At 35.4% G+C, this 72,089-nt stretch overlaps 3 protein-coding genes across 5 annotated transcripts in view; 1 reads left to right on the plus strand and 2 right to left on the minus strand.

Annotated features, from left to right (window-relative positions):
- The first annotated feature begins 4,678 nt into the window (after window positions 1-4,678).
- Window positions 4,679-32,300, plus strand: LOC136033135 (derlin-1-like). Its single transcript, XM_065713773.1, has 7 exons — window positions 4,679-4,763; window positions 6,476-6,628; window positions 14,523-14,634; window positions 21,854-21,945; window positions 25,896-26,044; window positions 29,108-29,218; window positions 31,915-32,300. The coding sequence occupies exons 2-7, from the start codon at window positions 6,476-6,478 to the stop codon at window positions 32,018-32,020; spliced, it is 723 nt and encodes a 240-aa protein (XP_065569845.1). The 5' UTR covers window positions 4,679-4,763; the 3' UTR covers window positions 32,021-32,300.
- A 4,221-nt stretch (window positions 32,301-36,521) lies between these two features.
- LOC136033136 (serrate RNA effector molecule homolog) lies at window positions 36,522-44,575 on the minus strand. The gene is made up of 2 exons (XM_065713774.1): window positions 44,425-44,575; window positions 36,522-37,224 (listed from the first exon to the last, which is right to left on the minus strand). Exons 1-2 carry the CDS (start codon window positions 44,469-44,471, stop codon window positions 36,564-36,566), a joined length of 708 nt encoding a protein of 235 aa, XP_065569846.1. The 5' UTR covers window positions 44,472-44,575; the 3' UTR covers window positions 36,522-36,563.
- Window positions 44,576-64,217: 19,642 nt separating this feature from the next.
- Window positions 64,218-72,089, minus strand: part of LOC136033138 (general transcriptional corepressor trfA-like) — a 194,996-nt gene continuing 187,124 nt past the window's right edge. For all 3 annotated transcript variants that reach the window (XM_065713775.1, XM_065713776.1, XM_065713777.1), the window contains one exon: window positions 64,218-67,177. In XM_065713775.1, the coding sequence (XP_065569847.1) occupies window positions 67,094-67,177 (84 nt within the window). In that variant the 3' untranslated portion in view covers window positions 64,218-67,093. The remainder of the gene's footprint in view (window positions 67,178-72,089) is intronic.

The raw sequence follows: 72,089 nt of genomic DNA on the forward strand, positions 1-72,089 counted from the left end.
AACCAGCAATTCCAGTTGAATTAGAAAATTCTGGCTTGAATTCAGTTCCTCCTCACTGTTTTTCCTTCACAAAATTGTAATTTCTATAAGATTTTATTCTCATGGCAAGCGGTCGCAGCGGAGACCGAGCTTAGCTTGGTCTATGGTACTCGGCAGACTTCTATAGTTATCATTTTCGCTGTCACTATGTTCATTTTGTGAAAAAATCCTGCCCAGCTATGGCATCATAGAAGAAATAACTAAAATTTAGGGGTATAAATCACAAGAACTATTTTTCAATATGCAATAGAATGTCATCTAACTGTTTTTTTTGTTTTTTACATATATAAAATTCAGTAAGTTTAAGATTGCTTCTGACAAATCTAATTTTTGAAAAAAGGGAACAACATCCTCGAAAAGCCAAGTGATCGGAGCAGAAATTACATTATCAGAGCTTATCAGAGAACCCTATTGTAGAGGAATCAAGCTCCTATCAACAAAAACGTAACATTTTTTGTTTTCCCTAAGAAGGATAATCACAGAAAGTCTGTTCGTTTTTCCAAAGATGATTACATCAAACCTAGAAATTCGGAAGAATGTTTCTGTTTTCTTCCCTCTTCTTACGCAGACAGTTTAAAACTAGTATTACTGAAAATTTGGTTGCGAATATCTAGTGTCTAGTATCTAAAATGATTCGTCAAGCTAAAACTAGCGGTCTTTTTTCCCTTTTAAGCGAACGTCAGCTTATGGCACCTGGAAAAATGACGCTCCGTTATACCCATGCAATATACAGCACTATGAACAACATCTCTGTGTAAACGCATGATACAATAGCTAATCAGCTCAATAGGGCTTACGAATCGCATTCTTCTGTAGGATACTACTTGTGTAGTGGTAGATTCATTAAAAAATAACACTAAAATCAGGTTTCGGAAAGAAGAGTAAAAACCCATAATAAGACCTAAAATCTGCAGGAATAAAGTCGTGCAATAATTCAAACTTGAATTGAACAGTAGTTATTATTTATCAACAAATGAAACCCAAAGCAAATACAAAGTAATATGCATAATTACATCAAACATGAAGATAACAAATACTGCTAGAGAGCAATAAATAAATCCTAAAACAAAAGAAATAAAAAAAAAGTCATGCTCAAATCCAACAGGGGTAACAATAAATGAAAGAGGAGCTAGCACCCCTTGAAACTACTAAAGTTCAGAGCGTCGTGTACACTTTACCAGGGACTCTTTGGGTTTTGAGCAGTGTGTTTTTGGGAATCGCAACATTTATAACACAAGAACAAAATCGTAGCACAAAGACAATCAGTTCTCACAAATAAAAGTGGTTTGGTCTTCTTCATTCCAAACGATCTAAACCGATGGAATTATTACTAAAAACGAGATGTACTTTGAGCAGTTCAGTCTTTATTTATCGAAGGATCCAAAAATGTGAAATAAATCGTCATAATAATCAAGTCGGAGATAGCGCTTTAGCATTGCCTATAGTAAAAAGCCGTAAGGCTTCGATGCAATATTTTTTGTTCCTTTAGAGCCACTTCAGATAGATGGACTGTTCGTATAAAGTTTGGAGGGGGCTCAATCAATTGAAAATTGAAAAATCTAGTGCCCTTTTTGAGAGTCAAAAGTGATTAAAAAGCATCTAGTCACCCTTTCATGCCCTTCTCTTCAAAGACATCGGATCAGAATTTTGAGATAGCAATTTTGTTCAAAATAATCCAAAGACCTAATGACTAAGCCTCCGGGGCTGATATAGTGCCCAAATTCTATGATGTAAGGACTATAAGTCATATAAGTTGCTCACCGTAAACTTGCAAGGTATTTATTGGGGAAAAGGGGGATGTTTGGACTTGGGTATCCAAAATGGCTTATAGCATGAAGGTGAAATGTTGAGAGGGATTTTACGTACAAAAACACATTATGTGCATGCTGATTGTCAAAAAGGGTGCAAGAATGGAATCTAAGGAACGGCTGACGGTATTAATTTGGAACTTTCAAGGGAGTGTTAAAGAGTAATCGGAGGGCAATCAACCCCTCTACCTTTCCCCATTTTAGGCTCTCCCTCACCTAAGCACTTATTAAAATTTTTGAAAAAGCCACTTTTTTCGAAATAGGTCTTATAACTATGAAAACGGGGATGCCATGTCCCAACATCCCCAGGTCAGGGATTAGCAAAAACAGCTGCCCCCCAACAAGAGCTGATCAATCCACTCCCCTACATGCCCAAAAAATTCTTATAGACACTGCTACTGTATTACGTTCAACAGAGCAAAGGTAAATCCCTCATGCAGTTTAAAATTTTTTTAAAACAATTGTTGGTTGCTTTTACATGCCATATATTACAAACCTATTTATCTTTGTAACTCAATAGATATTATGTGCCTTGAATTCGGTATGCTTTCAATAGTAAAATCAATGAGACTGTATTTCTTATTTATTGTATGTTTCTTGAAGCTCAGCACTTGACCAAATGTTTTGTAAATTTTCAACTTGTGAGTTGATCTGACAGATCTCTCAATTAGGCATTATTCTCAAATTTTTATTCTTTCCCTCATCTCATGGACCCAGAAATTCCTTTTATTTTTTTACGTCCCCTTCCCAGCCCTTTAAGACCGTCATGACTGAGTGGTTGGCGCGCTGGCGTGGAAATTCTGTGTCCAAGGGGCACGGGGTTCAATCCCGGTTGTGGCCAGTTATTTAGTTTGGGACGGGAGTCAGTGGCGTGTCTCTGTAAGCTCATCCAGAGTCGACCCAGCTCTAAATGGGTACCTGGAGAAATCCGGGGAAGGTAAGCAGGAAGGGTGTGTAAAAGCGCAGGATGGATGGCCCCCAACCGCCCATTGTACTTCCTGGCAGAAGGGCCATGAAACGGAGATCAGCACCGCAGGTTTGGACCTTAAGGGTCCAGTGCCGTCTTACTTGCTTACTTACTTCCCAGCCCATTCAGAAATGACTTGCTTTTGTTTCGCTTCAGATCGTAAAATCTGGTCTAGTCCTAATACTTTATTTAATATTGCTCTCAGGGCCAGATTTAAAGCTTTGACGCTTCTAGGCTCAAGCGTTTTCGCTGCTCTGTCTTCATACCATAAGAGGGAGGGTCCATTTTCATTTAGTAAATAATCTTTATCATGACAACTTTCAATTTATCGCAAAATAACCTCGCTTATGATAATGATTTTAGAATCAAATATTTATACGTTGGGGGTATTAAGTAAATTAAATAAACCACATACATACTTAGCAACACATAAATACATGCACACATTATACATTTTTTTTATGTAGGAGCTTTTATCTTCAAAACCAATTGATAAAGCCGTCTTCCTCGCCTTTTTCGTGCGGAGGTGTCAATAATGTAATCGTACGGCGCCTTTTGAGTCAGCTTTCTCTCAATAGTGAGCAGGGATAATGATTTCAATCTGTCATTGCTGATTGAAGATCTTAAGTAGTTATTCACCCGACGAAGGGTGGAGAAGGATGTTTCTCCTATGCAGTTTGTGGCAGATACACTAAGAACCATTCTTAAGGCAATGTTGATATTTGGATAGATGTCAACTGCATCAAAATGACATAAAACCTTGCTAACATCAGTTAAAGTCATGCTTTTTTTCTTTCATCAGTATTTTGTACCAAGAAGGGTTTCAAATGTAGGCATTCATCTACAATTGTAGGCTCAAGATCGTTGGGATAAAAATTCAATAGCGCATTTGCATGCTTCGTAATTTCTGAGTCGTGGGTTTGTGCGGCGGAGGAGTGCATCTGGGACTTTGACGATAAATCACATCAGTTTAGCATTCGTTGAGAAAAACATCGCTCGGTGATAATTTATTGTGCCCCGAGGCTTGGGCCTAGTGGGCCTATTGGTAAATTCTGGCCTTATTGCTCTTGCAAATGCGATCGAACAATATTTTCTTACAGCATATAATTTATACATTCGCTCAGTCAGACAAGCATCTTTAAATAAATTGAGATTACTTGTTTGTAAAATATCCCCATGGGATAGAAGAAGAAGAATAAGCGTACCCGAATGAAATGGAAAAAGTTAATAGTAAATGAAGTAATATGGCATCAGATTGTTACAGGCCTTACCAGCAGTGCTGATCTCCGTTTCACGGCCCTTCAGCCGGGAGGTGTAATGTGTGTGGGGGTTGGGCAGCAATCCTGTGCTTTTGTATACTCTTTCTATTTAATTTCCTCAGATTTCTCCGGGTATTCATTTATAGCTAGGTTGACTCTGGCTAAGCTTTCAGAGTCACACAAATAACACCCATTCCAAACAAAATAACTGGTGACGCCAGGAATCGAACCTCCCGCCCTTCAGATATTATAACTCATTAGTCATAACACTTTTTAGCTCTCGTATTCAGAAAGTAGTGTGCATTCCCGTTCTATCCAAATCACTAAGTTCAATGTGAAACGTTAGCAGTCAAGTTGAGGATCACTTTCCAAAGGTATTTCGGCTTATATACAACAAAGATTAGCATACCAAAATATCGAATATCTTTTCAGGTTTCTGTTTTTTTTCATCATGTATATACCAATTTGGAGGCAATAGATAAATTAGTAAAATTTGAGTTTTACAACTTTGTTTTTAAAATCTGTGCCGACATGGTTTTTCTACCATGCCCCTATGAGGGGCTCTAATGATCTTAGGCGAAAACCGTACGCTTTTTATTCGGGAACTATTCTGTCGAACCTTAACGCGGAATTTTTGAATATTAAACCTGTGACTCTGTTAATGACGTGTCATTTTGGAGCTTAATAAAGGTTTGAACTTTACTATGAAAAGCACTAGCCTACAGTCAATTTTCGACAGCTATTTAATATATGTTGAATAATTTCCTTTACATTAAAAATTTTGATAAGGTGTTAAATTCTACTTCAAATAGCCTATGAAATAGACTAGCCATAACTGCAATAGGCTAGCTTGAGAAAATTCTTCAGTTAGGCCAGTTTGAGCTTACTTCATCAAATTAAATATAGGATAGCACATATTTAATGAGTTGGGTAAGTTTACAGTTTTCTATTCCTTAACTAGGCTAGGCCTAGAAGGTAACCACATCACTAGATGCATTTTTTATGTTCTTGCCAAATTCACTGGTTACCTCCTTTTCAAATTTTATTTTTCTCCCAATTTTAAATTAGACACTCAAACTGACACCTTCTTCCTTATTACAAAATGGTTTGGCCCACCAGTCATCCTGACAACTAGCTTAGGCTAGCCTACCTTAAAGCAGTCATAGGCTGTAGCTAAGTAGTTGTAAGATTCAAGATTAGGGCCTGCTCAGATGGGATCATTATAGCAGAATAAGACTAATTATAAAATAATAAAATAAGACTATAATAGTAAAATTCTAGTTTAGAGGCTTATTAGTGGGATTTCTTGAAAAGTAGTTTAGGCTGGTTAATAAAACTTTGAGGAATGAATTCCTTTCAGGACCAACATAAACACTGGGAAGATATTCCAAGATTACACATACCCCTAGGCTAGAATTTTACTTAAGAATACTACCATTCTATTTCAGAGAAATTTAGGGCAGTTTATGTTACTAACCAACAAATAAGGCAAACTTATCACTTCTTGCCTTTTTATGTTCTTTCTAAATGGAGACCTAATAGTTTTTTTTCCAGAAATTGACTTTTAAGCCCATTAAGGACCCTCAAAGATGATGCCTTTGTCTCTTATTTTTGGCTGTATAAATGGGTTAAAAACAATGATTCTTACTCCATTACATATAAAATAATTGTAGTCAACACATCATAACTGCAACTCTACTATATGTTACCCCCATCCCCTCATGTGCAAGTAAATAGACCAAACTTAAATGTCCCACTAACTCTAATAAAACAATACTACTAATAGCATCTACCAGTGCAGATGCATTCAAGTTGTTGGTGGACATGAAGTGGCTGAACAAACCATGGCACACCTCTTGGGATGTCACATCTCACCACCATTACTAAGGTGGAGGATACAGAATGTTTCCTGCTGCTAGCAAGTGTGATTTCTATGATGAGGATCCACAACAGTTACTACCCAAGTAAGTGGATGATTGACATACATTGTATTATGAACATGTTCATCTAGAGGCTTTGAGGCTTTACCTGGCAAGACAACTTACAAAATTAGAAGCACCAAGGGCTCTCAAGGTTTTCCTATTGGTTTATCTGAAAGACAGTAACAACAAATGTTCTTAATATCTGAAATATGTAATATTTAATATCATCAATCTTGCTTTGAATAAATAAAGTTTACAATTAAATTGTAAAGCTAAAGATGTTCTGTATACAAAGGAATTTCATTTCAAAAATATATCTAGAATGGTTTGCAGTTTTACAATCACTGTCTTCTGGAAGCTCCTCATCTTTGTCAATTAGATATTAAAAGTATGTAATATATGCTTTTACAGAATATACAGTTAGCAAATGCACTAAACATTTAGTTATTGTTAGCTTAATTTAGCCATGTTTGTTTTTAGATGAGTGAAATTAGCAACTGGTTTCAGAATATACCCTTTATTACAAGACATTGGTTTGGAATTACCATTGGTGCTACCTTGCTGGGAAAGATTGGAATCATTCCTCTCAAGCATGTATACCTAGACTATGACCTTGTCTTCAGAAGTCTCCAGGTTTGTGAAAGGTTATGATTATTTGCCTAGGGTGATGATTTTATCTTAACACCTCTACAACCCAAGGCTAAATTTATGCAACAGTTTCTTTTTTTGGGTGTGTGTTTGTTTTCATAAAAAAATCTTTCTGAGTGCGAGTATATATATGTGTGTTTTTTTTTTTTAGTTACCAGTTTTCCATAGGGAAGAGGAGGCAGGAATTTTACATTTTTGCCTTTTCAACCATAGCTAGCATCCAGTTTGACAAAAAGGAACAGCTTTCTGTATGGTGTTTGAAAGCTAAAAAACTCCCAATTAGCAACACTTTCCTTCTGATTTTAAAGACAATTCCAGATATGGAGGATGTTGACCCTTGTCTGCTGTCTATTTTTCCCATGCAGGTGGGATGAAACTAGACAATCTCAGGGTGATTATGGATTCTAAATATGATATTTAAGTTTTCAGAGGAATATGCAGGAAATAAGCATCAGACACAAGACTTTTAATTAGACTCTTGTAACAATAACTTCACATACAAAACCATTTATATGAAAATGGTAAAGTTCTCAGTAGACACTTTTCTAAAGTAAACACTTTAGATTTCTTATACAATGGTTCTTTGTGTTTATGTTTTATTATTTTACTCCTCCCTCAATCTATTGGAAATTCCTTTGTACACACCTGCTTTGTTTGACAAGTAACTATTGATTCATTATATTTATATTCTTTTTTTAATTAAACTCCCAATCATTATATTTTGTGTGAGTCATCTTGCACTGGTGGGCTGTATATATGTTTGAATACATCAACAGTAACTGTTTTCAAGAATTTTAGCAACATGAGAAACTTCTTCTATGAATTTTAGCAGCATAGAGAGCAATGGAGACACTTTATTGTTACCTCCTACTAGTCCATATTCAGCATTTCTTTACATTTCATTCATTATGCATACAGTAATGCTGTTGAGAAGTAGAGGCTCAACCTTACATGCAAATCTTTGCTAAAAAAACAAATGACCATGGATTGTCAATTAAATTGATATATACTGATATTCCTTTGTTAAGGTTTTGATAATTTTTCATTTATGAAAGTATGAAAGGTGAAAACTTTTCAAATGTATTTATTTTCAGTAAAGTGCAAATTTTGTTCTGGTCTTGAGAAGGCATAGGGGTTATCAGGCCTACTCATGTTAATTTTAACTTGTTTTGAGTTTGCTATTTATTGTAATATCTGTTTGTTTTGAGTTTCATTTATTTATTGATTGCGATTTGTTGTAGTTTTACGCTTTGAAGATCATTTGACTTTATTTTTTCTCATTCTTGGCTTAATGGAGCTCTTTACTTTTCTTTGAAAAACGTGTGTTGTGAAAAAAGTTTTTAGAATTAATTTCTGTTCGTTTTTTATTGACACAGTCTTTTTCATGAAAAAAAATATTGTATATCTTTTAGTTTTCTTCTATAACAATCCATATTACATGTAGTTATTTGTATGTCAGAGAAACTTCTTCAACAATTTTTAATCCTGACACATACAGTATTTTTTATTTAATTTTATAGCATCTGAAGTTAATCTGAAAAATAAAACTTAATATCATTCCCAAACGATTCTTTCCATGCTCTTTAACAACCTACACTTACACTCTTTTTATTTATTTAAATTGTAAGAACAGAAGTAGTAATAGTAGTATCCCCAAAAGTTTCAACTTAATACCCCCAGTCATTCTTGATATATTACTGAGATGTTTTATTGGCAACCATTTAACACAATGCCTTTTGATTTATTTTAAAGCAACATTTAGTTTTAAAGCATAGTGGGTGAATTGCATAATTATGGGGGGTTGACATGCCTAATACCGCTAAAGATATAGCTGCTGGACTGTTCTACAATGCTGAATAAAATGCCTGTCTCAAGATTTGGACTGGGTGCGTTTGGAAAAAGAATGGGCTTGAGAGAAGGACAGCTTGCCCTCCAATTTTTTGTTAATCTATAAAAGGGTACCAGACACTCGCACTGTAATTAGAATACAAGGGGAGGACTTCCCCGTTCAAATATCTAGTAAAAACAAAGTGAAAAACTTTTAAATTTATTTTGTTTTCAATAAAGGGCAAATTATGTTCTGGTCTTGAGAAGATATGGGGGTTGTTAAAAATACAATTTGCAGACCTTTAAACTACACTGAACAAAATGGCTATCTCAAAATTTTGATTAGATGTGTTTTTGGAATTTATGGCCATGGGAGGGGGGGGCTTGTTTCCCTCCAATCACTTTCAACTAATAAACAGGGCATTAGCCCTTTCAATTTCCAATCGAACGAGCATTTTTCGAAGTTTCTATGACAATTATTGGCCATCTCAAAATTTCTATCAGATGCATTATTCATATTCACATTCGTTTAATGAAATAGCTGTCATAGCACTCACAAATGAACGCTAAATTACGCTTCCCTTACAATCAGATAATGGTCACTAATTAGATACACTTACGGAATATGATGCAACTTTCAATTCACTTATAGAATAGAATAGGTTTTATTTGCACAATCTCTTGTAGTCATAAAACTAAATGGCGCTTGTGCTTACAAAAAAAAAGGATTAAATCAAACGATAAAAGAAAATCTGAAGACAAATGGATAAAATCAACAATTGTTATACTTTGATACAAAGAAAGGGATGAATGAGTTGGAAAAATGATTTGTGCGTGAAGGAGGTGCTGCTAATCTGTCAATTTTCTTTGACCTAGTACTTCGATGTTTCACTAAAACTGGTGGCAGTATCGACCTGTATTTATCACTTCTGAGAAGATATTGGCCAAATTCAAGGATCAAACTGAGACGACACTCTTGAAGAGAGGGAATTTGTAAAGTGGATAATGCTAACTTATATTCGGTAAAAGCATCACACAATATTACTTTGACTGCTCTTTTTTGTATTGACTTGTGGGCCCCATACAGGACATGCATACTCTAAAATTGGTCGAATGTAAGTGAGATAGGCTATCCTTAGTTGTGTCACTGAGAAACCAAATCGACGCATTAATATAAGTGTCCGCATCGCACTATTTGCCTTTTTGATAATTGAATCGGCATGAAGGCTGAAAGAACAGTCGATGCTAAACTTGGACACCAAGCACTACTGCCGAAGATTCAATTGGATAAGGAGGAGGAGGACACATAAAGTCTCTCTTCCGGGGATTAAAGCGAAGGATTTTAGTCTTTCCTTTGTTGATTTGGAGGTTGTTCGCAGTACATTCATCTTTAAAGTTGTTGATTATTTCGTTACAGAATTGGGGGACAGCCATAGACTTCTCAACAATTTATTTCAGTAGGACTGACAAGTCGTCTACATACTTAAATCTTTCTTCGGAGCCGGAAAGGATGAAATTTATCACTGCCAAAAACAGTGTACCTTGTACCTTGTGGGGCTCCGCATGTAAGCTCGACCCATTCGGAGTCGGTATCTCCTGGGAAAAGACTGTAAACCCAGTGATAGCGGGCTTGTAAAAAGTTGATCACTAAAAGGAGAGTATGTTTTTGTGCACCCATGGTGCGTAGATTTGTGATAGCAACGGAATGGCGAATAAGATCAAAAGCTTTTCGGTAGTCTACGAGGAGAAGGTCGACTATAGCACTTCCTCGGTCGAGCCACTCGACAACGAGATGGTACATCTGTACTAAATAAACAGTTGTGCTGCTGCCTCTTAAGCATCCATACTGATACGGGTCTAGATGTGCAGAGACCTGTGACATAAGTTTGCGGTAAATAAACGTTTCTGCAACTTTAGAAAGGTTCGGAGTTATTGAATATAGGCTGGAGTTGATCACAAGATTTTAGACACTTTACTTTTGGAATAACGCGGACATATGCTCTTTTCCAAGCACTAGGGAATACTTGCTGACGGAGACATTGGTTGATTATAGAAGAGAGTGGCTTAGCAAGAAAAATGGCGAATTCGCGTAACAGCTTTACTGGAAGCTCACCTGGGTAGGACGCACAGTTCGCTTTCAGTCTTAGGAGTTCCTTATAAACAGTGAATTCAGAGACTTCACATACGTCCTCAATCTGTGCACCAGCAATGATAGTATCAATTTTTGATTTGGTGATTGATGGAAATGTGGTACAAATGTCAACAAAAAAAGAATTGACTTCATTAGCTGAGGTTAAGGTACCGTCCTCTTTGAGCAGCCTTAGATCTCTGAGTGTTGTCTTACCGGTAAGTCTTTTTACTGAGGAATGCCATTTGTGGGGGTCTATTGTGAGTAAGGGAGTAATTTTATCCCGCACATACTGCCTCTTGGCGCGCTTGTTCAGTTTAAAAATATGATTACGCAACTTGGCTGAAGCTACGGTATCACCAGCGATATGAAGGTGACAACGGGTTTTTATTAAATTCTTTAGATCATTGGTTATCCACGGTTTATCAGTTTCACTCACAGTAATGAGTTTTACGGGGAAACAAGTCTGAAATTGCTCCTAAAGCAGAGTATTCAGCTTATTGACTTTGATATTAATATCCTGTTCAGAGCAAATGTCCTCAAACTGATAATTACCGATCCAGCGAACAAATGTAGATATCGAGTCTTCAGTAAGTGGTCGCACTGTATATTTGACTCGTTTTGGCTTCGGAATTGCCGAACTGGCTTCCCAGAAGATGATAAAGTGATCAGAATTCAGAATGGGTCCTAGGGATCTCGGTGCGTTATAAAAGTTTGTCAAGTTTGTAAAAATCAAGTCAAGTGTGCTGCCACTTTGATGGGTAGGTATTGTAACGGCTTGTCGTAAATCTAAAATATTTGAAACCCATAGCCTATTAGTTTGATTGAAGTCTCTGGCAATAACAAAGCCAGGAGAGACATGCTTGCAGCGCATTTTGTCTACGAAAAACTGAATGTGTTCAATCAAATCTTTCCTGTTTTTAGCGCTTTCAGGATAATAAACAGAAGCAACTGAAAATCTTTTTGATAAACATGCAGGTTTGCATTCGGTCCATAATATTTCGTGGTCGGAGTCAATAGGTTCACTTAACAGCCTTGAGGGTAGGTCATTACGAACATAAAGTCCAACGCCTCCTCCTCGACGATTCAAGCCACGATCATAACGCGTATTAAAGTAGCTTGCGTAACCTTTGATGCGCGCCGATTCGTCAGAAGTGTCCCAACATTCGCTTATTATTATTATTGAGGCGTTGTTCTGCCTGGCAATAACTTCAAGTGCATCAGTTTTGTTGTTCAAAGATCTAGCGTTACACACATGTATATTTGGCAACTTACGTTTTGCTAAAGGACGTTCGGGCTTAAGAACGGGCGGGCTATCCTGGATGGGGCACACGGGTTCTCGTCAAATCTCTTCAGACTCGGTATTTTAGGTGTTCTGGATATCTTGATTTTCACCAGGTATCCCTCAAACACTTGTTTTGGCGAAGAACAATAGTCACGGCTTGTCACTAGTACCGAAATAGCACACCCCGTACGCCTTCTTCTTTCATTTTTCCCTGCCTGGCATCCACGTTTCTTTCCTGTCGGATTGTTTCCATTGGTGGACGATGCGCCACCTGTGACTTCTCGCAGTAAGTGCAATGCAGTTAGTGTAGTCAAGATAGATGGCGCCAAAAAGGTAGAATGGAAACGCAACTTTATTAAGTCAGTTTTTGGCACAGCAATGGCTTCAACAGGAGTGATTCTGGTACTCGAAAATAGAGCGAAAAAAACTGCATAAGTCAATATCATTCTCACCATGAAGAACCAACTTTCGCGGACAAATATAAAGCTAAACTATAGTAAGATGTTTTGCTAGCCGGACGGCGCAAGTGACATCTTACTTGACCTTATTAAATGCACTTGTGAAATGTGGTACAAAGGAGTTTGCGAATCTGTTCCTACGGCACTTGACTGTAATGCCTAGTATGTCTGCTGATTGATGTGGATGGTGGAAGTATGGATCGGTGCTTCTCGTTTGTTAATAGTGATCTCCTAAATTTCATTATTAGCACATGTCTTCAATCGAACAAGGTGGGCAAATTCAAGAGCTCAAGGGCACTTTCGTAGTTGCTGGAACTGGGTGTGAGTAGTGCATTTTTGGACATGTTCTAGTTCATTTGCCATGTAAGCTGTGTTCTGAGTTTGAGTACCCCAAACGGGACAGCAATACTGATGTAGGTTGTATACGCCAGCAGGAGCTGACGATCAGAGAAGCCTAACCTGCGCATACTTGTTAAACTCTGGATTGAGTAGTTACCTTTGTATATAATATTGTCTACATGCAGCTTAAACGAGCAGTCACTTGCAAATGTTACGCCTAGGATTGTTCCAGAGTAAACAATTGGAAAGAGAGCATCTGGGATAGTGATAACTTGGTTAAGTGGATTGAATCGTAAAACTTTTGATTTCTGTTCATTCACTTGTAGACTATTCGACTTAACACTGTTTGATGAAGTCTGTGAAGAAAGTCGGGTCATACTGCTGCTTTGCTGCTGCATTTTCGACTATATATTTGAGAAGTTCAGACAAGTCATCAACAAACTTGAAAAGCTCTTCCTGTTCTGTGAGGATGAGATTGATGACGGCAAGAAATAAAAGAGCAGTTAATTTCGTTCCTTGGGGCATCCGCAGGTTAGTTCTGACCACTCAGAGCAGGTATCTTTTGCAAACAAAGGGTAAACTGATTGCCGTCTCCCCTGTAAAAAATCTCTCACTAATAGTAGTATTTGTTTTTAGCTCCCAGTTCTTTCAGGTTCGTTAATGCGGTCATGTGTTTAATAAGGTCAAATGCTTTTCGGTAGTCCACCAAAAATAAGTCGACAGTACAATTAGAAGTGTCAAACCACTGAACGATGGAAAAATATCGAGGTTTGAGAAGGGGGTGGGGGTCATCCACCCTCCGATCACTCTGAATCTTAAAAAGGACACTAGCACTTCTGATTACCAATCCAACGAGCCCCCTGCAAAGTTTACACGATCCCCCTTTCTATATATATATATATATATATATATATATATATATATATATATATATATATATATATATATATATATATATATATATATATATATATATATATTATATGCCCCTACGACATAACTTATAATCCTTGCCCTGAGGGCAGTGGGGGGGGGGGGAGTTGTCATCCTCAAAGACATAATATTCGGACCTTTCAATTACGCTGAACAAAGTGGCTATCTTAAAACTTTGACTGGATGTATTTGGGGAAATGGTGGGAGGGGGGTTACTTGCCCACCAGACACTTTTGACTTTTAAAAAGGGCGCTTGGCCTGTGTGTGAGGTGTATATGGAGGAATTATCTACCCTCCGATCACTCGGGATTTAAAAGGGACACTAAAACTTTCAATTAGCAATCCAATGAGCCCCCTCCGAAGTATATACGATCACCCTTTCTATATGAACCTTAAATGCCCCCAGGGCATAACTTACAACCCTTGACCTAAGGGCTATGAAGGGGGGGGGGGTCATCTTCAAATACAAAATTTTTGGACCTTTCAAATACGTAGAACATAATGGCTTTGATTCCCTGGCCTAAGACTGAAAAAAAGTAAATAATACATTTTGCACACATCACTGTTTACTTAGGCAGCACTATTTTGCTGCCTATGATCTAAAGTCTTCGTTTGAATGAGTTGATTCATCTAATACCCCATTCATTTATATGCAGCGTTCATATTTCAACACCAACTTTCAAGGGGATAGTAAATTATTCTTTTAGTCTGTCTGGACAATTTAACATTAGAGAGACGAAAGTAAATAAATAATGGAAATGATTCAGGAAACAAATGATGTAGTACAAAGTATATTAGTAACTTTCTTTCTCATGGAAGGATATGATAGTAGCCCCCTGTCCTCCTGATTAAAGGATAAATATTTGAAACGACTCAATTTGGATAATAAATTTATTGTTTGTTTTCTAGATATGGCGACCAGCTACCTCACTTTTTGCCTATCCTTTATCTCCAAATACTGGATTCCATTTTTTGATGAATCTGTTCTTCTTATACACTTATTCAATGAAGTTAGAAACAGGTTAGCGCTTTCTTTAACTCATTTATTTGCGCGTGGAAAGTGTAGGTATTTACTCAGCGTCAATCCTTTAGATATTTCTTTGTAAAGACTTCAGTGTTGTATTATGTTTGTTAAGAGACATGCTGGGATGCTATTCTCTTTTCTTGTTTTTTTTTTTTTTTTTTTTTTTTTTTGGTTACAAGGGTTTTTGTTAAATTTTTGCCCAGAAATAAAATACATGTTTACTTAGATTTTGGTCTTCCCACGCCTAGAAGCGCATAAGGCAGCAACGGTAGACTTCCAAATCAGCCAATCTTGTGCCAGGGACCAGAGCTTGTTCAGTGTAGTTTGAAAACTTGTTGCCTCCTTCTCATGGAATCGATCTAGTGTCTTTTGCTGTCTTCCCCTCCTTCGAAGACTGGAGGAGGGTCCAACACCATACATTGCGTCTGGGGTGCCTTCATTTGTACGGATTATGCGTGCCTAGTAATGTAACCGGTTTAAGCTGAGTTTGGAGATTTAACTAGTGTAGCGTACAGGCGTCAAAGTCTACTGGCTAATGGCAAATAAAAAATAAACAGAAGTAGCACTAGAAATAAACTATACCCGGGACAGAGTACTTGAACAGAGCTTGTAGATTTAATTAGTGCAGCGTACAGGCGTCAAAGCCTACCGGCTAATGGAAATTAAAAAATAAATAAAAGTAGCACTAAAAATAAACTATACCCGAGACAGAGTACTTGAATGTAGCTTGGAGATTTAACTAGTCCAGCGTACAGGCATCAAAGTCTACGGGCTAAAGAAAATTAAAAAATAAATAAAAGTATGAGTAGAAATAAACTATACCCGATACAGAATAATTGAACAGAGATTGGAGATTTAACTAGGGCAGGGTACAGGCATCAAAGTCTACCGGCTAATGAAAATAAAGAAATAAATTAAAGTAATAGTAGAAATGAACTGTACCTGAGACAGAGTACTTGAACAGAGTTTGGAGATTTAACTAGTGTAGCGTATAAGCGTCAAAGTCCACCGGCTATTGAAAATTAAAAAATAAGTAAAAGTAGCACTAGAAATAAACTATACCCGAGACATAGTACTTGAACAGAGCTTAGAGATTTAACTAGTGCAGCGTACAGGCATCAAAGTCTACCGGCTAATGAAAATTAAAAATGAATCAAAGTAGCACTAGAAATAAACTGTACCCGAGACATAGTACTTGAACAGAGTTCGGAGATTTAAGTAATGCAGCGTACAGGCGTCAAAGTCTACCAGCTAATGAAAATTAAAAATAAATAAAAGTACCACTAGAAATAAACTGTACCCGAGACAAAGTACTTGAACAGAGTTTGGAGATTTAAGTAATGCAGCGTACAGGCGTCAAAGTCTACCAGCTAATGAAAATTAAAAATTAAATAAAAGTAGCACTACAAATAAACTGTACCTGAGACTAAAGATAAAATGAATACAACGCAAAGGTTTGAAAAGATTTTTTTTTCTTTTGAAAACAAAGAATTATGAGTTTAGTCTTTTTATTTTTAATGGGAATTTGAAAGAGATTTTAAAATTGTAACATAAGTACAGTATTTGATACTGAAATAAGAATTTACAGATATTAAGAACAAACTAATAACTAAGTGAGTAAAATATAGTAACTAATCGAGTAAAGTAAAGTGTTCCCAGAGTATTTAATTCACAATACAGGGACTCAATGTCTCGTTGTATAAGCTTAAGAATTTTTATTTAAACTCCATTTCAACCTGAAGTCCTCGATTCAATATACTTCCATTTAGTTTCACTTATTTTACTTCATTTCATTTCTTTTCAGCCTAAAAAGTAACAATTTAGTTGTACTCACATCTAAGCCAAGTTATAATGTCAACGAAATACCAATACCAACTGCCATTTCTAAAACCCTTTTCGTTTCTGGTTTATATCGTTGTATGTTAGACATTCGTTTTGACACAAATCAACTCAGCCAAATATTATAAAAAAATTCAATGAAAGATTAAAAACCCGTAAATAAGTCATACATCCAATAAGAGTAAACTCTTACACATCTCCTCATTCTGATCTCGTTGGTGAACGGTTGTTGCTTTTCCCCCATCAGGGCTATTTTCATCAAGCTTGTGTAAAGTGGACACATATTTACACAGGTGACTAAAATTCATTAAAAACGGTGGATAAAATTCTAGTTGAGTGACTTCTTGCTATCTCAGAAAGTTAGGCTAGGAAAATACAACTTTCAGGGATAGGTCTACAGGCTAAAGTATATCCCGGGAAGGTATTTAAAGTACCCAGCTCCACTCCTCCCTCTAGAGAGCCCTGCAATTCCCCTACATGACAAGTCTATACCTATTGGAATTTTGACAAAACAACATTTTACCTTAATTTTCAGTTACCAGTTGCCTTTTCTCTGCCTTTAGTTCTGAAAATGCAATTCCTGTTATTTGAGTAAAATTCTGAGCCTTATTAATGTTTTTTTTTTTTTTTTTTCAAACTAGGAAATGTATTTGCATATCTTTAAAAGCTTATAAATTGGGATTGAGCAAAGTTGTGAAGCTGAAAACAATTTTGTTGTACTTCAATTAAGCAGAAGATCTATTTTGCAAGGTTTCACTTTTATAACACACATATTTTTGAAGGTCATCAAAGGTCAGGGGCCTCTAGAGGGAGAAGGAGTGGAGGTAGGTACTTCAAAATACCTTCCCCTGACATACTTTAGCCTCTAGAACCATCCCTGAAAGTTTCATTTTCCTAACCTAACCCCTTACTGAGATAGCAAGAAGTCAATCAACTAGAATTTTACCAAAACGGTGAATAAAACTCATTAGAATGAAACTCGTTAGAAACTCATTAGGAACATTTTTTTGTTTTCTTGGTTCGCTTCCAAAATAATGTCATTGGGTTTCTTTTTATGTGTGACGACAATATGTTTAATTGGGGTGGTGTAGTTGTGTTGTATTATGTTCTTGAATAGTAGTTGTTGTAATATAGTTCGTGTTGTTTATTTTCTTAATTCCTTTTATACTGGGAGATGTAAATATGACTAGTGGATACAAACTCTGTAGAGCCATCTTTCTTGTTGATCAAATATTTTTTAAGAATGTGTCAACATGTCTTGTAATTTTGGCTATGATGATACTTTCTTTAATTGGATAATTTGAGTGTTTGGTTTTCCTAATTCCTTCTAAGTTGATAGAAAGAAGTAAATGTGACTAGTAGGTGAAGGATAATAGTACCCGAGGTTTTTTGCTTTTTATCATTTATTTATTGTTCTTAAACCGGGGGAAGTGAATAAGACCATTGGAAAAAGACCGTTTGCCTACGGTGACCCACTATGGCAAAGTAAGGGCACAAGAATAGGCAAATTGTGGAATGAACACAGATAGTTTTTATAGTAGAAAAATAGTCCGGTATAATTTTCCTGACTGTCCGATCGGCTGGCAACTTTCAATGATCGTTCCCTGAGTCAATGAGAGCTCCAACTTTTGTAACAAGAGGGGAGAGGTCGCCACCCATGGTGGACATCACTCCGTTTTCATGCAAAAAGGCTATTTTTGGGTGATCCGTCAAGCTTCATCCGTCACATGACAACCTCTCGCTCAGTATGACAGGTTGCTGAAAAAAGGAAAATTTCAACTTTTCTATTGAAACGCGTTTCGCAAAAAAGATAGGTTAAAATTTTGAAAGATAGGTTCTAATCAGAAATAAATTTCAGCTGCACGATGTAAGCCTATCTGATATGATAAAAAGATATCCTGATCACTGTACATACCATTTGGTTGTAAAAGTGGCAAAGAAATATCTCAGTATGCAACTGATTTTGTTCATATTTTATTTTATATGGAATCAATTTGATTTAAGGGGCCCGAGAAGGGCAAGTAATTATTTTGTTATACCTTTAAAAAATTAAACAAAATATTTGTTTGTGGAAAAAGAGCCAACGTTTTTTTCTTTTTCTTTTTTAAGGTTGACGTTCCCGGGTTATGGGATCTTAATTTACAATAAAGCTTAAGTTTCAGTATACGGAATCCCCAAACACGGGAATTTTTCTTTCGATTGGCTTCAAGCCCATATTCAGAGTCATTAGGGGACGGGAAGGGACAGCAATGTACAAAATGAAAATTGAAAAAGATGTCGATTCATGGGAAAACGGGGCCTGAGAGAGCGGGTTGGTGGATTTTTTTCAAATCAGCTCTAAAGCCATATCATTCTTGGGCTAAGGTAGTTCTAGGGCAAACCAGAAAAAAACTGTATAGAAATTTCCCATATAAAACTTAAAAACAATCGAAAATAAATTATCTTGTACAAGGAGGAATCTGCCACCTCCCTTAAATCCTTTTCCATCCTAAGCTGTCTATGTGCTAAAGTTTTCACTTATTATTATTATATTCTTCCAAAAAAAGTTATCTTTTCGATTTTGTTTTCAGCAATTGTCGTTTTAACCGTTTAATTAGTTATTCCATTGACTCTAAAATTTTCACATTGCACTGGCTTATTTTCAAAATTGAAATATACATTTAGTGTAATGCAGATTCTTACGTGTTTTGTTGGAACTTTTTTTTCTTTTTTTAAGGATTGGAATTATGAACTTTGTCAATTCAGTATTACTTTTTTGTGTTTAAGAGCACAAGAGTTTCAATAATTGAACAATATTACTTTGCTTCAACAAAGAATCTGTCTACATCCAATATGAGATTAAACTAGACCTACGTTGCCTGAGCAACGTGAAGTGTTGCGGCAATCTTTGTCCGGCTTCGCCGAATAAAGTGTTGGTTTTGTTTCTTTGCTATCGGTTAAACGCTGAAGTTGTCAGCCTATCGAAGCTTTTAAAACGTTATGTTCAGAGAAGAACGCGATCAGTAATCACATGATCAAAGGCTATTCCTCAGCGTTGAAAAAATAACAATAACAAAAGAATATCGAAAGAAGGGACTAAATTGACTTTGCAGCCAGTTGAGATCAAGGCTTGGAACAATATCTTATATAATCTTGTTGGTATTATAAAGCTATCCGTAACTTTTCAGGATCAAAATACCATAGATGACACTATTGATTATTACGAAACTGCCTCGTTATTTTACGTTATCGTTTGTACCCGTTGCGTAAACACTTAATTCTAGGTTATAGTGAGTATGGGTAGGCTACACCAACTAGCAAAAGTTACAAACCCTTCTTCACTAAAGATGATTGTAGCCTAACAGACGATTATTACTTACAAGTCCCCTACATGTCTTACCACTGGAACCAACTCGGTTTTACCATCAAATACACTGGAAACAAATGATAGGTACACCAAATAGTCAAATTTGCAAACCCCTCACTGCCGAAGATGATTATGAGCTAACAGCCAACCTTCCCTTACAAGTCCCCTATATGTCTCACAATTGGTATCGGCTTATTTTTGGTTTCAGTGTGTACCCTGCTACTGAAGTTACCAACCCCTTGAAACTTTCAAACTAGTATATTTCATGAAAGAATTTTTGTACCAAAAAATGGATGACATATACTTTGATCAGCCTATCAAGAGCTATCGATTGCCGTCGAAAAAAATTTATATCTGTCTTAGTTCAAAAGTTGATTTTTTTTTTTGCCGTAGGCCAACTTTCTAACGTCACCACTTAGAAGGGAGCAAAGGATAAGCTCCAATTCCTTTAGCAATGACAAAACTTTTTAAATTTAAGAGGTACATCTGATAACATTTCTCCACCTTAATCCCAAGTCCGAAAAAACAAATGATAAACCCAGCGAAAATCACGGCAGTACTTTCGGACCCGTGGGGAAATGCCGTTTTTTTGCTTCTTCAAATTTTCCTATTTATCACTCACAGAAGATATATTGGCTGTGGGGCCGGGTAACTGCCGCATATATTTAACCTTATAGATTTTAGCCCATCTTCAGTTTGAAAGTGGTGCCTGCCCGCTTGCCTGCTAGAACGGAGCTTTCCACTCGAAAGCAGAAACATGTTTTGATGAAACGAAAGCTTGGCTGCACAACTTCAGATACTCCTCTCTGACATAGGCTACATAACTCCACTTCACTTCGCACTCCATAGGCTCTGGCTCGTGGACAAGCAAAAACCATCCTTTTTGGCCCCAGGCAAGAGTTTTGCGGAGCTTTCTAAAATGTAATGTCATATTCATCAATCCGACCTGAGGTCCACACTTTCCGTAAAAACCGCACAGGTTAGACCCTTACCAGTTTCCATGAATAAGCCGACATCGGCGCCATAGGAAAAAAAAAAAAAAAAAAAAACGGGACAAAATCGAAGTGTTGCTCTCGCAACACAATAAGAAAAACAAGTTTTTTCAACTGAAAGTAAGGCGTAACATTAAAAATTAAAACGAAAAGAAATTATTACGTATATGAAGGGGGCTGCCCCCTCCTCAAGACCTCGCTCTTTACGCTAAAATTTGAAAGACCCTTCTGTTTCAGGAATTGTTCTTTAAGAATTGAAAAAACTCCAACTCTAGCGTAAAGAGCGAGGTGTTGAGGAGGGGGCAATCCTCTTCATATGCATAATAATTCCTGTTTGTTTTAAATTTTAATGTTGCTCCTTACTTGTTTTTTATTTAATTTCTGATCGTTCTTTGAATAATGCCAGGAAATCTTGCCCCATCTTCAAGGAGAAATCCGTCTCCCCACGGAGATATCCTCCAGGTAATTCAATCCCGGTGAAAATTTACCCTGGATAATTACCCTTAACAACTCCACGCGTAAAATTCCCCTGACAATTTCACCCTCTAGAAACTACCCATGGAATTCCCTCCATGGAAAAACCTCCAGTTGACAATCCCCCCCCCCCACACCCGAAAATGTATACATACTTCCCAATAACAGATACCATGCGTAATCAATGGGCAAATTTTATAATTTAAAGACCTTTCCCTGGGGCTCCGGGGGGGAGTGGGGTTGGGGGTTATGTTAGATCCAAAATATAGTTATTTGGCCTTTTAACCATGATGAACAAAATGGCTATCTCAAAATTTTAATCGGACGATTTTGGGAAGAAAAAGAGGCGGGGGAGTTGCCCTCCAATCTTTTTGGTCACTTGGAAAGAGTACTAGAACTTTTATTTTCCGTTTGAATTAGCCCTCTCACGACATTATAGGACCACTTGTTTGATACGATCACCCCTGAAAAAAATACGCGATCGTTATCTTTCTTCTGAAAAAAAAGCGAAATTCAATGACCCTTTAGTTCTACACGATACTTAGAATTTCTTTTCTATTTCTAGGCATTTTTAGCACTCGCCCAGCTGACTATATATTCATGTTGACATTTAATTGGCTTGCCTGTGTTCTCTTTGGTTTGTTCATGTCGATGCCAGTGAGTTTTTTTTCTTTGCTTTTTTACTCTTTTTCTCCTGTGTATTAAAAATATTAAAAAAGTCAACTTAATCTGACCGCTTAGTTTCTAATTTATTTAGTACTCTGGAGGAGGATATTTCAGCCGTAGTAGTTGAAAAGGGGGCGCATTACAGTTGCACCCCATGAACTGACCTTGGCACCCCATTCCTTGAAACTAAACAAGTTTTATCGGGTTGACTTTGCTTTTTCTTATTCGGTGCTTTTCCAAAATTCATTTGTTTCTCTTTCCTCATTAAAAAAAAATGTTTGGAAAACTTGCCTTTGAAAAAAAAAATTGTCGTATCTTCGATGCCTAAAACAATACTTTCTGTCAGAAAGTATATATATATATATATATATATATATATATATATATATATATATATATATATATATATATATATATATATATATATATATATATATATATATATCTAGTCGCTTAAGGCCAAAAGGGGTTGAGGCCTCCTCCCATCTAGTTTCAACTTCCTTAATACCTTTCTTGGGACCTTTTAACATCATCTGAGCATGACCTGCTTTTTTGCCCCTAAATGGATGACCAAAAGCATAATCTTTGGCAGTTGGTCATCCTGTCATTGTATGATATGTATATATGATTCATATATGTGTATATATTACATTATTAAACAAGCAATAATTTTCTTGTGTGTATATATGTAGTTTTGTTTTTCTCGAGAACGGCACTATATTTTTCCCTGAACATTGGTATACTATCCGATGTGAAAAACGATCTAGATAGGTCAAGACTTTAGGAAAGTTTGTTTCCCCCTTCCAAGGCCCTTAATTTATTTTTCATACATCGTTGACTGAAAACTTGTTTCCTGCTCGCAGCCTCCTTAATATATTTTTTAATAATTCGTCTGCTGGGTGAGGTGGATTATATCTACTACCTCTACTAACAACTCACCGCAGCACCAAGCCACATGAGGCCAGCACAGCTACAAACGCTCCTCCTCTTTTCCAATCTATTCAAAGCCTTCCTCTTTACACCCTCCCAGAAAGTTCCTATTTCCCTTAAAGCTTTTTTGATGACTTCCTCACACCCACCCGAACCGCATTCAACCTGCTTTCTGTTTAGCCCTAGACGGTTGGTCAAAAACGACAATCTTCTGCAATCTGTCCTTTCATCCGCAGAATGTGACCTAGCCATCTCAACCTTTTTCTCATTATAGCCCTAGATAGAGGGATTGAATCATAATTTTCGTACAGCCTACTGTTTGAAATACTGTTAGTCAGCCTGGTACCCAGCCAGAACAATCTGTTGACAATTTCTCTTGAAAACATCTAGCAAATCTTAATCGGCTTTTCAGAGCGCCCATGCTTCAGAACCATATTTGACCACTGTCATCACTGTAGCTTCCAATATTCTAATCTTGGTTTGCAGACTTATCTTCCTACTCTTCCAAACTTTTGTCGACTGTGAGAAAACACCATGAGCCTTGGCTATTCTACTTTAAGTATCTTCACTGCTCCCACCGTCTTTACTAATAATACTACCAAGGTAAGTGAAGCTGTCCTTCTGATTTGTTACACACCGTCACCTTTTCATCTCTGCCTATTCTTAGCCTTAGCTACTGTTAATTGTCAAACCTATTCTAGCACCCTGAACTTGCAAAAGCCCTAAAAGTTCGATTATTTTGCTGACACTTTCATCTCGGATGCTTTAATCATCAAAATAATCTAAGTCTAGGAAAGTTTTTCCTCCCCATTTGATTTCGTGCTCTCCCATTCTGCTCCTTAAGGCAAAGTGAACCAAAAGAATCCATTTTTGGGGACGTTATATTGATACGTGTTTATTATCATTCTGTTTCCTTTATTAGTGTTTAGAAGCCTGCTTAAGGAATTTGTTGTGTAGAAGTAGAAATCAGACAATCTTAACCCATTTTTCTAGATGGCGATAAAACCTGTGGTTTTTACTAAGTCTTGTCGTTTAATTGGTTTGGTATCAAATAGAAGTTGGCGCCATCCGATCAAAATTAGCGTGTATTCTATTGGTTAACTACTTTATTGGTTACTCTATTGGTTAAATACTGGATTGGTTGAAAAATTGACCCATGATTATTGCCTGATTTCGACATATCTGTTTTTTCCTTTTTTTTTTCTCTTGTCTCGTGTTCAGTAACACAGGCGTGATAATTTTTCGAAATGTTGCTTAAAAAAGAAAGAAATAGGGCCAATGCCGTGTCTAGGGGGCTAGGGGTTTGAGCACCCTCCCTGAAATTATTATTTTTAAAATTATTATTTTTTTTGTACGACACCCCACCCGAACAAAATTGAGTACGGCCTTGAATGAGGCATTAAAAGTTTCTGGTGCTTGGCAAAAAAAAGTGATTGGAGATCTTAAATGTGTCAACAGTTCGTAAACAGGGACGCAATTTTCTATGGGGCTTGGGGTTAATTCCCCCTACGGACCCCAGTTTGCTCCCCCAGACCCCAATTTGCCCCCACCCCCTAGCTGAAATTTAGTTTTTTCAAAAATATTGTCAAAACTATGATAAGCCGATATAATTCGAGCATCCAGTCTAGCGGGCTAGTTTTCTTAGTATTTTTGCCTTTGTGGTACTATATTGCTCATTTTTCATTTTGAACTGTTATTTTCTCTTGATTTGGGAAAATTGGCTCCGACTTTGCCACTCCCCCCGGTATTTTGACGAAAATAAGAAAACTTATAATCTCTTACTAATTGTTAAGCAAAGTTCTGTCTATTGAATGTAGATAAAGCATAAATAATATGCATCTTATGTCGGCGAAGTTTTCTATCAAGATCCTTAGCAAAACTGGGAACTGTTAAAGCTGTCAAATTATTCAAATGATATTTCTTTTAAGCTGATTTCTAATGTTTTCTAAGTAGGTATGATAGAATATTTTTAGGGACTTCCCTTCCCTGGACTTAAAAAAAAATTCTGCTTCGTTCAACCAAGAAAACTAAATTCGCGCTTTCAAATGTATGTCATTAAACATGAATATCTCTATCTCCAGCACGAAACGGGAGAAGTTAAACCATTTTTATAAGATTTTCAGGAAATTATGAGTCGGCTTTTAGTTTCACGTCACATAATGCCTACGATATGTTTCCTATGTATTCCATCTTAGAAACAACTTCATTATATATCTCTCTCCAAGTATTTGCCGCATAAACGCCACTCTTAGGCAACATTTTTATCTTCCCAGGGAGATTTTTTCTTCCAGATAATCTTGTAAGTAATAGAACCGGATTCCCAATATTGACTTTTGTTGATTCGATTTTTTTTTTTTTTTTTGGTAGATGGTCTGTAATTATCTTGTAAAATTGAAATTCCAATATCGTGATTTAAAACAACATTATCAACGGCCTAATTTTCAAAATTTCAAATTTGAGGCATTTTTTTTTCGGGATTTGCGACAAATTCTTTAGTTAATTTAGTTACAACCCTCCCTTGGGGTGCTTGGTGTTCTGAATTATATTATGAAGAAAGTAACGCTGGTTGAAATCAGGGATTTGCTGTGTAAAAGTTCGTTTGCTATACATCGGCGTAATTTGCTATGAGGCAGGGGGAGCAACTGCCCCTCAGAGCTTGGTTCCCCCTTCCCCTAGACCCAAGTTTATGCCCTCCATCCGCTGATATTTAGTTTCTCAAAAATCTTGTCAAAACTAAGATAAGCCTGCATAGTTCAAGCATCCACGGAAACGGGTCGGTTTTTTTAGTATGTTCTTGCCTTTATGGTACTATATGGCTAATTTTTCAATTCTCTCTGTCATTTTCACTTGATTTGGGAAAAGTTGCTCTAATTTCGCCCCCCCCCCCCCCAGGATATTGACAAAATTTCGTCATTGTTGCTGGACATCTTTTGTGTATTTTTTATTTCTATTATATTTCTTCCATACAATCCTATTATATTTTTACTTAACAGCATATTTTTTATTTCTAGTTTTTAATGGATCCAATGATTTTGAGTGTTCTTTATGTTTGGTGCATGCTCAATCAAGATCAGATTGTCAGTTTTTGGTTTGGAACGCAGTTTAGAGCCATGTATTTACCATGGGTTCTTTTGGCTTTTCGTATGATTCTTTCGGGAGGGTAAGTTTTGATTTCGTTTCTATGAAATATATTTATCATTTACTTAGAGCCATCTACTTACCATCGGTTCCACTGGGTTTCCGTATTATTTTTTCAGGAGGGAAAGTTATGATTTAATTTCCATGAAATGTACTTACCATGCACTTAGAGCCATGTATTAACCATGGTTTCTACTGATTTTCCATATGATTCTTTCCGGATGGTAAGTTTTAATTTGCTTTCCATGAAATTCGTGAATATTTCAGTTTTGGTTAGTAGAATAATTACCAACAGCTTCATCAACTTTTTTGCAGGAAGTAAGCACGCTGTACTATGTTTGAACAGAGATCATGCAAGGACTTTTATTCTGTATGACTAGAGCGGGCCCATTGTCTCATTATTCTAACCTTTGTTAGTATAAAATGTAAAATTTTGTAAAAGAATTATTTTCTAACAACTGATCTTCTTTTTTCCGGGAAATTTTTCTGAACGCCTGATGACAACCGTAGATTAGAAATATGAACCTCTTCTTCCTACTTGAAATAACCCCCTCCTCGTTTTTTTTTATTTAGTCTCTGTTTTATTACTGAGTTATCTAAAATTTAGTTTCTGGGCCGATCGGCCATTTTACTCATTATAGCAACTATTTTCTTGTTAACAACCAAAGGGGGCTTTAATCATCACCATAGTTATACCTACAAAAGGGCTTGAACAAAAAGTTTAATGAGAATATTGTGTGCTATCGTAATAGCTGGCATATTTATGCTTCCGTCTCATCAAAGAAAATTTTAAATTCAAGACTTAGGCAAAGTTGGATTAAATAATACCGGATGAAATTATTATTAAATGATAATGACTTTATTTATTTAATTTTTTCACATATTGATTCTGCAGGAATTTCGTTTAACTGTTCCCGTAATTACGTTCTGAGTGACTGCATAATGTACGACAATGAAAAAAAATAAGAAGAAGACAAAACCTAACGAGGGAGATTTTAAAGCCAGTAAATGAAATGAAAAGACGAAACAGAAATTTATGTAACTACTTCCGCTAAGCCATCGTCAGTGTAGAAGAAAAAAAAATAACGTTTTGAAGTAGCCTGTATTAAAAGGGGGAAATAAAGGGGGGGGGGACTAAAGAAAAATAAACCACAAATAAGATACTATTCAAAACGGGACTGGACGTGAATTCTGCTCCGATGATCAATGCAGCCTGTCTATTGAATTGATTTGTATTAAGAGAATTCGATACCTTAAGCATCATTTTGTGAGCCTCAACATCGGCTGACTTTCTGAAAGGCAAAGGGTCCATTAGTGAATTCTCCCCTGGGAATACTTACCATTGAAACCTATTGAGAATTTGTGATTTGGTCATGAAATTCAATTAAAAAGACACTGGAAAGTTTATCTAAGATTTCGGGAAAAGTAGATGTTGGTTTTTTTTTTTGGCCGTTTATTCGGATTGCTTATCCAAGCCCTACCAGTTATGGTAAGGCCAACCAATCAGTTCTAAATAGTTTGGCCACACAAACTAAAAAAGTTTAAAATGGACGAGGTAGGCTGATTCTTTATGGTATCAAATCCTCTTAGGACATCTAATTGATGTAGTTTCAATATGAGAAGAAGCGCGGGTTGAACCTCTTTGTATTAAATTATCATAAATGAGACTCTGACTCGTGCTGAACAAAGTGGGCTAGAGATTGAAAATTATGCACCGTTGATAAAGATTGTCAGAGACAGAATTTATGAACAGTTTACCAAAGGGAGTCGGATACAGGGCTTATCGATTGTTGACCGAAAAGTGTGGGAGCGAAAGCATACACACAGTCTACCATATAGCTAGGCTCTGTCTACGACACCCCTTTGGTCAATAGTGAGTACGCTCTGTCAACAAAACTCTTCGAGAAACAGTACATGCGCTCTATCCTCAATCTGTATTGGTCATTAGTGTTTACTTGAAGGGGTTGGAGACAGAGTAAAGGTACTGTCTACCAAAAGTTGTTGGGAATGAAACGGGTACTATTGACCAAATGGGGTTAGAAGGCCGAGCTTGTGCAACGTTAGCCTAGGAGGGCTCGGAAAATGGAGTGATCGAACTGTCAACTCAGAAAGCATTTTAAACGGAACGTGTATAGTCCTTCTCAAAGAGGATCGTAGGGCATATAGTACGAATTGCGTATGCTAAGGGGTTTGGAAATCAACAAAGGCTATTCGCATAATGTTTTTATTTGTATGATAGTGTTCTTGTATTTTTTAAACAATGACTGCATTCGGAATACGTAGATAGATTATACATTTCTATTCTATCTCTTTTTTTTATTTCAAAACAAATATTTTATATTCATTTCTTATCTTATATATTTTATGTAACCTCCTCCCTTAGAGAATCCTTTCGGGTTTAGGTGTATAAATTCTGTCTCTATAACAGCCACAGGGTCAGTGGAAAAATAATTATCCTAAAACAAGATAGTATTAATCTATGTGTGAGAAAAGTGTAAGTTCCTGAAAAACAAGTAGGACAAAAATACGTGTCAAACTAGGCTATACGAGAATCGTTAAAATTAATTGTCAGAGCTGTAGATACCATATAACCCTTAGTATACCCTTGTGTGTAAATACCCTTAACGAATTAAGGAATCCTTCTGTGAAAAATCAGTTTATATGAAATGATAGGAGCTAAAGTTATGTTGTTATGAATAATTTATATTCAGTAATGAATAATTATATGTAATCAAAAATTGAATTACTTATTATGGCCTCTTGAGGTATGATTTTAACGGTGAAGTTAATTTTGTTTTGATGTAAGGTTTTCGGGGCCGATTAGGATGTGTGATTTTGCATTAATTGTTTTGTAATTTATTTAGTCATGGATTGTTTTTAGAGTATTTTTGCCACCCCCTCGGACACGTTTTTCACTTCTCGGGGTGGCTGGTAATACTGATGTTGTTGTTTTTTTTTTTTTTTTTTGGTTTAATAAATATCACTCTCTAAATGAACTAAATTTATATTGACCCTATTTTTCTTTTTTGTTGTTGAGTGCTGTACATTGAGTGATGATTTACGATATTGTTCTATTTTTTTTCAGTGGTTTGAGTGAAATCGTTGGGATTCTTGTTGGTCATCTATATTTCTTTCTTGCGTTCAAGTATCCTCAAGATTTTGGTGGAGCATCTCTTTTGCAAACTCCGCAATTCCTGTAAGTTCTCCACTTGTTAAAATTTTATTTTTTGTCATTTTTAGACCTGATTCTGTGTGCACAAAATAGACCAATCGCTTCATAGGCATATCCAGGGTTGCCACTGGTGAAAAAATCACTTTTCACTAGTGTAATTTTTTGATTCTAGCAATTTTTCGATTGATTTGGTGATTTTCTTCAATAATATAGTTATTTACGTGCTGATTTGGCGATTTTTTGTTTAGCGAACATAAAAGATCATTAAAAACAGTGGTGAATCTCTATGGGTGAAAATTCTTGAATATCCTCAAACTCTAGAACTATAGCAAACTGAATCTCAGGGTAAGGAGGGATTCCTATCCTCATGTGCAAAAGTACATATTTAAACATAGTCGGGCATATTTCTGACCTTTAGTAGGGGGGAGGCAGATAATTTTTCCTTAGGGGTATCAGGTCAGAAACGAAAATGCATGATGAAATATGGTGTCGACCAATTATAGTTTACATCAGGGTTGCAACAAAAGGTGTAACCTAGTAAAGCGCGAACCGCAGTCCCTAGTAACTGGAAATTAAAACGCCCTTTTAAATAAATTTTCAAGTGTTAAATAATCGCTATTAGACAGTGATTCAAGCACGGTAGCCATTATTCATATTAAACTTTAAAAAAAGGAACGATGAAATTAAGTTTGGTCTTGAAGAAATTTTTTGCTTTAACTGCATTCCTTTGTATTGAATAAGGAAAGACATTGTTGTTTTCTTGCACATATACTTGAAATCACTGCGGATCTCATCGATTGGAGCAAAAGCTATACTGGAGACTATACTGGAGAAACTGTACTAAAGCTGTACTGGAGAGAGGAGCAGTTTTTTTTCTTAACGTCGTGATCGGCTGTAGCAAAACCAGAGAAACTAAATAAAAAACGCTTTTTGAGTGCTGACCAATGGTCTACGTTGCGCAGGTACCGATCTCCTGACTTGCTGCCTTCCGCCAGGAGTGCAATGCGTGGTTCGGGGTGAATCATCTGACGCTTCCTGTGTGTTCCGTCAGATTTCTTCAGGGGGGTCCATTTAGAGCTGGGTTGACTTAAGCTTACAGAGTCACACCGAGCGTCCCAAACCAAATAACCAGCAACACCAGGAATCCAACCCCAGTTCTCAGGACTTCAAGTCTTGAGCGCTAACCACTTGGCTAGGACTGCTGTAGAAGAAGCAGAGGAAGGAGAATAATTTCTTTTCTAAATTTTGGAGACGAGTATACTTCTCAAATGGCGAATAGACAGATAGCAGTTTTAGACATTAGGTATAATGGAGGCTTCTCAAATGAAGCTACACACCTAAATTCAAAAAATCTAAACAGAGAAATATACTTTTAAACTTAGTATAGATGTCTACACTTAGGCATTTACATATATACTTCTATAACGCATGCAGGTCTTTCTGTTAGAAATTTAAATCAGTTTAAAACTGTATTTAAACACTTTGCCATTTAAAGTAATTCAAGTTCTCTTATTGCTGTTGTCTTGTTGACATTCATATGTAACCAAAGTGCAATTTTCTGGAGATACAAATGTCTTTTGGGTTTTTTCAATTTGTGTCCCCCTCCTTTCAAATTTTCGTATTTTTTTTACATTTTAGAAATTTTTAGAATTTGCAGACGAGTATACTTCCCAAACGACAAGTAGACACCTGATATAACTGATACATCACAAAGGCATTTACATACATAAATTCGAAAATCTGAATAGAGAAATATATCTTTAAACCTAATATAGATGTCTACATTCAGGCATTTACATACAGACGTCTACTATAAATGCAAACCTCTTTATTTAGAAATTTAGACATCTATTGTAAAAAAAGGAACTTTAACGTACGCAATAATTGTAGAAACTATCGCTGTTACCTTGTGGACACTCGTATCTAGAACAAAGTGCAATTATCCGGAGAAGAAAAATATATCGAGTATTTTCTGTATAAATGTGCTTTTGTTGCGTTTTTCCAAGTTATGTACCCCTCTTCAAATTTTCAGTTTTCTTTTTCTTCTTCTTTTTTTAAATTTTAAATGAAAATTTATGGTTTGGTTAAAAACAAAATATGATCTTAATTTAAGCAAATTAGAAAGCTCTCGCTACTGAGCATAAATGCAGACATCTATATTCAGATATTTCGACATCTGCAATATAAGTAAATTTACAATAAATACGATAATGCAATATATATATAGTATCAAGTATTAAGTTATTGACACTTTTTCTAACGAGCAGTCCGCAAAAGTATTCTAACTTTTTCATAAAGACATCGAAAACAAATGTTAGCATTACGAAAATAGTAAAGCATTTCATTGAACGTGTAATTTTTTCTTAAGATTTTAACGAAGCACAAGGTATTTCTTTTGACTTCTTTGTGATGAAGATTCTAGATATTTTCAAGTTTTATCATTCAATGTGGCTTTGAAACCTGCTTGCGAAAGACTACTTGAGGAAATGTTGCGATATGCCCATATATGAAGTGACGGATTGGGGAACTAAAAAGCTAGCAGGGTCGGGGTAGCTTTGGAACTACTGCCTGCTATCATAATCGGATCTTGCAAGGTGTCTTTGGGTTATTTTTTAACAGCTTCATATCTTCATATACTGTGCTATTGTACTGGATTATCTTTTCTATTCAGTTCGTTTGTCTTATTATTCTTTGTATGAATTTTTAATCTCCTCTTGTAGGTACAACTACTTTCCTGGCAGGGCTCCGGGCACTGGGCTGTTTAGTAGACCTCCTCAAGAAAGATCAGGAAGTTGGGGCAGAGGCAATAGACTCGGAGGAAATTGAAAATGAGTATTGTTTTAGACAATGTTACTGCGACTGAAAGCTGTCAAGAAATTTTAGGTTGTAAATAATGTTGGTGTAAATAGTTTTGGTGTTCTTTGTCAGGTGCTGGAATGCAATAAGTCTATTCCACAGTTTAAACTGAGTTTTCGTTTTTCTTCACAAACTATTTGTGTTCTTACAACTCTAATGATTATGTGTTGCAAAGAACGGTTTCGAAAACACTACATTTTTGTCAGATAAAGCCTTCTATGGGTGAAGCCAATTACAGTGTATTTCTTCAGTCTAAGGTTACTTTTTGGTATCTTTTGATAGGTACGTCATTGCAGAATTTTTAACATATCGTGCCGTTGGTATAAACCAGTGAAGCGGATAAAAATGATTGATATACTCAACTCAGGGCAACTGGAAATGTTCAGCTCACCCTGAAATAACTAGAAATTTTTCCGGTGGTAGTGGGACAAGTCATCATCAGAGTTTGACGAAGGAAAGGCTGGAGCCCAATTGAGCGCTAATTGGTGTTCTAAGCTTTGCAGAAGGATGTTAATAGGATTTGAAGATCATGTTAATTGTCGCGACAGTGGTATTTAAGAGGACAACAATGACATAGAAGACGTTAACCATGATCATAAAGGTGTGATGGCTTTGGTGATCGTCGCGGGTGAAGAAAGTGATGGCCATAATCGTGTTTGTAGTGACGAACAGGATGATGATTACGGTGTTTCTGCTTTAATGAATCTTGGGGAAATATACTTGGACGGATTTTTTCTTAGCCCCCTCTCTCTCAGTACTGAGACTTTTGCCCATAATTGTAGACACAACCGAGGGAAAAAATGGAAACTGTCGATTTTTCCCAGCTAACTCTGGGATATACCTATATTCAGAGGGACAGAGATAATCATCCCCCTAAAATTGAACGGAAGGGCCCCCATGAGTTCATTGAACCAATTCCAGCTGAAAACTCACCTTTCTTTTTTTTGATGTTACCATTATCATCCATCGTCGTCTTTGCAATGTTAACATTGTTGTTGTCATAATTCGCATTATCCATGTCCCTATGACTGCATATAAGAAGCTCTATCTGCCTACAACGTCCTTCCAGCCATCACTACCTGATGATGAGTTGTCTCATGGCGTGCTTTCAAAGGAAACTATTTGGATTAATAAAAAAAATAGAACATTTGTCCTCACCCTCCCCCTTATGACTAGATATGGATACAATTATGTCTCAAACCAAAATGTTGCTGAAGGAACTAAAATTTCTGTGAATTTGTCCTTTTGACAACAAACGACTAGCATATCGCCAAGTAAAGGTAAAGGTAAAGGATACGGCATTAGACTTTACAGTCCTTACCAGCGGTGCTGATCTCCGTTTCTCGGTCCTTCAGCCAGGAAGTGCAATGGGGGGTTGGGGGCTAGCCATCCTGTGCTTTCGCACACCCTTCCTGTTTACCTTCTCCAGATTTCTCCAGGTACCCATTTAGAGCTGGGTCAACTCTGGCTAAGCTTACAGAGTCTCGCCACTGACCCCCGTCCCAAACTGAAGAATTGGATACACCGGGATTCGAACCCGCGTCCTCTCAGACAAGGGATCCCGAATCCAGCGCACCAACCGCTGGATTCGGCGCCAAGCAATACTGGATAAATTTGGGTTAGGAATGAAAAGTGAAAAAAGAAAAGAAACTACCTCCCAGAACATATTTCTTTCAAAAAATTCAAAGCATAAAAATTACCCTGTTCAAACTGCTACTATCTTAGGAAAGCTTCAAATTTGAGAAATTTGCTTAATATGTGAATCTATTAAAAATAATGTATTCTATATTAAAATAGTGAAAAAAACATGGACAGTATTTTTCTGTACATTAAATTAAAGAAAAACAACAAATAATAGGTGAAGGTAAGAGGAAATCGTAAAAACAAGAATTTCTAGTCACGTGCCTAGCAAATTTTGTTCTATTCAAATTTGTTGCTTGGCCGTAATTCAAATATAAGTAAGACATTCAATAAAGAACAACAAATACAAAAACACTAATATTAATAAACTACAATTGTCGCAACTGATCCACATTTTTCACAGAAGCTAGGATAGTTGCTCTGATGAGAACAACAAAGCAACTAGATAAAATAATAAAAAATGGAAATGAAGTTAATTATACTGTTGCGAAATAATCCTTTTGTTTGCTACTATCGACGTAATTTTCCTTGGCCTTGTATTTAATCTCATCCCCTGGTAATTTTGTAAAATCTCAATACCCCCATAAAATACAGGTTCATTCTTCAAAAGAATGTTATAAATTAGTATTTAATTTTCTGTATCTAAGGCCGCATTCAGGAGGGGAGGGGGGTTATGTTCGTCTGACTCGTAAAACTTAAAAAAAATTGATTTTAAAAAATTGAGGTTTTTTGTGAACCCCTTCTCCCCCCAAAAAAAAATCCTGGATACGGCCCTGTCTGTATTCCTACTAATTGAAATATTAGTAAGCATATGTTTTTTTTTTCAATAGCCTCCCTCGCCCACTGAGTAAAATTAAAAATCCTCTTACTCTTCTGCGCTGAAGAAGCGTCGCTTTGACACAGGCGACATCTTCGCTTCGTTTTTTGGTTTTCACCCTTACTCTTCTGCGTTGAAGACGTCTCGCTTTGATACAGGCGACATATTCGTTTCGTTTTTGGTTTTTATCTTCTCTATCTAATAGCCGTAGTCTCGTTTGTTTGTTCTTCATTGGGTTTTCTCTCTTTGTTGTTCTTTGTCATGGCTGACCAGTTCGGCTAAAGATCTTTCATCCGTTAGATTGCAGTAAGTAATATTTACCACAAAGACCATTTTTTCCTGAAATTCTAAGCACAAATTTGCTTTATGTATAGATGGTAGTATGTCCTGAATTGAAATAATAAAAATGTACAGCCAATATTTTTCTATTCAGGAAATAAAAGAAAAAATCCAGCAAAAAATAACAGATGAAGGCAAAAAACTAAGAATTCCAGGGCTCGGGCCAAACAAATTTTGTTCTAAACAAATTTCCCGCTGGAATAGAATTTGAATAAAAGTAACGAGCAGCAGTATACAATATTTACCTCCCAAAATAATTTTTCTTTTTTTCCCAAATACTTCGAAGCATAAAAATTGAACCCTTGTCAAATTTGAGGAACACACTCAATTTATGGATGGTAATATATTAAAAAATTGAAACGAAGAAAAGGTACGGCACAAGATATGAAAAAAATAAAATTAATTTCCTAAAAAAATAATAGATGAAGACAAAAGCTATATGAGAAAAATAACAAACAAATTTATAATTCTAGAAAAGGGTCTGATCTTGAAGACGCCTGTAGATTTAAGATATCATTGAGCCCTGGAAAGGTAAGAGGAGTGCCTTCTGGGGCCATTGATATGGCCAATAAGTATACCCAAAATTTTTCTATACAAGAAATTAAAAAAAATTCCTATTAAAGAAATGAAATATATAATAAATAATTGATGAAGGCAAGAGGTAACTAAAAAATTAATTGTTTTATGCTTGGGCCAAAAAGTTCTTTTATACTTCTATGCAAATTTGTTACAGATACGCAATTCAAATATGAGTAATAAGCTGCCGCATGCAATACTTACCTACCACAATATTTTTTTTTCAAAAATTCAAAGCTTAAAAAGTAACCCCTTTTCAAATTCCGACTATTCTAGGAAAAGATTCAAGTCTTAAAAAACACCTAATGTATTGATGGTAATATATTCTAAATTGAAATAAGAAAAAAAAATATGATCCATATTTTTCTATACAAGAAATTTGAAAAAACGAAAAATTTAGTGGCATGGGCCTAACTATTTTTGTATACTTCTATACAAATTTGTTGCTTAGACGAAAATCAAATATAGGTAACAAATTGCAGTATGTAATATTTACGTTCCAGAACGATGTTCATTTGAAGTATAAATATACTTTAAATTGAAACAATGAAAAATATTTAGCCATTATTTTTCTGCACAAAATATATGGATGAAGGCAAGAGGTAATTGAAAAAATAACAATAACTGGGCTTGAACCAACCAAAATTTGTATGCTTCTATACAAATTTTTTATTTTTTTTTAGCTACAGTGTGTAATATTTACCTCCGAGGATATTCTCTTCTCTTTTTTTTACAAAAATTTCAAAGGATGAAAATCGAATCCCTTTTAAATTTGAAAAACATACATAATTTACGGATGATAATATATTCAAAAATTGAAAAGAAAAAAAATTTCCATAACTGTCTACAAAATAGGGATTTAAAAGTTTTTGTTAAGTAAAATTCAACTAAGAAGCTTAAGCTTTACAACTTATAGTTTTGAACCTTATAGCTTTTAAACTCATTTCATTTGCAAAGCTGCTGTACGGAAAATAGCTTACATCTTCTAATGTTTCTTTTTACAAATAGACATAATTAAAATGTAGCAATTTTGTATTTCCTTTCATAAATCTAAGATAACTACTGTATTTACTTCAAAATTTTTGTCTAAATAAAAAGTAGATAATAAAATAGTTTTATTCAGTTATTTTAACAACAGATTCAAGCATTAGATGGCCTTGCAAACGAAGTAATCTTTCTTTTTCCACCTATTTTTTTTGCTGGTGCCTGTGGAACTAGTGATGCGGGCTCTGCTTGAGCCTCTTCGGCATTTGTTGAACTTTTTTCAATTGCATCAAGTGAAGCTGCTTGGATCGCAACACCGTTGGTAGCTGCTGCTTGACTCTCATCATTGGTTCTATGTTCTTCATTTTCCAGTTGTTTTTCGTCATGTATATGAGGTTCTTGTGGTTTTTCACCAGCCTTTTCTGTAGCTCCTGGTCTCAAAAAGCTAGTAACCTTCCGTTTTCCTCCCGGCCCTTTTGGAACAGCTGGCTGTTGTTGCAAGGATGCGGGTTCTGCTTGTGCTTCTTCAACATTGGTGGACTTTTTGTTAATCACATCACTTGAAGGTGCTTGATTGACAGCCTCACTGGAAGTAGTTGCATGATCCACATCATGGTTGTGATGCTCTTCAGTTTTCAATTGTTTTGCTTCGTGCATGTGAGGCTCTTCGGCTTTTCCAGCCGCTGTAGCTGCAGTTCCTGGTCTCAAAAAACTGGTGATTTTTCGTTTTCCTCCTGGCCCTTTTGGAACAGCTGGCTGTTGCTGCAATGATGCTGGCTCTGCTGCAGCATCTTCAGGCAGAGGGTTCGGTTTTGGTCTGAAATAAAGAGAACGTCAAAATCACTCTTTGGGTGTGCACTCTTTTATATATAACACTCACACACACACACACACACACATATATATATATATATATATATATATATATATATATATATATATATATATATATATATATATATATATATATATATATATATATATTTTTCTTATGTGTTTGTGCTGTTGCATTGGTGATTTCTCTTTTCATAATATATATATATATATATATATATATATATATATATATATATATATATATATATATATTTAAAGAAGCTGTGGTCGGTGGTCGGTACTCTTTTTTAGATCGGGACAAAATTGTTTGTCTCCCGTTCCGAACAAAAAAGTCGTCTTACCTCCTACGAACCCGAAAGAAGTATCCCTGAAAGTTCCGATTCAATCCCCAGCCAGGAGACAAAATAGAGTAGAACTAAGAAGAACTTAAATATTCGAAGTACTTGTTCATGAAAAGAAAAGATCCCCAGCTTTAGCATATTCTTCACATATCGATTTGTAAAGCACATTCTTCACATATAGATATGAAAAATATCAGATGTCGATATTTTTATCAAATGCGGCTTTTATTTTAAAAGTGACAAATTCTGTGTATTTACATTTTATTGAAGGGAAAAGGAGCTACTTGGACTAGAGCCAATGACCCTATGATTGGGAGTAGGGTACTCTATCCATCTAAGTTAGCACAGCTTTTTATAAATTGTTCACTTTTGGTGTTTTTGTATATACAATCAACCAATTTTCTCTAACGGGTGATGTTATAGACAATGACCAGTTAGTGTGATCTTAGAGTCGTCCTAGCCGAGAGGTTGGCGTGCTGGATTTGGAATTCTTTGTCCGAAGGGTGGGGGTTCGACTTCTGGTGTGACCAGTTATTCGGCTTAGGACGCGGGTCAGTTCAGTGACTGTAAGCTCAGTCAGAGTCGACCCAGCTCTAAATGGGCACCTGGAGAACACTGGGGAAGGTAAGCAAGAAGTAGGTGTGAAAGCACAGTACGGCTGGCCCCTAGCCCCGCAATTGCACTTCCTGGATGAAGGGCTTTGAAATGGATATCAGCGCCGCCGATTTCCACTTTAACGGTATAGTACCGGATCTTTCACCTTTTTTTAACCAGTAACGTAAAAATTAGATTGGATGAACTGGGTGTTTTAATGGCATTGTAAGAGCATCATTTCTTTTTATAAAAAAGGGAAGGACTACGAAAAGAAGAGCGTTTTAACATAGAAGTAACATCTTCTTGCCAGATTGGAACACTAATACTATTGTAATTAACATTTCGTCGCGTCACCAAGCCGTGTGAAGCCCTGACAACTGTGAAAATTCATACTCAACCCATATTTCTTCAAAGGTTCATTATGTGCTCCAAGTTCTTTTGGATTCGCTCTTGAGATTTCTTGTTGGCCCGTTATCGAGCTCAGAGTTCTAAAGGTAATTAAGTACCAAGGTTCTTGTGAAGTTTCCTAGCTTTGCTTCAAGTTTTCTATGTTTTTGTTTAAGAATAAGCCCCTTTCTTTGTAAAAAAAAATAATAGAAGTACTATATTAACAGAAGATTTCCAAATATAAGGGTCACTATCATGACAATTGTGACTTTCTATCTCCGTCCCTGAATAGGGCCAGATATAGCCCAAGACTAAAAAACACAATTTGGGGATACATGGGTTAAAATTGAAGAAACTCTGAAGTATGATCAAAAAACTTTTTTAGAATTACTACTACTAACAACCTTTATCATCTAGTCACCTAAGGCCAACATAGCTGCCCACGCTCCTTCACCAACCCAATCTATTAAAAGTGCCAACCTTTACCCCCTCCCTTGATGTTCCAATTTCCCTTAATCCTTCCATATAGCATCTTCCCACCCTGTTTGGAGACGACTTGCTTTTCATTTCGCTCCAGACGAATGGTTGAAAAGCACAATCTTTGGCAATCTGTGATTTATCATCCGAAAACATTTCTTAGCAACTTCAAGTAGTCTTTCATAATAGCCCTAGAAAGTGGGATCGAACCATACTTTTCGCACAGCGTTTTGTTTCACATACGATTGGTCAAACAGGTACCCAAAACTATCCCTTGACAATTCCTCTGGAAAAAGTTCAACAAATTTACCTCTGCCTTTCGAAGCGCCCGCATTTCAAACCCATATTTCACCAGTAGCACCACCTTGGCTGCCAATATTTAATGCTGGTTTACGGACTGGTCGTCCTATTTTTAAAAATTATTTTCAGCTGTGGAAAAAACAACCGTAACCCTTAATATTCCACTTTTAACATTTTTGTTGAATCTAACATCTTTACTAATAATGCTACCGAGATAAGTGAAGCTCACCGCTTGATAGATCTGCACTTATTCCTAGTCTTATTAACATTAAATTTTAAACATATGCTTGTATCCTGCACGCTCAAAATTTTCAGAAATTCTGTCATTTTGGCAACATTTCTATCTAGGACACTCAAACCTCTGCATACTCTTAAGTCTAGGGAAGTTTTCCTATTCATTTGGTTCCACGCTATTCCCTAGCTTTTGCCGTCATCTCAGTAAGATTCATATAAACAGCATTAGGACATATCGCTGCTTACTTCTTGGATCAATACCAAACCAGCTACTAACATTGATTTCTACTATTGCCACACAGCGTTGTTCTTGATCATAGCAACAATTACTTTAGTACATTTATCAAGTATGCTTACAAATATAGAAGCTTTACTGAAGTTTTCTATCGGCAGAATAAAATGTATGTTCATAATCTATATAACTGAAGACTAATACGACTAAGCAAGAACGAAAACAACTTCGATCATCAACTCTGGAGCTCTACAATGAAAAATCCTTAGATGGCTCCAAGCTACAAGAGTGAAACTTTAAGAGTGAAAATTCGGTCAACACATCCTCTCCCCTTCTTAAAACATGTTGTTATTTTCTTAAAACTGTATTTACAGCAGTAGTTCCCAACCAATTTTGGGCCGTGTCCCACCAAGACATTTGTAAACTCCTGATACCCTCATCGTGGTATTTAAATTTTGTTTTTTTCAAATTTTACGTGTTTTCACTTGGAGGAAGCTTAAATGGCCATTAGCTTGGTATCTATTTTAGGGTCGTCCTCTAGGTTTTTAATATATTAATAGAGAATATTGTCTGAACACAGCACCTTTTATAGGTTTCACTGCAACTGAACCGTCGTGTAACTAAACCCCTTGCCACTGAAGCCTCATGAATCCGAACCAGGTTCAAATGAGCCATATAAGTACTGCACTTCCGCTTAACTGAGCCCCCATGCAACTGAACCCTCGTCCAACTGAGCCATCGTGCTACTAAACCCTCGTGCTACTGAACTCTCATGCCACTGAACCGCTTTGCAGCTCAACCCTCGTAAAACTGAACCCCCGTTTAACTGAACCCCTTTAAGCTCAACACCCGTTTAGCTGAGCCTTCTTGCAAATGAACCCTCGTGCAACTTAACTTCCGTTTAATTGAGGCCTCGTGCAACTGAACCCCGTAAAACTTAATCCTCGTGTAGCTCAAACCTCACTTCACTCATTGTCCGTACAGCTCTACCTTATTCTGCTCAAATCTCATTTGAATCAACCTCCGTGTAATTCAATCTTTGTGCAACTCAACCCCCATTTGTTTCAATCCCGGTTCCACTCATCTTCTGCACAATTCAGCCCTCATTCAACTCAACCCCCGTTTAACCCAAGCCTGTCTGACTCAACCCCCATTCAAATCAACCACATTCAATTCATCCCTCTTTAAATCAACAATATAACCACAAAATGTAATTCATCCCGTTTTGTCAGAGGTGACCAAAGCTGACTCGAATAAAGTGGTCTTTATGTTTGGCTAATAAATTTGTGTCTTTCTTTTATGCCGCTTCGATGTAAAACTATTCCCGCCATCTAAAAATTAACACTTTGTTCTTCTGTCCTATATATTTTAAAATTAGTAGAGCTTTTCATGTCCAGGGCTTGAACAAACTTGAAGGCCATGGCTGCAGCAATGGCTGCAGCACATTGTGGCCAAAATCCTAAATATACATAAAAACATCTCTCATAAGAAAAACTTGCCATTGACGCTGATTTAGGAATGATAGCTTTTATTTAAATTAATGGTAAAAGTAAAAAAAAAATTCTGGGAATTTTCAAAAAGAGCCGGAAACAATGATAAGTCTCTCTTTTTCTATTTTATTTCTCTATTACTGATAGGGCACTAAACTATCACAGAGAGCTATTTAATGTTACTTGAAATTTAATATTCACATTTAAACGGCTTTTATAATTTTTTCTTGACAACACCATCATAAAATATCTTATGGCCCCAAAATCCACATTTAGTGTCTGTTCGTGAGTGTAAAGACTTGAAACCATAAACGATTTACTAGTGAAACCTCTATAATCGAAAATGCTTATACTAGGGTTCAAAATCCCCCTCTTGAATACTCCTCTACCCAGTTATCTTTTAAAGTGGAAAGTGAAAAAAGTTTTGAAAAAAAAAATACAAAGTGAAAAAAAAAAATCATCCGAATACACAGCCGATTCGTTAATGATAAAAGCTATTTATTTTCCTTTCGGCACTTAAACTAATTACGAAACATATTCTTGGAAATTACGAAAAAGGGTTTGATACCCGAAAGTGTCTTCTTTTTCTTTTTCTTCCCCATCAGTTTTATTTCAACCCCCACCCTGAAAGTTGTCTGACTCGTGAAAACCTAACAACATACATAAATTTTTTTTTGTATTTTTAAACCTATCCCCCCTCCCCGAAACGAAAAATCATGGATATGCCCTTGGCGGTTTGCACTATAGATATCCGTTCCTTCATGAGTAAGAATTACAAAAAAATATATGAAAAAATATATTCATACACATTAACTTCAAGATTATCAAGTGTATTATTGTACGAAATTCTATCAACTGTCTATTCGGATAAGACTTATTATGTCCCGCCCCTTTTTATAACAACTCTCGACTAATTATTAATAATATAACTAATTATTTTAAAAAAGCAGCACAGAAATTACTATTGGGAAGAGCCCCCTCCTCCCCCTTTTTTATTTCGATGGCATGGAATAAATTTCAGTAAAAAAAAGTCAATCATCATTAATTTTTATCGCGACGCGAAATGCGTCCAATGAAAAGGAAAATTTCAAGAATTAGCTATATGCTAAACCTAAAATTCTTTTTTCCCCGTAATTTGTTACTTATTTAATCGAATTGGAAGTTTCTTCCTGTACGTTGACTGAAACATTAGCTATATGCTAAACCTGAAATTCTTTTTTCCCAGTAATTTGTTACTTACATAATCGAATTGGAAGTTTCTTCCTCTACGTTGAATTAAAACAGAATCTGAAAAGGAAATTTCAAATATCTGATAAAACTCGGAAGTTTTTTTTTAATAATTAGTGTCACTAATGTTTTATTTTCCCCACCCCATAAAGCTCTACATTAACTAGTGACTTTACCCGAATTTTCCAAATAAAAAGACGGTTGGTTCGCTATTCAAAACTACTTACAAGTATAATAATCGTCACCGTCACAATATTCTCTTAGTTTTTTTTAGCAGAAATTTTGAGCCTGTAAAGCTTTGGTTTCTTCCCTATACCCCACAATTTTCTTCAAGCTCTTTTTTACTTTTGTGTATTCCTAGACTAATAACTACATAATATCAAAATTTCAGTCCGACCGGAGAAAAACTATTTCTAATCTTAGAGCTGAAGCCCAAATTCAATGACCCTCCTTGCTCCCCATTCACGTATTTAAAAAATCGTAATATTTGACCAAGTGCGGGGAAAGAAATCAAAATCTGGTCATTTAGATGAAAACTGGATAAAGTACTGCTTAAATGGGGTGATTATTAACTTTGTCATGCAGGAAAAGATACACGCAAGGAACATCCTGAAAGAGAAGCGTTTTCGCTGGCTGCCAGTGACAGAAATTAGTGGCAATTGCGGCTCTACTGGTTCTTTGTATTTGGTCCGAATTAGTTTAGCTTGCCTAAATGGGTAACATAAGTTAGAAACTCCTAACGAAGCAAGAAGCATATTTTGAGCTTCTAATTGGTATTAATTAAAACTTATTCTTAGGCTCTGGGGTGAGTTAAGTGAAACAAATCTCAATTTAAATATTGGTGAGTTACATAAAGGTTAAGTCAAAAGAGGGTTTATTTAAACGGGGTACAGTTTTAGTTCAATGGTGTTGACTTGCACGGAAGCTCTGTTACATGGGCTCAGTAACACATACGCCCTTTTTATACAGTGTAAATGGGGTTGAGTTGTACGGGGGCTCTGTCAAACAAGAATTCTGTTAAATGTTGTACGAGACCCAGTTAAACGGGGTTTCAGTTACACGAGGGTTTAGTGAAATGGGGCTGAGTTACACGTGGGTGGAGTTGCACAGGGGTCTAGTTGCATGAGGTTTCGATTAAATAGGATTGAGTTTAACGGGGGTTCTGTTGCACGAAGGTTCAGTTAAATGGGGTTGAGTTGCATGGAAGCTCCGTTACATGGTTTCATTTACACACACACCCCTTTTATACGGTGTATAACGCCATTGCAACGCTATTATATTTTTTATGCTCGTTAAATGCATTTAGTAATTTGCTTCCAACAGAAATAAAGCTAATGCCTCTGTAATTACCAAACTCACTCTTTTCGCCTTTCTTAAACAGAGGTTTAATTAAAGTTTACCTAAATTCACTACAAACTGTTGAACTTATCTTTATATCTAAAAAAAAGAATTATGATATTAAAATGTTTTTCTTCGAAAGTTCTGCATGTAACCCATTTGCATATCTGGCCCCACTAGGGGGGAGGGGTAATTATCAAGACCATCAAAGTTTGGAGAAGGTTCTGAGTCTTTTGCTAGTTCACTGTTTCCATCATAGAAGGAATCCACGTGCACAATTACCATTTTAGACATTTTCTCAAAATTTAGGGCTCATTATCATTTTGTATTATTTGTGCTATGGAATGTTCCAGCTTCATCTCTGAGGAGTTCACAGTAAGAATATTTTTTGTCGCGCAGGAATGGCAAAAGTCCTCTGCTTATATCAAACTAATCCTTTAAATTATAGAAAAATTTGGCCTACGATCATCCGTCTCTAGAGAAGAGTGCAATTATCCCTGCTCTGTGGAAACGAACAATTCAGCTAAAAGAAGAAAAAAAAAGAAAAACAGGTTTCTTACCGGGCACAAGCAAATCCAATGATAGCTAGCAACAGGACCAACTTCATGGTTATTCTATATAGGACTGATAAAGTTCTTTATTTTGGTGCGTAATTTTCTTCTTATACTTCAAGGCTGGAGCCTGCCGGTTACAAGTCTGATATATATTTCAGGTTTTGGATATAGGAAATTTTTTGCATGTCAATAACCTTCATTGAATATGAAATTTTTTCGTCAATATTTCATTAAAACATATGACGACAAAAGAACAAAACAAACAATACAACAATATTGTTTTTGAAAAAAAGATTATTTCCACAATAGGTCCGTGCTGCTCCACCAAGCCGGTGGAGCAGCACGGCTGTTCTAACGGAAAAATCTATTATAACACCTAAAATGTATGGTATAGTTGACTTACTCTTAATTAAAAGTAAACGTAAGGGAAACACACACATCCTTTGAATTTATCTTAGTCTTTTTGTCTGGTTTTGGTGGCTGATTTGTGGCACGAATGATGCTTCAAGTTTTGCATACTCGTTGTGTCTGTCATTCTTTGTTAGAAAATAGGACTACAATCACATCTTCTCCAGATTCTAAAGTTTTTACCAAATGACCAAGAATAAGGATAGTCTTTCAAAATTACCGAAGACAACTGTCTATGTTGATTTCTTTAGGATGATTCTTTTTTGTCATTCGGAAAGGGCACTAGGCCTTTAAGTGTCAATTAGAATGAACCCTCTATTAATAATCAAAAATTATGGTCCGTTGATGATAATATGAATAACCTACCTTCTCTGAGTAGGTAAGATGTAGGATCTTGTTAATAAATTGTTTAAGGCTCTCACACATGCTCAATTTCGTTGCATAATTTCTATCAAGACCCCCCTCCTTTTTTAGGGAGTTCAATTGCTGTTCCTAAAATTATGTAGGTTTTTACGTGATAATTGTGTTAAAATAAATGCGTTTTACATAACTAGAACCTGCAGCGTAATAGTGCTGCCTAAGTAAAAGGCCCTGTGGGCAAAATGTAATATTATTTTTTTTAGACCAGGGCACTTCGTATAGAAGGAGTTGTCGCAAAAACTTTGAAAAGGGCTCATTCGATTGGAAATGGTAGAAGGTGATTAATAGTTGAAAAGTGAATTCATTAAAGCGATTGGACGGCAACCAACCTTCCTCCCACGCTCATAATTTCCCCAAATACATCCAATCAGAATTTTGAGGAAGCCATTTTGTTTGGCGTTGTTGAAAGGTCCAGAATTTATAACTTTGAGGATGATACCCCCTCCCAAAGCCGTCAGGGCGAGGGTTGTCGGTTATACCCTGGGGGCATATAAGGTTTTTATAGATAGGGTGGTGGCATAAACTTCGGAGGGGGATCATTGGAATGGTGATCAGAAGTTCTCTGATTACCACCCAAACACGTCGTATTTTCCCGAAATACATCTGATAGTAATTTTAAGATGGCCATTTATTGTCGTAGAAACTTCGAATAAAGTTCATTCAATTGGGAATTGAAAGGGCTAGTGTCCTTTTTAATAGTCGAAACTGATTGGAACACAACAAACCCCTCTCACACACATCATTTCCCCCAAAACATCCAATAAAAATTTTGAGATAGCCATTTTATTCAGCATAGTTGAAAGGTCTGGAAATTATGGGTATGAGGATGATAACTCCCCAACAGCCTTCAGTACAAGGTTTGTAAGTTATGGCCCAAGGTTATTTAAGGTTTTTATGGAAAGAGTGGTCATATAAACTTCGGAGGGGGCTCATTATATTAGAAATCAGAAGTTCTAGTGTCCTTTTTAAGAGTCAAAGTGATGGCAGGGCATTCACCCCTTCCCCGTATTTTTCCTTACTTTTATTATAATATCGATTTTTTTCGATACAATTTTCCTAAATGCATTCAATAGATATTTTGAGATAGCCACTTTTTCAAAAATAGTCCAAAGACCATTTAACATGGCCTTTGGAGTTGACACAATTCCCCCAGAGTCTGGGAATAAGGCCTATAAGTTATGGAGTATGGGCATATTAGGTTTTTATGGAAGGAATAGTCGTGTGAACTTTAAAAGAAGTTCATTTGATTGGAAATGTGTAGTTCTACTTTTCTTTTAAGAGTTAAACGTGATGGAGAGTGACTAGCCTCCCCTTGACATCCTATTTTCTCGAAACACATTCAATTGAAATTGCGAATGACCATTTTGTTACCAATAGTCCAAAAATCATATAACAGTGTCTTTAGGGTAGACAAAACCCCCCTAGATCCCATGGGCAAGGATTGTAAAATATGCCCCGGGACATACAAGGCTTTTATGGAACGGATGATCATATAAACTTTGGATCGAATGGAGCTCATTTGATTGGAATTCGAAAGTCTTAGTGACCTCTTTAAGAGTCAAAAGTGCATGGAGGGCAATCAGCCCCCCCCCTCCGAAGCATATCATTCTCCATAACACATCCGATCGAAATTTTCAGAGGTATATTGATAAGTATTTTTGAAAGGTCCAGTAATTATGTCTTTGGGGATCAACCTGCCCACAGTCCTCAGGGCAAGGGCCGTAAGTTAGCCAATTTGTTCATTGTTTACATATAGTATATGTTATTGAGAAAAATATGCATGTTTGAACTGTAATTTCGAAGAAGAAAAAGGGCATTCAGGTGAGCCTTTCAAAGAATCTTGAGAGGAATGTTAAACTAAATCAAAACATGTTGTGTGTATATGGATTGAAAAAAAGGGTGTAACTCAGGAATAACTGAGTAGGCCTATATTAATTTCTAAAATTCAGGAAATGATACCTGTCAAATGATACACATTGTCAAAAAAGCTTATCTCAAGAATTGATTTGGATATTAAGTTGGAACTTTCAAAGAATGGCTAGAGGGGAAGATCATCTGACCAAAAGGTAATATATGCACACTACTGCTAATAATACTGTCACTGCTACATTTACTATTACTGCTACTACTATTACTTCTATTGCAACCGCTTGTAAGGCTAAGAGCATTGAGATAAAAATATAGATGAATACACATGAATATGCAGGCAGATGATGGACATACAGGTTATCAAAAGGAGATATCAGCAGTGTCATAGCGATGGGTAGTTGCATTAGATTGAAACTTCCAGGACTTGATGAGAGGGATGTTCTACTGACCAAAAGGCAATATATTAATGCTACTGCTGCTACTAGTATTAACGCTATTATTAGCAATACCAATACTACTACTGTTACTACTATTACAACTGTATCTAAGGGTATGAAGGTAAAATGTGCAAGGAATTTTGAGGGGGGAAGATGAACTGAATCAAAACACGCCGTCTATATGCAGGTTGTCAAAAGGGTGTAACAGCAACATCTTAAGAATAGTTTGGTGTGTGAAGTTGAAACTAACAGGGCTCGTTGTGAGGGATGTTGAACTAACCAAAAGAAAATTTTTGCATCCTAGTGCTACTGCTTCTCCTCACACTGCTACTACTGTTACTATTATTACTACTTCTATTACTACTACTGCCGCTGAATCTAAGGCTACTAATATTAATTCTACTGCTACTGCTACTGCTATTAAAACCAAGCGTATTAAGAAGAAAAAATTGGGATATATAGAAGCTATATAGAACTAAATCGAAACACGCTATGCCCACACAGGCTGTCAAGCCGACGTTTCAGAAGTACTTCAGGAACATTTGTTGGTATTCAGCTGAAACTTTCAGCTTGTGTTGAAGGGGATATTGAATAAACCAAAGGTGGTATGCGTATGCTGCTAATAATCCTGCTACAACTATTGCTACTACGCAAGCTAACGATATTAAGGTGAAGCTTTTAAGGAATATTTTGGCAGATGAAGAATTAAATAAATGAAAAAAATCTGAGCATATGGACTTTCAAAAGGTGACAGAGCGATATCTGAAGAACAACTTATATCATTAAGTTAAACATTTACGGGTAAGTTTTGGGAGATTGTGAACTAGCAAGAAGGTACTATGTGTATGCTTTTAACACAACTACTTCAGTTACTGTAACTAATGACGCTAAGGGTATCAAGGTGGAATTTTTAGGGAAGGTTTAGGGGGAATTTCAACTAAACGAAAAAACTGTATGCATAGAGGTTTTCAAAAGGGCATTAAAGCAATATCATAGGCAGCATCACTCTATAATAACCAGAAATATAATTGAAACTTTTAAAGGAGCCAATTCGATTCGAAATTGAAAGTTCTAGTGCTCTTTTTAAGAGTAAAAAGATATTAGAGGGCAAGCAGCCCCTCTCTCAAGCTCATTCATTTTTCCAAACAAATTCAGTCAAAATTTTGAGACAGCCATTTTGTTCAGCATAGTAGAACGGTCCAGCAACTATGTCCTTAGGGACAATGGGCGTGTTAACCCTCCACAATTATGCAATTAGCTCATTATGATCCAAAGCAAAATGTTGCCTTAAAACTAAAACAAAAGGTATTGTGTTTATAGTTGGCAATAAGACACCTCAATAATGTATTGAGAATGACTGGGGTTATTTAGTTGAAACTTTCAGGACTACTGATATTATTACTTCTGCTCTTACAATTTAAACAAATAATAAGAGTGTAAGTGTATCCAGGTTGTCAAAGAGCATTCTTGGAATAATATTATTTTTTTTTTGTTTCAGGTCAACTTCAGGAGTTATAAACTTAAATTAAAAAATACTGTTTGTTAGTCTGGATTAAAAATTGCTGAAAAAGTTTCTCCAATATACAAATAGCAAGCCAAACTAAGGATTCTTATAGAAAAAAAACAAAGATATAAAATGTTATTTGTTTGCATGAAAAAGACTGTGTCAATAAAAGCGAACAGACATTAATTTGGAAAATTTTTTCCAAAAAACCAGTTTCTAAAGAAAAGTAAAGAGCTCCATTAACCCGAAAATGAGCAGAAAGTTAAATAGGTTTCCAAGCGTAAAACAACCACAAATCACTATCAATAAATACAATAAACTCAAAACGAACAGAAATTACAATAAATAGCCGAGTCAAACTCAAAACGAGAAAAAAGTAGCACGAGTAGGGCTGACAACTCTCGTTCCTTCTCAAGCCCAGAACATAATTTGCGCTTTACTGAAAACAAAAAATGTTTTTAGATGTTTTCACTTTTTTTACTTTAATAGATAAAAAAGTATTTAAACTTTAAGGAATAAATATCAGTATATATAAATTAAACTGAGAATAAACGTTTTTTTTTTCAGTAAGTTGCAAATTATGTTCTGGTCTGGAGAAGGCATGGGGCTAATCAGCCTTACTCTTGTTAATTTTTGATCGTTTTGAGTTATACTCGATTATTTATTGTAATTTCTGTTTGTTTGGGTTTCATTTATTTATTGATAGTGATCTGTGGTAGTTTTGCGGTTAGAAGATTATTTGACTCTATTTCAGCTCATATTTGGCTTAACTGAGCTCTTTATTTTTCTTTTAAAAACTTTTTTTGTGCAAAAAGTTGTTTTAAATTAATCGGTATAAATAATAGAGTTTGTTGTTGCTTATATTTTAACCTAAAATTCGTGTTTTAAAGTTCAATATTATTTTTCAAACCACCTAGCTCTAACAACAGGAAGGTATTTGAGACTAGCCGTACTATCACAAAGTGGCGGGGGGGGGTGACAAATAAATCCACTTCCCAATTAAAATAATAAAACTGCTAGAATAATACCCCCCCCCCCCGTTTCTATTTTCCCAAATAAGGTTTAAGAATTTGGTCCTCGAAAAATGTCTTTAGGCATCATATCACCTCTTCTTGGAAATCTTTTCTAATTCTAATCCCGCTCCCTGCTTAATTTTGAGTCGTAAAAGTGCTATTTGTCTTTATAATGCAAAATGTTTGTTTTGTTAAATAATTCTATCTGAAAACCTTCTTATTGGGTTTTAATATGCTTATATAATCCTTGCCAACTTTATTTGGCAATGAAATATGAATACAAATGTCCATACCTGATAAGTTTCACTTTCAGGAAATTTTAGCCATGACAATTATAAATTTTGAAACCCAGTCTCAGGCTGTTTTTTCCTCAGTTCTTTCAGTATTCGCTGTTATTTACATGTTGCCTTGAAAAGGAAAAAAATATGGTAAAGGAAAATATACAATGGAGATTTTTCCATTCTCCTCTCCGGTAGACCAAAAATGTATAAAGTAAAAAATTTTGTGATATTCAAGAAAAACTTGACCTACCTCATTAAACCCAAACTACTCATTTGAATCTACCTCATTAAACCCAAACCTACAAACACCTATCCCATCAAATCCACATCATCTCATCCTATAAAAATTATGTAGGGTAATCGCTCTGGCAGTACCTTGGCAAATACTTCTGGTAAAAAAATTGCTAGTACTTCTGAGCTGTGTTGTCACTCTCTCTCCCGTCCCTTAATAAGGTTTTTGAGGGTAGCAACAGTTTTCAGCTGTTTTTAGAGAGCAATTGATAGATCAGAATTTTAGAGATTAGGTAACAATCTCATTGGTTTTTTCCTTTATCCTCAAACAAATTTGTAGTACCATTCACAAATCCATCAGTGTCTTGATAACCGCTGGTCTCTATATATTTTAAATTTCATGTTATATATTTTTATACAACTATATATATATTCAGATTATTTATATATTATAATTATTATTTATGTTAAGATTCATATAATATATATATATATATATATATATATATATATATATATATATATATATATATATATATATATATTTATATATATATATTTAAATATATATCTAAATTATTTTATATGTTTATAAATTAAAATTATTTTTATATAATGTATATTTTACATATTTAACTATATATTTCAGTTATTTTAAAACTCTATGTCTCATAATTGTTAATATAAATTTTCTTATTATCCTTTAAAAAAAGGGAGCTGCTTTAATTCTGCTATTTTCTTTCTTAAGCAGAATAAATATTTTGGGGGGAATTAATTTCAGGTGAGGATTACAGAAATAGTAGATACATTGGTAACCAAAATATAAAGAAAATGTCCTGAGATTCACTTCTTTGTGAGATAAGGAACACTTAATGGGCTTAAACTTATCCTTCGCAGTGTTGACCCCAACCTTGAAGGAAATATCTGCTTTGTTAGATAAGAAACAGTTAATGGGCTTAAAAATATCCTTCGCAGTATTGGCCTTAACCTTGAAGGAACTATCTGCTTTGTGAGATAAGAAACAGTTAATGGGCTTAAACTTATCCTTTGCAGTGTTGGCCCTAACCTTAAAGGAAATTTCTGCTTTGTGAGATAAGAAACAGTTAATGGGCTTAAACTTATCCTTCGCAGTGTTGGCCCTAACCTTGAAGAAAATATCTGCTTTGTGATATAAGAAACAGTTAATAGGCTTAAATTTGTCCTTCGTAGCGTTGGCCCTAACCCTGAAGGAAATATCTTATTTCTGTTATATTCTAAAAACTGGTTCAATTAAGTGTAAACCCCATTAAGCCACAAAAGAGGTTCCATACGTCTAACAAAAACTCTTCTTTGGATATTGTTTCCTTAAACCTGCCTTTTTCAAATTTATTGACCTAACCATGAATGACCATAAAGCAAATAAATGGCTCGCCGCTGCAATAACACGTTATTACGAAATATCTTCCTCGGGTCGTATTCTTAGAAAAGGTTCAATTGAATGTCAATAGTGGGACCCCAATAATTACTGAACTAACTTCAGTAGCATAAATGGTTGCTATCACTACTACAGGGCCGATGGAACCATGATTAACATACTTAGATGAACATAAAATTAGAAAGGGTTCTAAATATGAGGAACGACCGCAATCAAAGTCGAAAAACCAGTTGTTTTTTTAAATTTTTTTTTTTGTATATAAGATTCGTCTCTCATCATCAGGGTAATGGTTAGGGTTTTCAGGGTGAAATTTTCAGAGGGTTATGGAGAAGCCGGAAATAAGAGTTGGGGGATATGGGGTGTATCTAAGTAGGGCTACAAATTTTTTTGCATCAAGTTTCCGAGGCGAAATTAAAAAAAAACTTAAATTTATCTCAAGCAGCTAAGACCTTCAGTCCTACCACAGTGGCTTATTCATAATAGTTTCATATTTGCAAATACTCAAGGAAGAGATGACTGCGTTCATAGCCATGAAGGGTACTGAAATACTTGCTAATAGTCACCGAAAATTGCCCTATTCTAATTAACTCCACTGCTAAAAATTGTGTAGCTATTTGTTTTAGAAATAAAACAAACAGATAAAAGCTTTTACTGAAAATCAATAAGAGATAATTAGAGAAAATAAAAGAATTCAGAATATCTCCCCCTCGCACACACACAAAATCTTTTATCTCCCTCTAAAAAATGGCGTGCAACTATGCAAAGCTAAATTATGTGATATACGGACATATCCCCTCAAATAGACAATTCGAAATTGCTACCTGTGAAGGACTGGTCATTTTATTTGGACAACATACAGTTTTGGGACAATATAGTGCCACCGTGTGCTAATTTCTCCAAAATTGAAGATTTTATAAGATGCTTTTCAATAAAATTTGTGGGTCATTTAGGGTTTATAGGGGGAAACGTAGCAAGGTATGGATGATTTTATAAGCATAGGTCGAGTGAAATGATAGGATTATTTTTACTCGTTTTAACTAAATTTTATTTCCTCCATTCGAGGAGACCTCTGATAGAGAAACACAATCACCATCGCCAGTAAGAAAATATAAAACAAGTAGTTATAAAGAAATATCAATGTATTTAGATTATACGCCATTGAAATATGCAATCCCATTCATACCTACTTTGATAGAAATACTCACTCTCATATTTACGTTTGTAGAAGGGTATCATAGAATACATACGACGTCGCTCTCTAGGGGGTCTTAATACATATAACCGTCCAGAAAAAAAAACCTTGCATGTGTTTATTTGTTGATAATTTTTATTATAAAGGTGTTTTAAGCTATATGAAAATATAGCTCGTTAATATTCCTGTTTTTGACTTTATAAAACCGTGCCAATTTCACAAAGAAAATAAACTGTATTATTGTAGGTTAGCCTAGCTGAGTTGTCACCACCAATTCAGGGGACGTACAACCTCTTTGAGGGTATGGAGATACCTGTATTGTCACCACCATTAGAATTTCAGGATGATCACCTTATTGACTCGCCCTCCGGTAACAATGGGCTAGAATGGTCCGACAAATTATTGAAAGATTCTTTTGGTTAGGTGAGCCAAGGTAATATATTTCGTAATAATAACTTTAATGACTTACCCTCTGAAAAAAATGATGAAGACCCGTAGTGGATTGATAAATTCCTGAAAGAATGCTTTCAAGAATTTACAAATAAATTTATAATTTAAGTCAATATAAACGCAATCAAACGGTATACTTAGGTCTGCAAAGTCCTGAAAGTCAGCAATTATCTCAAGAAATTGGGCATTAATGATCTTCATTTTCGAAAACCATGTTTAGCAGGACTCCAAAGACTATTAAAATCGAAGAACTTCTGAATTCGCTCAACAATCAATTTTTCCATCACTCGACAAGAAATGGATGTGATTGAAATTGGCCGATAATTTATAAAATCTGATTTGGAACCCTTTTTGTGAAGGGGTTTTACTAAGGCATTCTTCCAGCCAGAGGGACACAACCCATGTGTAAGAGATAAATTAAATATAAAAAGAAAGTGGCTCTGCAATTTCACCAGCTATTTTTAATCATTTCATTTGCAAATTCGTCTACATCTAGTGATTTCGATGTGTTTAATTTTTCAAGAACATCAAACACCTCAATTATTGAAATATCCGAATCATTAAAGGGTGAAGTAGTTGCAGGTGGTGTTTTTCGGTATTTCAAAATGTGAGGGTATTGGTTTTGGCTTAACAAAAAACAGAAGCAAAAGTCTCATTAAAAACGTGGGCCTTTTCAAAATCATTATCAATTGGTAATTGTGTAGTTGAATGTATGAATGTTGATATAGAGGGTGCCAGATTCGGTTTATTTACCAATTAAACTAAAAAATATTTTTTTTTTTTTAACTGAAAGTAAGGAGCGACATTAAAACTTAAGACGAAAAAAATTACTCCGTATATGAAATGGGTTGTCCCATTCGCAATCCCTCGCTCTTTACGCTAAAGCTTTTAATTGTTTTAAAAAGTAGAACCGTGGCAAAGAGTCAAACTTTAGCGTAAAGAGCGAGGGATTGTGAAGGGGACAACCCATTTCATATACGGAGTAATTTCTGTTCGTTTTAAGTTTTAATGTCGCTCCCTACTTTCAGTTAAAAAAACTTGTTTTTTTTTATTTAATTTCTGAACGTTTTTGAATCAATGAATGTTAAATTTTGGCTCTCCGCAGGGGAATAATTAAAACGAAATTTGTATTTTCTTTTTTTTTTTTTGGCTAAATGGCTTTCTCATAGTTTTGATCGAATGATTTTGAGAAAAAAGAGCGGGGGAGGAAGCCTAGTTGCCCTCCGATTTTTGGTTAATTAAAAAGGCAACTAGAACTTTTAATATTTTACGAATCTTTTCATTAGTAAAAGATATACGTAACTTGTAAATTAGCTTACGTAAAGAACTTTTGTATTCTCATGTTTTTATTACATATATGAGGGGGTTCGCCCCCCTCGTCAGTACCTCGCTCGTTACACTAAAGCTTAAATTTTGTCCCAATTCATTGAGAATGACCCCTGAATCACAAAAGCCGTAGAATAAATAATTGAAATTACTAAAAATACTTTAGCGTAAAGAGTGAGGTATTAGGAGGAGGTGAGTCCCTCATATAAGTAATAATTTCTGTTTGTTTTAAGTTTTAATGCTGCTCCTTACTTCCAGCTAAAAAAAACTTTTTCATATTTATTTTTTCATTGTTTTTTTTTTTTAATAATGCCAGTAAATCCAGCGCTCCCTTCATGGAAATTTTTTCCACCAAAACAAATTCCTCCATGGAAAGTTCCCCCAGCATATCCCCCTCTTCTCAAACCCTCCCCCGACCAAAAAATCCTCCTGAAAACGCCTGTACACTTCCCAATAACCATTACTATATGTAAGTACTGGTCAAAGTTTGTAACTTGTAGCCCCTCCCACGGGGACTGTGGGGGGGGGGGGTAAGTCATCCCCAAAGAACATAGTTATAAGGTTTTTCAACTAAGCTGAATAAAATGGCTATCTCAGAATGTTAATCCATTGACTTTGGGGAAATAATTCTAGGACAACTGGGTCGATACGATCACCCCTGGGAAAAAAAACAAACAAACAAACAAATAAACACACATCCGTGGTCTGCCTTCTGGCAAAAAATACAAAATTCCACATTTTTGTAGATAGGAGCTTGAAACCTCTACAATAGGGCTCTCTGATACGCTGAATCTGATGGTGTGATTTTCGTTAAGATTCTATGACTATTAAGGGGTGTTTCCCCCTATTTTCTAAAATTACGCAAACTTTCTCAGGCGCGTAACTTTTGATGGGTAACACTAAACTTGATGAAACTTATATATTTAAAATCAGTATTAAATTGCGATTCTTTGATGTAGGTATTGGTATCAAAATTCGATTTTTTAGAGTTTTGGTTACTATTGAGCCAGGTTGCTCCTTAATACAATTCGTTACTACGAACTGTTTGATAAACAAAAATCACAGTTTGGTTTATTACCAGTTTGGTTTTTTGGTTTAATAAACCAGTTTATACTTGGTTTATTTTTATTTACTTACTTCCAAAATATTTTTGGTGATGTAGTACTAGATTTAATACTACGCGTCTCCAGCTCTTCAAGATTGGCTCTAGGAAGCTTAGTAACCATATTCCTTGCTCTTGCGTACGTGGACCGTTTATCATTATTTTGTAGTTGGCTTTGTGACTGTTGTGGCTTATTTTTGTTATTACGCGATTCAATTTCTCCCTACACCTTTTTAAAACTTCTTTCCGAAATTCAAAGGCTGAATCTATAGACAGCTGACCGGTTTTTAACTCATCCATAGTATTAAGGGACGAAATAAAATTCCTCATAGATTCATAATCTGCATTAAAGTAATCATACCTCAAAGTGTTAACTCCCTCTCTCTGAACATTAGTATCCATATAAATATCAAGAACAACATGATCATTTTTTCCTATAGGAGCTCTAAAATCTATGTTCAAAACATTATCTACAGATTTAGTAATAACAAGGTTTAAAATAGATAGAGCAGCATCTTTTCCTGCTTGAGTTGGCATATCGATATCGATATCGAGATCGATATCGCTTATCGATCTACTTTATCTAAAAACTGCTGTTCATAAGACAGACTTGGCTGACTTGTACTATGGACACACCAATCTATGCATGGCAAGTTAAAGTCACCCAAAATAAGTTATTTGGAACAACACTTTGCAAGACGAAAGAGGCACGCAAGATTAGCATTATTAATAGGGCTTGCAAGACTGGATGTTGGACTCGTATAAAAAAACCGTAATACGCATATAACTACTTTGAGAAGGTAGCTTGATATCAACCCAAACGTATTCTGACAGTGAATCTACTGATGTATTAATTACCACAGAAAACTTTATAGATCCATGAATGTATACACAGATCCCCCTTTTAGATGATTTTTTAAACACTAGACTATAATGTTGTAACTGCTGAGCAAAAATAAGAAGGGCACGCAAGAATTTTAGCATTGTTAATAGAGGTTGTAAGTATGCATCGGCACTGTTTCTGTTTTCTGTTTCTGTTTCTGTTTTTTCTTGCCTGTTTCTGCCTGTTTCTGTTTCTGTTTTTACAAAAAACAGAACAGAAAACAGAAACAGGCTACCTGTTTTTGTTTTACCTGTTTCTGTTTCTGTTCTGTTTTTTTTTCATCTATTTTTTTCCGTTTCTGTTTTTTTTTATCTGTTTTCTGTTTTTTTTTTCTGTTTTTTTTTTTCAAATGCCGCGCTATCTAGCGGGCATGATACCGAAACGCATGATACCTACCCGTACCTACCGTACCGAAACGCACATCTAGCGGGCATGATACCATGATACCGTTGATTTTTGAATTTAAACAAAAAGGGAATAGTTGTGGGAAAAGTCAAAGTCATGGCCAATTGTAGAAAAAAGCTAAGACAGATTGTCCAAATAAGTGGGCAACCCAGTCAAGGTTAATTTTACCCCTTTGATTGCCGTTGTGACTGTCTCCCATTTATGCTACACCTCTCCGTGCATGCATGTCCCTTGACAATGCCGAAATAGAGTCAACCCGTTGACTACGGGTTGACTACTTGAAAATTTTCCTCTCATGCATGTCACTCCACAATGCTCAACTAGAGTCAACCTCTCATGCTAATTCACGGCGGGGTAAATCTGAGCGAAAGAGAGAGATAGAGAAAGAGAGAGAAGCTTGAACGCTATACAGTGGACATGGGCTAGATGGGAACCCCATATGACAATGTCTCTACTGTTGGTATATGTGTAGCGGATGGCTATTACCGCTTGAGCAACGGTCTAACCATTGACGGCTTTAAGCATTCGTGCTTTAAGCGGCAAACATGGGCTCAAGAAATCCCATATAAAAGAGGAATATAGCGTTGGTCTTTACTTAGAGCAATGGGTTACCGCTAGAACAGCGGTCCAACAAGCCACGGCTTGAATGCATCCGTACTTTAAGCGGTGAACCTAGACACCTTGGTATGTGTGTAGCGGAGGGTTATTACCACTTGAGCAATGGTCTAACCATAGAGCGTTATAGAGCGTTGGTATTTGCTTAGAGCAATGGGTTACCGCTATAGCGACGGTTTAAATAGCCTCTAACTTAAGCGGTGGACATAAGCTAGATGGGATGACTCTGTGTCTGTCTGGTATATATTAGCAAGCAGCAGTCTAAGTAGCCTCGGCTTGAAAGCATCCGTGCTTTAAGCGGTGAATATAGTGTTGGTATATGCTTTGAGCAATGGTTTACCGCTAAAGCAACGGTCTAAGAGCAACTAGGGTAAATTGTCAATTATAAATGACATTTAAGCTTGAAAGGAATATAGCGTTGGTATCACCCGATTGGACACATTTTATGACAAATTTCGCCCCCCCCCCCTAAAAATACGCTAGTGTGTTGAATTACACGAAGTTGCTCATCTTTTGTATGTGACTACAAGGATTTAACAAGAAGATGTTTTCTTTCCTATTAGAAATAGAAGAAGTAAGGAAAAAACAGGAAAAACAGCTGTTAAAACAGCTGTTTTTTTTTTAACAGCTGTTTTCTGTTTTTTCGAAAAACAGAATAGATTACAGAAACAGGTCACCTGTTTTTGTTTGACCTGTTTCTGTTTCTGTTCTGTTTTTTTTCTAACTGTTTTTTTCTGTTTCTGTTTTTCTCAAAAACAGAAACAGTGCCGATGCTTAGTTGTAAGACTGGATATTGGACTCTGATAAAAAAAAAAAAAGGTAAAACGCATATAACTACTTTGAGAAAGTAGCTTGATATCAATCCAAACAAATTCTGACACTGAATCTACTAATGTATGATTTACCACAGAAAAAAAATATATAGATTCAGAATGTAAACACAGATCCCCCTTTTAGGTGATTTATTAAACACTAAGCTATAACGTTGTAACTGCCAAGCAAAAATATATGGATCACTGAAATGTTTCGGTAAAACTTCCGTCGCAGCGACTACGTGTGGCTTCTGTTCATTAACAAACTCGCTAAACTCTACCAATTTGGAGGAGAGACAATCTGCGTTAGTGTAAAGCACCAAAAGCGGATCACTTCGACATTTCAAATTCGGCTTGGGGACGAAAAGGCCGCTGTTCTAGAACTAATTCTGGCTCACTCCTGCGAGTCTTAATCCTCCAACCAACCTCACCAGCATCAATCCTTTCCTTCAGTTGTTGTTTCAAAGCATCATACTTCTTCTTCGATACCTGGAGTATTAGCATCACTCTTGTCATGCGTCTTAATTGACGCATGACTTAAATACTAATGATGTATTTAAATACATGACTTAATTGTCATGACTTAAATACTAACTTAATTGGTTTATTTCTATTAGGCTGCTTACGACCCAGCCGAACCGAAAAAGAACATTTAGCTGTACATCTCTGCATACTATCATTGTTAATGAACTGTAGATCAGCTTAATTCTGGAGTTTTCGACTTACCATTTCTTTTTCTTTTAATCCGCACATTATAAGGTTTTTCTGTTTTTGTATTATACCATAGAGCTCAAGTTGCACTGCTTGAGTAGAATATGTAGAGGCCTTTATTTCGGTGCTCAAGGGATCTTCACATAAACTTTCCTTCACTTTTGAAATTTACTGCATCACTACGACTTTTACTTCCCTTTTTGAGGATTTATCCGCAATTTCTGCTTCTAATTTCAAGATTTTTTCGTCAACTGGTTTCAGTAGAGCTTGAAATTTGGTTTCCAGCTCATTTTGCAAATCTATTCTAAATTTAGCGAGAGATTCAGTTACAATCTTCCTAATAACCTCAGGAGTGATTATTTTTGTTTGCAAACGGGGCAGTACCATGTCGACCCCAGGAGACGACTCATTTTCGTGAAAAGTTTATATTCTGATTTCGACATGTCCATGCACTCTACGTACAACCACATTTCACAGCCGTCACAGAGTAGTGCATAACTATCATCGGCTAAATTGGCATCACATGCTGCACATTTATCAACGCCTTTTTTCGATGACTGACAAGCTTGTTTAGATCCTCCGCCCATTTGGCTGCAATTGGCTTAGACGTTGCTATTTCGACAATCTCGGATGACACTGTCCTAGAACTAGCGTCGCGCATTGGCAACACTTTTTGCCACCATACTGATTTCGATCATTTATTTCAAATAATATGAGTCGGTGAGTCCAATAAAAATAGAACTATAGAGAAGGTATAATTGTCAATTTAACTCCCTGATTTACCTTTAGACGGAATGTCACTGAAATTCTCCAACTCTGTTTTTTAATCCTTATAAGGATCAGTATTTCCCAGAATCAAAAAAAAATATGTCTTAGCGCCAGCGTTGCAAGAAAAATATCCAAACAAGAAATATTTTTTTTGTGTTGACATGGGAATAAAAAATTGCCCCCTCTAGATTTCGAGAAATGGATTTTTGCTCTCCCCCTAAGCTCTTGGAATTGATGCTACTGCCAGAGAATAGTCCTTAACCAACGCTTTATTTTTCCGGAGTAACTACCTTCACCCACCCCCCTCCAAAGACCATTGAACGTTAATGACCTATGGGAAGAATTTTGTTTTCTAGTTTATATTTTATATTTTTTTTTTAATTCTATACATGTTACTTTTAACACATGCGTGCAGGTGACCATAGGGAGGGGATATAAGATGATAAATGTCAATAAAGGCATTGTCGAGAAATAGATGTGGTGTTAGAATTACAGTGCCATGCTCTGAAAAATATAATGATACATTTTTTCACGACTGTAGACGGTTAAAAATCATTCTCTGACAAAGATTTTTGGGAATATGCCTGTTCGCTACGGAGTTACAAACGGAGGGGGCTAGTTGATACATATTCAGTACATGTTGATCCAGTGTTTTTCCGTGTATATCATCTTGTTATTTTTTAGGGGGTTTTAGATGTGTCATATTTTGGACACACCATTTCTATCAGCCTATAGTTGTTCTAACATAGTGTCAATAAGATGCAACTTTCTCTTGAAAAATTATTTTGTCCCTAAACGTGAATATTTGTCATTCAATGACGAGTTAGAAACAAATTACCTAAATTGCCGTCTTTTTGTTATCCCTCGTGTTCCTATTCTCAGCTTGCTTGGAATTTTTCTATGTGTTTTAGTTTCTGTTTTATTGGTGAAAACAGGTATCTGACATTGAAGACAAATTACGAACCGGCTGTACCGAGATTGTCATAAACAGTTGCAGTTATGACAAGTGCAGTCTCCCGAAAATTCATTTGAAGTTTGTGACTATATAAGTTTTTTTTTATGAGTGTTTGTCTCGGCTTCATCGTTCGTTTCGTGGAAGTGATCTTAATCTCTATTCGTTATTTCTAGTATTGGGAGTTTATTCATTTTTACCACGTTCTTATTGGAATAGAAAAAATTGCTTGGTTCGGTTCTACTGGGATTTTGAGTATTTTGTACCATCATGAACATAAGTCTGCCTCTAATTCTTGCCTATGGCACGATTTGCATCAACAAATCACCTTGTTGTTTACAATTTCATCTCATATAATTGTCAGTTTTTTCGTCATTGTTTTCAAGCCATTACCATGTCATTGCTGTTTTGCAATGTATTTTCCTTTGTTTTCTCTTTATGTTAATCCACTTTTTATTTATTTTGAGGATTATAAACAAATATGGATATATTTGTAGATGCTTAGGGTAGACAAATCGTTTTCCGGACAAACTTTCTTTATTATTGTATTTTTTTTTGTAACTTAGCTTTTAATATCTTATTTTTTACTTTTATATTAATATCTTAAGTTTAGTTTCCTTTTGAATTTTTTTTATTTTCAAAATTTTTACAAATTTTTGTTTTTTCAAGGTTTTAAATTAATTTCTTTAAATGAAGCTTTCAAATATTTTCATGAAAAGGTTTTAGGCTAATCTTAGAAACCTTCGTCCAACAGGCTCTAGTAATTTCTTTGAAAAACAAAAAAAAAATAGTCTGGAAAACTTTCGTTTAAATAAAAAACTGACGTTGTACGTTCTGGGACCGAAATATACTTTTCCGGTCCCCGAAAAAATATATTTCGGGTTTTGTGTTTTTCAATATGTATATTTCAAAAAAAAATATTCAAAAGGAAATTCTGACAGAAGTAAATAGCAAATTTAACATACAGAAATAGTGTAAACAAATTTATCTATAACAACCACTTATCTCGAGTATTTTGAAAAACAAGCACTTTGCCTAAAATGAAGGTTACTTAAGGACTTTGTTGCTCCAATGAGAACATACTGTTCTTCTTTTGCGTCGGGTTTTGTGTGTTTTTTTTTCAGACCTAAGAACCCTTAGGTAAAGTAGCCAGTCTTAGCTAAACTTCGGTGTGGTAACGACTCAAAGCTACTTCAGTTTCGATTTTGCACTTAAAGTTTGCTTATGGACGTCTCAGACGGCGTTCGTAAAGTCGTTCCCAAAGTGTGTTTCGTAAAGTTTTCACCGCTCTGATGAGCCTTGTACTTTATGTGCGTTTTGAGCAGCAAACTATTCAAATTTCTGAAGCATTTCATATTTTGGAAAAAAAAGTCTTGAAGATATAAAGAGCTTTGGATGTGAGTATAGTTTAATGAGGCAGAAGTGCTTGTTACATATTCTGTTTTCAGGATCAAGCGTATCAAGATTCCCTTGTTTTTCCTATTTTCTTGTGAAGTTGACAGTGTTTTCAATGCAGATCCTGTCTTTGTGTTTTCCTTAAGAAGACTGGTATGTGACAGGCTTTTCTCGGACTAGAGAAATCAGTATATCTTCAGTTTCCTGATTCCGCATTTCCGAATCTGTTCAAAAGTTTTGCTCTGGAACTCTTTCCCTATTGGTCAACTTTATGAACTTTACGAACAAAGTTAACTACAGTTTAACTTTAATGCTTGCTCACGTAAAGGTTTATGGAAGGTTAACGAAGCAACTTTACGAACTTTGCAAACGACTTTACTAACGCCGTCTGAGCCGTCCTTTAGCTGTTCCGCTAATAAAGTATGTAGCTCTCATCTGACAATAACACCATCTTAATGAATTTCTTTGCTTGAAATAGATGTCATGGCAAGTCATTAACTGACACCCCCACAAACTTCTGAAAATGTTTCACTAAGGAGCACTTAAAGTTTGCACTTTTGCAAATTTGTCCCCCTAGGTTTTAAAACAATAAATCCAGTTTGCAATCGATTTTGCAAAGTTTGTTCAGTTGTTCTTATTTTTCGATAGGGACGGCTGTTGGCTATATAGCCAAAATATTCATATTAATTTACGAATAAAGAATACTTTCATTGATTTTTTTGGGGGGATGGGCGATATTTTAATTGAATAAAAATGAAAGAATGACAAATTCGTCCCCCTAGGTTGTAAAACAATAAATACAAACGTAGCAAAAATACTCATATTTGGCTGTTGAGGAAAAAATCTATATGGAACTTGATTGCTATTGAGGAATTTAGTTTGTTCCCTTATTCTTATGATTATTTTTTATTTTTCTTCTTTGTTACTGAGGACGGCTGTAGGCCATATGGCCAAAATATTTGCATTCAGGAAAAATTCTATACAGAATTTAACTGTGAATTTTACAGTAATCGTTCAGTATTTCTTCTATTTCGCCAAGGATGGCTATTTATCTTATCTTAAACCGGATCCTTATGCCGGAAGAAACAATTCATATAAATCAGAACTTTTGAAAAAGCGAAATGTGGGCATTTCGGCTATATAGCCTATAGCTGTCCTCAGCAAAAAAAAAAAGTCATAAGAATTTAGTTGCAATAAAAAAAAATCTTTCAATATGAAATGTTTATATTTTGTCTATAAAACTTGTTTGTTATTGAAGGTTTTTTTTATTGTAAATAAATTCTTATGGTTACTTTTATTTTTTGCTGAGGACAGCTATAGGCTATATAGCCGAAATGCCCATATTTCGCTTTTTCGAAAGTCCTGATTTATATGAATTGTTTGTTCCTGCATAAGGTTCTGTGTTGTGATTAGTGCAATCAATTTAAATTCGATGACACGAGCGGCACATACGTTGAGGACAATTCAACAATGTTCCATGACAATGGATATAACGCTAAAAAGTTCCAGATTTCACGGTAATTAATTGATTCCTAATATGGCAATTTCTATTAATTAACACGACTTTTCGAACTTTTTTGTACACCAACTAAACTGATGCAAAGAATACAATACAGCAACACAAGTTTATTTTTATATTTTATTATTCCCTTAAGTAAACTAATACTTCAATAATATGAAAGGAACCTGGACATAAATTGCACTAGTTTAAACGGTTAGCAAAGAAATAAAAATAAATACCTCCATTTTTCCAAAATAAACAGAACTATTTAACAAATAAACAAATAAACTATTTAACAAAGCTATCATATATGCTTCCATAATACTGTTGATTCCAGAACGTAGTTTAGAGCACAGCGTATATTGCTTTTCTTAGAGACAAATATGTATCTCAAAATTAATTTCAATCTTGGAAACATGAAATAAAATTATTTCTCAATGGAAAAGTTATATCTCAACAACAAATGATTAAAATTACCAATTGAACAAGATATATTTTTAGAGGAGAAGGCTTGAGTGAGTAGGCTTTGATAGAGTAGTAATTTCTAAGAGTTAAGGTTTCTTGACATTCACTTTTAGAGCTTTATTCACTGCAAACATAGTAATACCTCAATTAGATTAATTTAATATTTCCAGAAGAAGAAGATGTATTTTTATTTTACCACTGAAGGCATTTTAGTTCCCTACATAGAGGGAGAATATAATTAGCAAGAGTATGTTGCCGGAAAAGGGTCGAAGCTTCTTCTCAATTGCAATTTTTCTCAATTAATAGGGCTTAGAAATTCCAATCAAAATATTTTCTCTGAGACCACTCGCAGTTTTTGATGTTACACTTTATCCCCTGAAACCAAATTCAAAATGAAAACAACAATTTGAGCAAAGTGGCAGCTGCCACTTTGTGGTGCTAATTAAGTGGCAGTTTATCATTTGGGATCATTCACGTTTTTACTTCTTTGATATTGCCGTATTCTATTGGTGAATGTGCTCACTTTTAAAATGTTGCTGCTTATATGCTGTGCAACCCTATTATTATTTGCACAGCTTCTGAGAAATCTAACCGAAGCTAAAGGATGCACCTTCTTTCTAAGTAGGGTTGCCGTAAAAGGGGATGGGTCACAAAAACTGCAACCAGTTTCAGATGGAAGAAACTAAATATACATATTAGTGATTCTAGGATGAAAGGATTTCAGTGTTAAGGGCATCAGAGGTTGTAATAAAACAAACACATCTCTGCTGAGAAGTCTCTCATAAGGTTCACTTCATTTTAGAAGGAAAAACTAAGTAGCAGAAAAGAAAATATGAGCTGCGTTTGATTTATCATGTCGAAGTCGACAAGCAATTGATCATCAAATTTGTTGATTATGGAAACTAAAAGATTCACAATTGCAATACAAATTCTTTGCATCAACTAAGATTTAAAGTAAGTGAAAAGAAAATATATTTTTAAAATGAATTTTAATAAATAAGAAAACTTTAACGAATTTTCTTATCAGAATGCTTGGTTTAAATATAGAGAAAGCAAAAGATCGCCAAGGCGTATTCAGGGGGAAGATTGCGGATTTGAACCCCTCCCTCCCGAGATTCTTGTCCCACTCAAAAAACATAATAAAATGTATACAACCAAATTGTGTATGCGTTTTTGAAGTTTCTTTGTGAACCCCACCCCCGGGAACAAAAATACTGGACACGCCCTTGCAAAGCAGTAAGTTAAAAGGAAAGAAATACTTTCAACTTAGTGAATTTTAACGAATAAAAAACTAAAGAATTTTCTCAATTTAAATCCTGTTTAATTCTTGTTTAAAAAATTAAATTATGTTTAATTTTGTTTAATTCTCAATTTAAATTCTTGTTTTAAATTTTTGGAGAATAAAAGGTATTTAACAGTAAATTAAAAAGAATAAAAACACTTTAAACTTGATGAATTTTTTGAACCCAAATAATTAATAAACAGTAGCAAATCATCTCCTCAAGATACTTGAGGAGATAATTGAGGAGACAAGGTTTTATATTTTTGGAAACTAAAAAATTCATGGTAAAGGTTGTAATTCTGTCTGTAATACATAGATTTTATGTAAGTGGAAAAGCGGAAAAAATCAGCTTTAAATCAATATAAATCATATTCAAGCTGCAATATTTTTGGAAACTAAAACATCCATGGCAAAGGTTGAAATTCGGATTTGTAATATATAGATTTTATATAAGTGGAAAAGGAAAAAATAAATTCAACTTTATCTCAATTCAAATTTTGTTAAAGCTGAAATATTTTTGGAAACTAAAACATCCATGGCAAAAAGATGACATTATGATTGTAACATATAGATTTTATATAAGGGGAAAAAGACTTTAAATTCATCCCAAAATCAATTATGTTAAAGCTGAAATATTTTTTGAAACTCACACATCCATGGCAAAGATTGAAATTCTATTTGTAATATATAGATTTTATATTAGTGGAAAAGGAAGAAAAATCAACTTCATCTCAAAATAGATTACGTTAAAGCTGAAACAGAAAAAAAAGCAACAAAAATAACAAACTATCAACAATTAACTCTTTCATTGCTCAGGAAATTGCCTAATAAAAAAAAAGAAGAACGCAAATTTTGCATTTATCATTCTCCTATTCTTTAAACCTTATTCATTCTAGATAAAGGATAAATAGGTGTACAGTTAAAGGGCTGGGGGTCCAAATCCAACACAAAGTTCTATTTTCAGGCCAGTGATTTTCAATGCTAAAAGAGTATGAGGTTTCTTTGAACCGACCCCAGTTGTAAAACACCTTCCTTTGTGCAGATAGGAGGAGCTTAACATTTTTTTAACTATTCAAGCTAATTTCCACAAGTCACAGGACTAGTGACCAACAAAAGCTAGCAATTGTGAAGTAGACTGATTCTTTTTTGTCTTGCAAAAAGGCAATTCCTGAAGACCTAATTCTGATTAATCTCCAAATTAAAAATATATCACAATTGAGGACAATAAAAATTAAAGTTTCAACTCTGCTGAATACGATTTTCCCATTCTGCAATTAGATGGCTCTTCCTTCTCTGGTTCTTGGCTGCAGCAGTTATAGCATTCTGAAATTGAAGATAAATCTGGATTAAATTCAGACTAAACGTATCCAAAATCCTCTTCATGTCTCCCCTTTATCATAGCATTCACTTGCCGTGTCTCGGATACCTAGCCCAAACTATGAAAAACTAAAGCCTTTTCTATTTTTTCATAATAGTAGAAAACAAAATTAAATTTATTCAATATTTTTTCCAATCAAAAATTCCAAATGTCTTGCAAAATGATTTTTAAGTTATGTGGGTTCTATTGTTGGGTTCTTATGTGGGTTCAATTGAGGTTCTAAATGAGGTTCTACAGTTTTGAAAGTAGTTTAACAGAATAAATCTGGATTAAATTCAGACTAAACGTATCCAAAATCCTCTTCATGTCTCCCCTTTATCATAGCATTCACTTCCCGTGTCTCGGATACCTAGCCCAAACTATGAAAAACTAAAGCCTTTTCTATTTTTTCTTAATAGTAGAAAACAATATTAAAATTATTCGATATTTTTTCCAATCAAAAATTCCAAATGTCTTGCAAAATGATTTTTAAGTTATGTGGGTTCTATTGTTGGGTTCTTATATGGGTTCAATTGAGGTTCTAAATGAGGTTCTAAAGTTTTGAAAGTAGTTTAACAGAATAAGCGTAACTCAAACGTCCAATTTTTTACTTCGTCCAATCCGTGTGATCCAGAATAGCGTTATCCGAGTTTTTTGTGGTGTGGGGAACCGGGAGTCCATGAGGTCGGTCTGTAGTGAAATAACTATAATACCTGCAGCCAGATTGCGTGATTTTTATACTTTGATTTTTATATATAGGTATCATAATGAGGGCCTTCCAGGTTTTTTTGCAGGTATATTTTGTGAGAGGTCAGATGTTCACCAACACGATACTCAAATGCGAGAGAATATTGAGGTTCTTCGACTTCCTTCTAGTAGATCTTCTTTTTCTCTTGTTTATAGAGCTTCCAAGCTTTGGAACAAACTTAGTAATGATATTAAGGATAATGGTAATTTAACCAGTTTAAATCTGATTTACATGTGGAGTTGCTCGGTAGGTATACTTTCGAAATAGATTAACTATATTTTCAGTGGGTTATTTTTCTCTATTTTTTAATGTGTTTTTTCGGGGTTTTAAATTGTAGTCTTTCGTTGTTTATCTTATGTTGGTTTCGGTGATTGATTTCATGCTCCATGCTCTTTTTCTTTTTTTTTTGTTTTAGTACATCCTCACAAGGTCTGCTTTTGTTGTGCTATTATATAAAAAATGGTTATTTCCAATAAAATTGTTCTACTATTACAAATAAATTTGATAAAAACCTATTTATGTAACAATTAAACGAGTGAAAGAAAGTAAAATGAACATTTCAGTTGGCATTAAGAAGCCAACTGAATAAATTAAATCAAATATTTTAAATTTTTGTAAATTAATTTAACAATTTTTAATAATTTAGATAATAAAAGTTTGAGCTTCAGGACTTTTACGATAAGAAAAGTGTTCACTTTTTTTCAGTTTTAGTTTTACTCATTTTCTCACTCAATTATCCATACTAAATAGAAAAACGATTTTTTTCAAATGCCAGTAAAGGGTGGCATTAAAACTTAAACGAACACAAATTATACTAAATATAACGGAGTTGCCCTCTAAAACACTTGGTTTTTACGCTTAATACTAGTATTGCTCCTTATTAAAAGTTCGATCAATACCTGTCGTTTGAAAAGTTACTGCAATGAGAGTGGTGTGAGGGGGGCAATATATAGGATACCACTTGTTCATCTTTTGTCTAACATCGGACTTTAAGTTTCATTGAAAAGAATCTTTATTTTAACATGATATGCAAAGCAGACGTAGATATGGAGGGGGGGTATTACCTCCTAAAGGCCCCCACTCTCACAATTTAATTTATATTTTAGCACAACGGTGCTACTAAAAATATTTCTTCCCTGAGAAGTCAACCCCTTCAGAAAATTGGTAAACACTAAGCACAATTCTAAAAACTGATAAAACATAAAATTGCGAAGAAAGGAAGAAATCAAGGACAATAAATAGCCAGTGAAAAATTGAAACCCATGTAAATATTTTGGATAAGACCTCCGCTTGACCGTCCTTAGTGCAGAAAAAAACTGATACAAATATAAAAACCAAACCTTGAAACAAAACACAAAACTAAAATAGGATGACCCTTTCTGAGCAACGGTGAACGCTGAATAACGATAAAGAATTATTTAATTCTAAAAACTACTTTAAAACCATAATCAATAACTACTTATCTCATTTCTAAAGGCCCAGTGATTCACTTTAAAATTCCACTCTAATGGAACAATACATGGCTCGCTATAGTGTTGTAACTGGTAAAATTGGTCACGGTAAAATTGGGTATTTTACGTATTTCACCGTAATTTTGCGGACCCCCGTAAAATTAGTATTTTACCTATTTTACGCAATTTATATATTCATAACTAATTTACCGGTATCTCACATGTTTTACTGACTTATTTATGAGGCTTTGTAATTTTCAGAGCACAAAAGCGCAAAGAGACTAGAAAAAGGATTGAATATGACTTTGGTTTGAGTATAGCCGTGTTCCCTGGTTCAAAAGGTCGTCTGTCTAACTTAGGTTTCTTGTTATCAGAAAGATAAAATGTATTTTAGTACAGGTAATTATAATTTTAAAATTGTGAAATATTATGCTGAAATAAAATTACGTTAGTTCTGTTGACTATTAAAGACAGAAAGGGCTACAAGCAGGATTGGCAAATGAAAAACAAGAAAAAAAAAATAATAGAACCAAACAGCCGAGGAAAATGAGGTAATGTCAGTCAACGGACAGAAAAGAAGCGAAAATGATAGAGGCAGATATTTTATCAAGGAATTCCACCCAGCCGTCTTTAATACTCAAAAAAAAGGAAAACTAACCATGCGATTTAGGTCCAACTGAGCAGAAAAAACTGAATCAAACAAACCAAAAAACAAAGCCAGAATAAATGAAATATTATTCACCAATTAGATTGGGGAAGAATTTTCTGCTTAATGATTGACTAAGCTTGTCTACTGATCTAATTTTCATTAAAATTGTGGTCAGATGATCCTTAACTGAAGAAAAATGTTATTTGAATCCTTGAATTTTAAGTTATTGTAAATTGAGTTTATAGGAATATCTTCAGTATCTTTATTCAAAGCAAGGTCTCTATTTATGATTTTTTTTTTTTTTTAGTTTAACCCCCTACCTAAAGAATGTGGGAAGCTATTTAAATTTGTCTCATCAAAAACGAACTACATGGTCTGGATTTTCAAGAATGTGGTGGGCCAAAGTAGAATCAATATTCCCATTTTAAATTAAATTTGATATCTCAGAAAATCTTGCATTCATGCCGTCTTTCCCCCATGAGCCGAAGTTTATGCCCCCCACGGAATTTTCCCCCTCCCCCATTGAAAATTCATACCTATTTTCCACTTGGATAATTCGGGATTTTCATTAGAAGGGTAATTGAATTTCTACTCTCCTGTTTAAATCAGGGGCAATCGTACTGCATTACCTAAGGGAGAGATGATGGGATGGAAGATCGAGGTAGAAATTGATATATAACCCTCATGGCCTTATCTAGAACTTCATTTTTTTGGAGGGGGAGGGGATTCGGAACAGACACGGTCAACTGAATCAGGAGCGAGAATTGCAAGTAAATCATGTTGAAGACAGTCTTAATGACTGTGAAAGTGACTGAATGTTCCACTATTATGATCCAGTGCTTAGTTAAACAAGTCATCAAAGTGTTAAAAACCCTTTTTTTACTTGTATTCTGTACTTTTATAAATAAATTAAAAATAATATGTATACGGTATGAGGAATGTGGCTTAATACGGCTTTAAATATACAAGGCTGTTTAACATTTCTCAAGTTTAAATGTAGAAAAAAATTACTATATATGATTTTATTCTTAAATAATGGTAAATTTTCTTCTTTTTTATTTTTCGTTTTTTTACATAATGGATGTCCGAAATCAGGCACAGTCTAATAGCTGAGGTATTACCCTGGACACAAGATTACCAAACGGATAAACTAGACAGTTAACTAAATTGATGAAACTCTAGATGAAGGGGCATTACCTTTTTTAAGCCAAGGAAAATCAGGATAATTAAAAAATTCATTAAAAGCTGTAACTGATACTTTAAATAAGAAATGCTCAACTGGTCTTATAGCTGCAGAGCAACTCTAACACACTTATTTTACCAATTTTACCTTATGTTACCAATTTTAGGACGCTATATATACTCTCGTTATTTATATCAATGGGGTGACTCTTTTCTTCTTTTTTATTTTAGGGCTAACACTAATCAAGGGGTGGGAAGCAAAGCCGTATCCAAGGCGGGGGATGTTAGGGAGCTTCCTCCCCCCCCCCGAAATATTTTTCTGACTCGTAAAAACATAACAAAAATTCATATAAAGAAATTTTTGATGTGCTCTTTTAAGTTTTTCTTGTCGCCCACTCAGAATAAAATCATGGATACTTCTCTGCTGGGAATTAAATTGTAGCGCTACTGTAAATATAGTGGGGAGGTATATAGTGGGGCTTAGATTGCTACTTTAAAAAGGGGGGATAAAGTGAACCAATTTGATTTTCGGAACGGGATAAGTTGGAATTTACTAACGCTTTAAAGTAGTTTTCAAACGTTCTTAGGGGTTTTTTTTTCAAAAGAACTCTTGTACTTAACATTCAACAGACAAATTTCTTTAGAGGGAGGGGGCATTTGAAATGACCAGCATAGTTTTCCAGGTGACAATTCTTAAAATTTAGAAGGTGGAGTACATGAAGGAAGATAATGCTCTTTATGAGGGTCCCCACCCCTTCTATCTCAGTATAAGTGCGCATACGACCGAAGACTTTTTATCGCACGCTATTTTCATACTAAGGAAAGAGTTCCCCCTCCTGGATCCATAC

The sequence above is a fragment of the Artemia franciscana genome, chromosome 11, assembly GCF_032884065.1.
Source record: "Artemia franciscana chromosome 11, ASM3288406v1, whole genome shotgun sequence".
Classification (NCBI taxonomy): Eukaryota; Metazoa; Arthropoda; class Branchiopoda; order Anostraca; family Artemiidae; genus Artemia; species Artemia franciscana.

Bases quoted from the DNA above. Each gene is read 5' to 3' on its own strand.
- LOC136033135 (XM_065713773.1), top strand. From the start codon at position 6,476: ATGAGTGAAATTAGCAACTGGTTTCAGAATATACCCTTTATTACAAGA. The intron at 21,946-25,895 runs GTGAGTTTTTTT...TTTTATTTCTAG, and splicing joins GTTTGTTCATGTCGATGCCA to TTTTTAATGGATCCAATGAT. The intron at 29,219-31,914 runs GTAAGTTCTCCA...CTCCTCTTGTAG, and splicing joins TTGCAAACTCCGCAATTCCT to GTACAACTACTTTCCTGGCA.
- LOC136033136 (XM_065713774.1), bottom strand. From the start codon at position 44,471: ATGAAGTTGGTCCTGTTGCTAGCTATCATTGGATTTGCTTGTGCCCG. The intron at 37,225-44,424 runs GTAAGAAACCTG...TCTTTATTTCAG, and splicing joins ATTGGATTTGCTTGTGCCCG to ACCAAAACCGAACCCTCTGC.